This window comes from Homo sapiens, chromosome 1 (assembly GCF_000001405.40).
Source record: "Homo sapiens chromosome 1, GRCh38.p14 Primary Assembly".
In the NCBI taxonomy this organism is placed as follows: domain Eukaryota; kingdom Metazoa; phylum Chordata; class Mammalia; order Primates; family Hominidae; genus Homo; species Homo sapiens.
In genome coordinates this window covers 106790523-106862611 of record NC_000001.11, presented here as the reverse complement: position 1 = coordinate 106862611, position 72089 = coordinate 106790523, and the positions used below count along the sequence as shown (strand labels likewise).

Genomic DNA, 72089 nt, shown 5'->3' with positions numbered 1-72089 from the left:
GGTCAAAAGTTCAAGACCAGCCTGGCCAACATGGTGAAACCCTGTCTCTACTAAAAATACAAAAATTAGCCGGGCATGGTGGTGCATGCCTGTAATCCCAGCTACTCAGGAGACTGTGACAGCATAATCGCTTGAACCTGGGAGACGGAGGTTGCAGCGAGCTGAGATCGTGCCACTGCACTCCAGCCTGGGTGACAGAGCGAGAGCGAGACTCCATCTCAAAAAAAAAAAAAGTTACTGAGTTGTCACTGGATGAGTAATGGTTTTGAATAGGTGTCTCACACTGGGTTTTATGGAGTAGACAGAGTTAACTAAATGACTATTACTTCTAATTTAGTACAAAAATGGAGCTCTTTATTAAAACAGTAAAACGTTAACTGGGATTCCTAAGAGCCATCTTTAAAAGATTATACAAAGAAATGAAGACCTGGAAAAAAAATCCCAAACATCTAGGTGCAATTAGATACCATTTTCATTATCTGTAATTGTTACCTACTTATTCCGAACTCAATCTTATCAGACTCTGATGAGAATGCTCCTTTAAGACTCACCAATTTCTCTTAATGTAGAAGCAAAACAAGCCTTTCTAGATTGGAAATGTGCACAGAGATTAAAAGTAGCTTCCCTCAACTTGCTTGATTTTATTTTCCTGAGGTGATAATTGTATTTTATAACTTATTTTTTGGTTTTACAAAGGCTTCTGTTTGCCTCACCAATATAATGAATCAGTTGTTCAGCTAAGAATTTATTCAAAAGCTAAGAAAAAAAAATCATAGTCATTGCTGCATGAAGTTATTTGATTACCACCTTCCAATTTCTCTTAAATCTTATCTTTGCTATTTACTACTTCTTTCTCAATCCCAAATTGTTTACAAAAGTGTAACGCAAAAGTGCACAAGAAAAAAAAGTCACATTTGGATTTTTAAGAAAAATTGAGTATACTGTATCAGGTTTTGAAGTTTATCAGCAAATAATTTCTATAGAGTATAGAAAACATTATAAAGTGTATATTGAATACTAATTTTAATATCATTTATTCTCATCATTTTCGAGACAAGTCTATCATTGGACTATGACTCTGCCAATTGTCTAAATTTTTTAAGCCCCAAAATTTCATTGCTTCACAGTAAAAGCCAAGGAAATACATTGTAAAGAGAAGCTGTTATTAATATTCAAGCTCTCTTCCTAAGGATTAATGAAGAGCAAAAGAACAAACAATCTAATAAAAGTACCAATCTTTTTCCTTGGATGATTAGATAAGTTGAGATCTTAAATTCCTAATTATAGTTGATACAAAAGTAAACATGTTACAGACATATATAGAAATTTAGAGCTGTTTATGAAGCATTTCTCTCCCTCCCTCCCTCCCTCCCTCCCTCCCTCCCTCCCTCCCTCCTTCCTTCCTTCCTTCCTTCCTTCCTTCCTTCCTTCCTTCCTTCCTTCCTTCCTTCTTCTTTCTTTCTTTTTTTCTTTTACTTTAAGTTCTGGGATACATGTGCAGGACACGCAGGTTTGTTACATAGGTATACATGTGCCATATTGGTTTGCTGCACCTATCAACCCGTCGTCTAGGTTTTAAGCCTCACATACATTAGTTATTTGTCCTAATGCTCGCCCTCTCTTTCTTTCTTTCTTTCCTTCTTTCTTTCCTTCCTTCCTTCTTTCTTTCTTTTTCTTTCTTCCTTCCTTCCTTCCTTCCTTCCTTCCTTCCTTCCTTCCTTCCTTCCTTTCTTTCTTTCTTTCTTTCTTTCTTTCTTTCTTTCTTTCTTTTTCTTTCTTTCTTTTTCTTCCTTCCTGCCTCCCTCCCTCCCTCCGTCCCTCCTCTCCTCTCCTCTCCTTTCCTTCTTTCCTCTTTTCTCTTATTCTCTCTCATCTCTATTTCTTCCTATATGGAAATTTAAACAAATGGATATAGTAGACAGTGTAGATTGCTTTTCCAAAGGCCATTACTTCTTTCTCCCCATTCCTGGTTAACAGAGTCCTGATTTTGTTCTGCTGTCATCCAGAGGTCTCCTGATGTCAGGAGAGTCAGGCATAATGTAGGGGTGAAAATGAGATAAAGGAGAAAGCTGATGGGTGTCTCTGAGAAGGGAGAGGCAATGCCCTGTGTTTCCTACCTTTGAAAATAGTTATGTGGTCCAAGATTCTTGGTGCTACTGTAGTCTCCTTAAGGCCAAAATAGAAAATTGTAAAAATCCAACTCAGGACCTTGACTGGGCTGAACTTTGGAACCAAACTTGGAACTGACCCTCTCTCTAGAAATATTTTATTATGAGAAAAACTAGTCTGCTATTTACTAGTCCGTATTTAAAGTAACGCTATTCTTTCTCAAAAATAAATCAATGATTCATTCTTATTTTAACTAAAATAATGATATTATTGTTTTAATAAAGCTCATGTGATATGGTTTGGCTGTATACCCACCCAAATCTCATCTTGAATTCCTACATGTTTCTGGAGGGACCTGGTGGCAGGTAATTGAATCATGGGGCAGGTCTTTCCTCTGTTGTTCTTGTGATAGTGGATAAGTCTCATGAGATCTGATGGTTTTAAAAAGGGGAGTCCCCTGCACAAGCTCTCTTCCCTTGTCTGCTGTCATGTGAAATGTGCCTTTTACCTTCCGCCATGATTGTGAGGCCTCTCAAGCCATGTGGAACTGTAAGTCCAATAAATGTCTTTTTTTTTTTTTTTTTTTTTTGTAAATTGCCCAGTCTTGGGTATGTCTTTATCAGCAGCATGAAAACAGACTAATATATCATCTTGCTGTAACAAAATTACACATCATTAAAATGTGTAAAAAACTACTTAAATTATCCTACTACCCAGAGATATTTATTTAAAATAAATAAAAATCATTTACATACGTGTGAGTACATATATTAATATATACATTTTGATATTTCATAAAATTTTTTCAGTTGACTTTTTTCTGAAAAAATGAAATTAAACTGAAATAGAAGGAATTCAAAACTTTTTAATGTATGTTTTCACCTAAAGAGACATTGCTTTCTTCAGTACATTTTTGGGTAGTTAAAAATTTAAAAACAAAACAAAACCCTGATTTTAAAAACTGAGAGTGTGAAGTCTTCCTTTTTAAAAAATTGAATTGGCTGTCAAGAATGGTATACAGTATCCATTGGCAAGGACAGAGATTCTCTGAACAGGGTGTTCCTGGGCTTTCCCTTGGCTGTGTTTCCAGCTGTTTAGATTTCAACGATCCTTGCCCATTTTCTTTATTGTTACTATTATTTATTATACTTTAAGTTCTGGGATATATATACAGAACGTGCAGGTTTGTTACATAGTTACACATGTGCCATGCTGGTTTGCTGCACCCATCAACCGGTCATCTACATCAGGTATTTCTCCTAATGCTATCCCTCCCCTAGTTCCCTACCCCCCAACAGGCCCCGGTGTGTGATATTCCCCTCTCTGTGTCCATATGTTCTCACTGTTCAACTCCCACTTATAAGTGAGTACATGCAGTGTTTGGTTTACTGTTCCTGTGTTAGTTTGCTGAGAATGATGGTTTCTAGCTTCATCCATGTCCCTGCAAAGGACATGAACTCATCCTTTTTTATGGCTGCATAGTATTCCATAGTATATATGTGCCACATTTTCTTTATCCAGTCTATCACTGATGAGCATTTTGGTTGGTTCCAAGTCTTTGCTATTGTGAACAGTGCTGCAATAAACATACGTGTGCATGAGTCTTTATAGTAGAATGATTTACAACCCTTGAGTATATACCCAGTAATGGAATTGCTGGGTCAAATGGTATTTCTGGTTCTAGATCCTTGAGGAATCACCACACTGCCTTCCACAATGGTTGAACTAATTTACACTCCCACCAACAGTGTAAAGGTGTTCCTATTTCTCCACATCCTCTCCAGCATCTGTTTCCTGATGTTTTAATGATCGCCATTCTAACTGGCATGAGGTGGTATCTCTTTTTGGTTTTGATTTGCATTTCTCTAATGACCAGTGATGATGAGCTTTTTTTCATATGTTTATTGGCTGCATAAATGTCTCCTTTTGAGAAGTGTCTGTTCATGTCCTTTGCCCACTTTTTAATGGGGTTGTTTTTTTTTCTTGTAAATTTGTTTAAGTTTCTTGTAGATTCTGGATATTAGCCCTTTATCAGATGGATAGATTGCAAAAATGTTCTCCCATTCCATAGGTTGCCTGTTCACTCTGATGATAGTTTCTTTTTGCTCTGCAGAAGCTCTTTAGTTTAATTAGATTCCATTTGTCAATTTTGTTTTTTGTTGCCATTGCTTTTGGTGTCTTAGCCATGAATTCTTTGTCCATAATTACGTCCTGAATGGTATTGCCTAGGTTTTCTTCTAGGGTTTTTATGGTTTTAGATCTTATGTTTAAGTCTTTAATCCATCTCAAGTTAAGGTTTGTATAAGGTATAAGGAAGGGGTCTAGTTTCAGTTTTCTGCGTATGGCTAGCCAGTTTTCTCAACCCCATTTATTAAATAGGGAATACTTTCCCCATTGCTTGTTTTTGTCTGGTTTGTCAAAGATCAGATGGTTGTAGATGTGTGAGATTATTTCTGAGGCCTCTCTTCTTTCTCATTGGCCCACATATCTATTTTGGTACCAGTACCATGCTGTTTTTGTTACTGCAGCCTTGTAGTTTAGTTTGAAGTCAGGTAGCGTGACACCTCCAGCTTTGTTCTTTTTGCCCAGGATTGTCTTGGCTATACAGGCTCCTTTTTGGTTCCATATGAAATTTAAAGCAATTTTTTCTAATTCTGTGAAGAAAGTCAATGGTAGCTTGATGGGGATAGCACTGAATCTATAAATTACTTTGGACAGTATGGCAATTTTCATGATATTGATTCCTCCTATCCATGACCATGGAATATTTTTCCATTTATTTGTGTCTTCTTTTATTTTGTTGAGCAGTGGTTTGTAGCTCTCCCTGAAGAGGTCCTTTACATCCCTTGTAAGTTGTATTCCTAGGTATTTTATTCTCTTTGTAGCAATTGTGAATGGGAGTCCACTCATTATTTGGATCTCTGTCTATTATTGGTGTATAGGAATGCTTGTGATTTTCACACATTTGATTTTTGTATCCTGAGACTTTGCTGAAGTTGCTTATTAGCTTAAGGAGATTTGGGGTTGAGATGATGGGGTTTTCTAAATATGCAATCATGTCATCTGCAAACAGTGACAATTTGACTTCCTTTCTTCCTATTTGAATAACCTTTATTTCTTTCTCTTCCCTGATTGCCCTGGCCAGAACTTCCAATACTATGTTGAATAGGAGTGGTGAGACAGGGCATCCTTGTCTTGTGCTGGTTTTCAAAGGGAATGCTTCCAGCTTTTGCCCATTCAGTATGATATTGGCTGTGGGTTTGTCATAAATATCTCTTATTAATTTCGAGATACATTCCATCAATACCTAGTTTATTGAGAGTTTTTAGCATGAAGCAGTGTTGAATTTTATCAAAGTCCTTTTCTGCATCTATTGAGATAATCATGTGGTTTTTGTCACTGGTTCTGTTTATGTGATGGATTATGTTTACTGATTTGCATATGTTGAACCAGCCTTGCATCCTAGGGATGAAGCTGACTTGATTGTGGTGGATAAGCTTTTTGATGTGCTGCTGGATTCGGTTTGCCAGTATTTTATTAAGAATTTTCACATTGATGTTCATCAGGGATATTGGCCTGAAATTTCTTTTTTTGTTGTGTCTCTGCCAGGTTTTGGTATCAGGATGATGCTGGCCTTATAAAATCAGTTAGAGAGGAGTCCTTCTTTTTCTGTTGTTTGGAATAGTTTCAGAAGGAATGGTATCAGCTCCTCTTTGTACCTCTAGTAGAATTTGGGTGTGAATCAGTCTGGTCCTGGGCGTTTTTTTTGGTTGGTAGGCTGTTAATTACTGCCTCAATTTCAGAACTCATTATTGTTCTATTCCGGGATTCAACTTCTTCCTGGTTTAGTCTTGGGAAGGTATATGTGTCCAGGAATTTATCAATTTCTTCTAGATTTTCTAGTTTATTTGTGTAGAGGTGTTTATAGTATTCTCTGATGGTAGTTTGTATTTCTGTGGGATCAGTGGTGATATCCCCTTTATCGGTTTTTATTATTTCTATTTGATTCTTGTCTCTTTTCTTCTTTATTAGTCTCGCTCCCAGTCTATCTATTCTGTTAATCTTTCCAAAAAACCTGCTCCTGGATTCACTGATTTTTTGAAGGTTTTTTCATGTCTCTATCTCATTCACTTCTGCTCTGATCTTAGTTATTTCTTGTATTCTGCTAGCTTTTGAATTTGTTAGCTTTTGATTTTAATTATTTTAATTGTGATGTTAAGGTGTTGAGTTTAGATCTTTCCCACTTTCTCTTGTGGGCATTTAGTGCTACAAATTTCCCTGTAAACACACTGGTTTAGCCTTGTCTCAGAGATTCTGGTACATTGTATCTTTGTTCTCATTGGTTTCAAAGAACTTATTTATTTCTGCCTTAATTTCGTTATTTACCCAGTAGTCATTCAGGAGCAGGTTGTTTAGTTTATATGTAGTTGTGCAGTTTTGAGTGAGTTTCTTAATCCCGAGCTCTAATTTGATTGCACTGTGGCCTGAGAGACTGTTTGTTATGAATTCTGTTCTTTTGCATTTGCTGGGGAGTGTTTTACTTCCAATCGTGTGGTCAATTTTAGAATAAGTGTGATGTGGTGCTGAGAAGAATGTATATTCTGTTGATTTGGGGTGGAGAGTTCTGTAGTTGTCTATCAGGTCCACATGGTCCAGAGCTGTGTTCAAGTACTGAATAGCCTTGTTAGTTTTCTGTCTCATTAATCTAATATTGACAGTGGGGTGTTAAAGCCTCCCACTATTATTGTGTGGGAGTCTAAGTCTCTTTGTAGATCTCTAAGAGCTTGCTTTATGAATTTGGGTGCTCCTGCATTGGGTGCATATATATGTAGGTTAGTTAGCTCTTCTTGTTTCATTAATCCCTTTACCATTATGTAATGTTTTTCTTTGTCTTTTTTGATCTTTGTTGGTTTAAAGTCGGTTTTATCAGAGACTAGGATTGCAACTCCTGCTTTTTTTGCTTTCCCCTTGCTTGGTAAATATACCTCCATCCCTTCATTTTGAGCCTATGTGTGTCTTTGCACGTGAGATGTGTCTCCTGAATACAGCACACTGATGAATCTTGACTCTTTATCCAATTTGCCAGTCTGTATCTCTTAATTGGGGCATTTAACCCATTTACATTTAAGATTAGTATTGTTTTGTGTGAATTTGATCCTGTCATTATGATGTTAGCTGGTTATTTTGCCCGTTAGTTGATGCAGTTTCTTCATAGTGTCGATATCTTTACAATTTGGTATATTTTTGCAGTGGCTGGTACCAGTTTTTCCTTTCCATGCTTAGTGCTTCCTTCAGGAGCTCTTGTAAGGGAGGACTGGTGGTGACAAAATCTCTCAGTATTTGCTTGTATGTAAAGGATTTTATTTCTCCTTCACTTATGAACCTCAGTTTGGCTGGATATGAAATTCTGGGCCTATTGGCCCCCACTATCCTCTGGCTTGCAGGGTTTCTGCAGAGAGATCTGCAGAGAGACAGGCTTCCCTTTGTTGGTAACCGGACCTTCTCTCTGGCTGCCCTTAACATTTTTTCCTTCATTTCAACCTTGTTCAATCTGACGATTATGTGTCTTGGGGTTGCTCTTCTCAAGGAGTATCTTTGTGGTGTTCTCTGTATTTCCTGAATTTGAATATTGGCCTGTCTTGCTAGGTTGGGGAATTTCTCCTGGATAATATCCTGAAGAGTGTTTTCCAACTTGGTTCCATTTTCCCTGTTACTTTCAGATACACTAATCAAACGTAGGTTTGGTCTTTTCAAACAATCCCACATATCTTGGAAGTTTTTTTCATTCCTTTTCTTTTTTCTCTAATCTTGTCTTCCTGCTTTATTTCATTAAGTTGATCTTCAATCTCTGATATCCTTTTTTCTTCTTGATTGATTCAGCTATTGATACTTGTGTATGCTTCACTAAGTTCTCGTGCTGTGTTTTTCAGCTCCATCAGGTCATTTATGTTCTTCTCTAAACTGGTTATTCTAGTTAGCAATTCCTCTAACCTTTTTTCAAGGTTATTTGCTTCCTTGCATTGGGTTAGAGCATGCTTTTTTAGCTTGGAGGAGTTTGTTATTACACACCTTCTGAAGCCTACTTCTGTCAATTCGTCAAACTCATTCTCTGTCCAGTTTTGCTCCCTTGCTGATGAGGAGTTGTGATCCTTTGGAGGAGAAGAGCTGTACTGGTTTTTGGAATTTTCAGCCTTTTTGCACTGTTTTTTTCTCATCTTTGTGGATTTATCTACCTTTGGTCTTTGATGTTGGTGACCTTCAGATGAGATTTTTATATGGACATCCTTTTTGTTGATATTGATGCTATTCCTTTCTGTTTGTTAGTTTTCTTTCTAATAGTCAGGCCCCTCTGCTGCAGGTCTGCTGGAGTGTGTTGGAGTTCCACTCCAGACCCTGTTTGCCTGGGTATCACCAGCAGAGGCTGCAGAACAGCAAATATTGCTGCCTGTTCCTTACTAAGGAAGCTTCATCCCAGAGGGGAATCTGCCAGATGACAGCCAGAGCTCTCCTGTATGAGGTGTCTGTTGACCCCTGCTGGGAGGTGTCTCCCAGTCAGGAGGCACGGGGGTCAGGGACCCACTTGAGGAGGCAGTCTGTCCCTTAGCAGAGCTGGAGCACTGTGCTGGGAGATCTGCTGCTCTCTTCAGAGCTGGCAGGCAGCAATGTTTAGGTCTGCTGAAGCTGCACCCACAGCTGCCCCTTCTCCCAGGTTTCTGTACAGGGAAATGGGAGTTTTATTTATTATCACCTGACTGGGGCTGCTGCCTTTCTTCCAGAGATGTCCTTCTCAAAGAGGAGGAATCTAGAGAGGCAGTCTGGCTACAGGGGCTTTGAGGTGTTGTGGTGGGCTCTGCCCAGTCTGAACTTCCCAGTGGCTTTGTTTACACTGTGAGGGGAAAACTGCCTACTCAAGCCTCAATAATGGCAGACACCCCTCCCCCAACCTAGCTTGAGCATCCCAGATGGACTTCAGACTGCTGTGCTGGCAGTGAGAATTTCAAGCCAGTGGATCTTAGCTTGCTGGGCTCCATGGGGGTGGGATCTGCTAAGCTAGACTACTTGGCTCCCTGGCTTCAGTCCCCTTTCCAGGGGAGTGAATGATTCTGTCTCGCTGGCATTCCAGGTGCCACTGGGGTACGAAAAAAAACTCCTGCAGCTAGCTCAGTGTCTGCTCAAATGGCCGCCCAGTTTTGTGTTTGAAACCCAGGGCCCTAGTGGTGTAGGCACCGGAGGGAATCTTCTGGTCTGTGGGTTGCAAAGACTGTGGGAAAAATGTAGTATCTGGGCTGGAATACACCATTCCTTGGGGCACAGTCCCTCACAGCTTCCTTTGGTTAGGAGAGGGAGTTCCCCAACCCTTTGTGCTTCCTGGGTGAGGCGATGCCTTACCCTATTTCTGCTTGCCCTCCATGGGCTGCACCCACTGTCTAACCAGTCCCAATGAGATGAGCCAAGTACCTCAGTTGGAAATGCAGAAATCACCCGCCTTCTGCATTGATCTCCTTGGGAGCTGCAGAAAGGAGCTGGTCCTATTTGGCCATCTTGCCCAGGTCTCTTCCTTGCCCATTTTCATTGTTTCATTCTTTAGTCTTTTTGTAAATTCTGTAAATGATTGATATTCTGTCAATAAGTTGCTTTCCTATTTAAATTTCAGGACCCATTTCTCTTATTACAGCCCAGAATGCTGACTGATACAAAGGTTATTTGTATTTTTAATATATATTGACATTATTTACCACAGGGAAAAATTATTTTTCTTTTATTCTGTTCTGTGTCCATTCTCACCAGAAAGGTCTTTAGCTCTCCTTTGGTTTTAATTTTGCCAGTCTGGTAATTACCAGAAATGTCTTAATGATATTAGCTTATATTTCCTTGCCTACTGATGAGGTTATATGTCTACTGACTGTATATTAATTACATTTGGATTTGTTCTCCAGTTATTTATGTGTTCGTATTATTTGATTATTTCTCTATTAAGTGGTTTGACTTTTTCTTATGAATTTGGAAAAAGTTCTTTTTGTACTATGGTTAGCAATTTTTTTTTCTGTTAAATATGTTGAAAATATTTTTTAATCTATTTTTTACTGTTTTGTGGTATTATTTTCCATACAAAAAATGTTTAATTTCTACATAGTTAAATATAGCTATCTTATCTTTTAAAACTTCTGGATTTTTCATTTTGTTTAAGAAGTTTTCCCTATCCAAAGTTATATTTGCATATCTATCTTTCTTTATGTATTTCATTTTACATTTAGTTTCTTAACACATTTGGATTTATTTTTGTATCTCTTCATGTATGAGGTACCAGTTCAGCTTTATGTATTGCCAGATGGATGGCCAGTTGTTCCAACATTCTTTATTAAATAAATTATATATTTGCTGATTAATTAAAACCACCTTTGTCAAATAGTGGATCTCCACTTATGCTGTGTTATATTTCTAAACTACTAGTTTTGTTCCATTGATCTATTTTTTCTTCCTATGACAATACAATTGAATTGCAGAAAATATATAATAATTTTTAATATCAGGTGGAATGAATATTCTTCCATTACCTGTTTCTTTATGAGTTCCTATAATTCTGATATACTAACTTTAAGATACTTTATCCATATCCCTTTAAAAAATCTGTGGTGTTGGAACTAAAAAATATATATTAATTTTTGGGGAAACTTACATTTTAATGATACTAAGTTTTCCCATCTAAGAATATAGTATAGATCTTCATTTGCTTGTTTTGGTTTTGTGCCCCTTAATAATAAGATTTCATGTTGTTCTTCACTTAGATCTTGAATTTTCTTGTTAAATTAACACCTTAGTATCTGATAGTTTTTGTTGTTATTGTAAATGTATAATTTCATACCATTTCAATTTCAAGCCACATTGCTAGTATAAAAAAGCCATTGATTTCTGTATTATATCTTGCATTTGTCCTCCTTACCAATCTGCTTAATCTTACTGTTCTCTTACTGAAGAATTTTGTTTCTGCTTTTTGTTCCTTTTTGTTGTATGTTTGAGGGGCTTGAAATGGGCATTAGGATTGCTATAAAAGAAATTCCTAGAGAAATAAAAATTCAATATTATGTTATAGCAGGTTAAACAGTATTTTAAAAGTAAAAAGTTGGTTTGTTTTATTTTTCTATTTGTTTTTTAATCCTTTACCTCCTATTTGAAATATAAAGCACTGGGCTTTTGGATCACATCATAGAATTTATTCCATAATGAAAGGAAGCTACCTCAGGATGTAACATAGAAGCAGTAAAAGGGAACTTTACTCCTTTTTCATCCAGGGATAATTATGAGTAGAGACAACTGAAGATGAGAGCGAAGTTGGTGAGATATTGGATTGAAGATACAGATTCATGAGAAATTGATAGCTTGAAAATCGTAGATGGGGAGGACTCTAGCTGTAGTCCCCATTAGTGATCTGAAGAGGTCACCATACAGAACAAATCCATGCTAACATGGGAATCATGGTCAACCACAAAGAGGGTCTATTTTGTAATTTAGCGGGTCCCTTTGCTGGTGTGTGGCATGGACACAGATACGAGAACTGGTAAGAATCCTATGGAGCCATAGTGGAAGCCAGGTGTCATTATACAATAGTTCTTGGTCATGCAGGTATTTTTCAGAGGCAGAGATAAACCAGGTGCCAGATGAAGTGTTTCATAGAAACTCAAAATGTCTTCAGAACTACTGAGAGCCTAGCAAAGGCTTACCCAGCAGAGAGGGGCCACCGGGTCTGAATCAAGCTGAAAAATAATAGACCACAATTTTATCAGTCAAAGAGAGGTTCCTAACAATCAAAGATAGGATAAAGCCTGCAAAACACTGGTGGACTCAAGTTGGCACACATGCAGAGATTAGCACAAGGTCAAGTAAGGCTCTCCTACACACTCAGGCACCATTCTAAGGGAACATAGGAAGAAGGGAATAAACAAAAAGATTCACTAAAGAGAATATTTAAATTGTTACATTATAATTAGTGTAAAAGAATTTGACTAAAATTGGATTTTTTTCTTGCCACTGTTAAAGAAAAAAATTTTCGCCCTGGACACTTAGTAAAAATTGCAAGGAATATTTTTTTCAAGACTTGTAGTAAGGGTCAAAACTATTGTAATAAAGAGAGATTGAACTCAGCTCCTAATACAAAAGAACAAATAGGGATTTAACGCCAACTGCGATGAGGGAGTGGATGGAAAATTACTAAGAGGAACTTGGTTAGGTATCGATGATGGAGGAAGAGAAGTTTGATTGAATATCAAGGGCAGGGGATTCTTGCTAAGTTGGCTTAGCAGGATTCTTTGTTAAACTGACTTACAGGAAGCTGTCAGTAATGCTGAATTGACGATGTACAACCTCGCCTGCTGATCCATAGCAATTTTTTTCCTTTAATGTAAAATAAATTTCTCTCTTTTGTTGATATAATGCTTTTCCTGTAATTATCACAAAGCCCTCTTTTACTCATTCTCTGAATTTTTAATAAATGATGACATAACATCCTGTATACTTTTTTCTAACTTAACTTTAACTTTTAAGTTTTACATACATAGTTTAAAAAGTCAAATAGTTCTATAAGGTTAATAATGAAAATAATGATTCCTACCTCGTCGCAACACACCTTTGATCCATAGATTCTTTAACAAAGTAAAGTCCATATTGCCAATATTAATCGAATGATTTTTTGAATAATGATGCAGTTGAAATAATTTTTCTTCCAAAGCTTAGATTTATTTAGAATTCACAAATAAGAATTGTAGGAATTTCTTAGGGATGTTGTGTTCCTCATGATTATTTTGGTAAACATTCCAAATATTCCTTTTCTTTTTCTGGGTTGTTGTTGTTATTGTTTGTTTTTTGTTTTGTTTCTAAAAGAAACTGCTTTCTTGAACTTTACTGGCCTATTCTTTCTCTCCTTTCCTTTTCTGTTTCTTCTATTAACTCTTCTTGGTGCAATTCAAATAGCACCTCTTCCTGTAGCTAGTCACCTTCCCTTTTTTGGTCTCATTTGGCACTTACTTCATTATATTACAACTGTTAGTCTCCTCTTCTACCTTGTGAATTCATGAAGGACAGAAGCTGAATATGACTGACTTTTGTACATACAACACTAATACATGGCTGAGCACAGAAAAAGTCCTCAAAGACAATTTTGTATGTAAGTGCTGTAGAATAAGCAGAAAAAAAAAAACTTGTGATATTTATAAACTATATCAAGAAATGACACATGGAAGCCAGTTTACTTTTTTATCTTTGTCACAGAAATAGGATCTCCATATTATATTTTTTTTAAGCAATGACAAAACGTTGTCTACTTCTGTATGTTGTTATTTAGTTACATGGCTATTGGGAAAGAAAAAAAAAGACACTTAGAAAATATTTAAGGAGATGGAAAAGAGAGTGATTAGAATACTGAGAGTCAGGGGTGAGAAGAAGGACTAAGGATTGTGTTCACACTAGGAAGAATTTTAGTTTTATACTTTTTAATTTTTAATTTTTGTGGGTACATATTAGGTGAATATATATATATATATTATATATTGGGTAAATGAGATGGTTTGATACAGACATACAATGTGAGATAAACATATCATGGAGAATGGGGTATCCATCCCCACAAGCATTTATCCTTTGAGTTACAAACAACCCAATCACTCTGTTTAATTTATTTCAAAATATAAGATTACGTTATTGTGACTATAGTTGTGTGTTTTTCTGTAGTGTTGTTTAAACTCCTTATACATTCTATCCTTTGTCAGATGGGTAGGTTTTATTCATTCTTTCTAACTATATATTTGCCATTTGTATGTCTTCTTTTAAGAAATGTCTATTTGAATCTTTTGCCCATTTTTTCATCAGATTATTATAATTTTTTCTATAGAGTTGTTTGAACTCCTTATATATTCTATCCCTTGTCAGATGGGTAGGTCTTATTCATTCTTTCTAACTATATATAATTTTTGTACCCATTAACCATTCCCACCTCTCCCATACCCTTCTACTACCCTTTCCAGCCTCTGGTAACCATCCTTCTACTCTCTATGTCCATGAGTTCAATTGTTTTGATTTTTAGATCCCACAAATGAGTGAGAACGTGTGATGTTTGTCTTTTTGAGCCTGGCTTATTTTCATTAACATAATGATCTCCAATTCCATCCACGTTGTTGCAAATGACTGCATCTCATTCTTTTTCTCTCTCTCTCTCTTTTTTTTTTTTTTTTTTTGACATAGTCTCACTCTGTCAGTGAGGCTGGAGTGCAGTGGTGCAATCTCAGCTCACTGCAACCTCTGCCTCCCGGGTTCAACTGATTCTCATGCCTCAACCTCCTGAGTAGCTGGGATTACAGGTGCCTGCCACCACGCCCAGCTAATTTTTGTATTTTTAGTAGAGATGGGGTTTCGCCATGTTGGTCAGGCTGGTCTCGAACTCCTGACCTCATGATCCGCCCACCTTGGCCTCCCAAAGTGCTGAGATTACTGGCGTGAGCCACTGCACCCAGCCTCGTTCTTTCTTATGGCTGAATACTACTCCATTGTGTGTATGTACCACATTTTCATCATTAATTCATGTGTTGATGGACAGTTAGGTTGCTTACAAATTTTAGCTATTGTAAACAGAGCTGCAACAAATATAGGAAAGCAGACATCTCTTTAATATATTGATTTCCTTTCTTTTGGGTATATACCAAGAAGTGGGATTGCTGGATCATATGGTAGCTCAGTATTTATTCTTTTGAGGAACCTCCAAACTGTTCTCCATAGTGGTTGTACTAATTTACATGCCCACCAACAGTGTACAGTTGTTCCCTTTTCTCCACATCCTCACCAGCATTTGTTATTGCCTCTGTTTTGGATATAAGCCATTTTAACTGGGGTGAGATGCTATCTCATTGTAGTTTTGATTTGCATTTCTCTGATTTTCAGTGATGATGTTGAGTACATTTTCATATTCTTATTTGCCATTTGTGTGTCTTCTTTTAAGAAATGTATATTTGAATCTTTTGCCGGTTTTTTGATCAGTATATTAGACTTTTTTCTATAGAGTTGTTTGAACTCCTTATACATCCCTTGTCAGATGGGTAGTTTACAAATGTTTTCTCCTATTCTGTTGGTTGTTGCTTCACTTTTTTGATGGTATCTTTTGCGTCACAGAAGCTTTTTAACTTGATGTGCTCTCATTTGTCCATTTTTGCTTTGGTTTCTTGTGCTTGTGGGGTATTGCTCAAGAAATTTTTGCCCAAACCAATATCCTAGAGATTTTCCCCAATGTTTTCTTGTAGTGGTTTCATAGTTTGAGGTATTAGATTTAAGCCTTTAATCCATTTTGATTTGATTTTTGTATATGGCAAGAGATAGGGGTCTAATTTTATTCTTCTTCATATGGATATCAAGTCTTCCCAGTACCATTTATTGAAAAGACTGTCTTTTCCTTAATGTATGTTCTTAGCACCTGTGTCAAAAATGAGTTCACTGTAGGTGTGTGGGTTTGTTAGTTTTATACTTAATCCAACAATTATTTAATTATGTCAATACACAAGCCTACAGAACTCTAAGGGAGCAACATATTACTAGTAAATAAATAACTACATCTCAGTAGCAAAGGCTATTTATAAATGAGAGATCTCATGTCACTGGTAGCATTTAAACTGGAGCCGAATGACTATGAGTAATATTATGAAAGGCTTGGTCTAGGTCAATCATTTCCAGCCTCTGGTCCTTACTGGAGTTCCTCAGTAGTTCTCAGGTTTTGAGAGAAGGGGAGCTGATGAGGTGTTTATCATTCCCTTCAATTAGAACAGTTGTGCTTTTATTAGTTTTATATGTTGGGGTTTCAAGTAAAGAATTAAAGGAGTGTTCCACTGATTGAACAACTTTTGAAAACTGCTCGTCTATATTACATTGCTTCTCAAACTTGGCTGTGCATCAGAATCCCCTGGAGAGATTCATAAAAGCACTAGTTTCTGGGTACTTTTCCATACCTACTAAATCCAAATCTATGGAGTTGGATTGTGATGTCTGTATTTTTACCAAGCTCCCCAGGCAAGTTTTATTCAGCTGGCTTTGAAAGTAATGTCCTCTAAGGATCTTTCCAAATTTTGTTTCTGTAATTCTTTTTAAATTTAGTTAGAGTTATAACAAGAAAAAATATTCACAATCACAGATAGTATCTAATTCCATACTTGTGGATTATCAGGAAGACTAATAAAAGTATAAAAACAACTAAATAGATACCTAACATCGCAGTAGCCTAAACTAGATTTATGAAGTACACACAAAAAAAGGATTGCTGGAGTAAATATAGAAATGCCTAAGCAATACACAATCTTTATATATACACAATCTTTTTATATGCACAATCTATCTATCTATCTATCTATCTATCTATCTATCTATCTATCTATATGCGCTATATTTAGAATACTGAGAAGGAAAAATATAACCTAAGGGAGAAGGCTCCACATTTTTGTGATGATTTTAAAGGTGCCCAACACATTAGCATTTCAAAGTACAAACTCTCATTTAGGTTTTCCAACACCGATATAAGGTAAATGATATTATTCTCATTTTAGAGATGGGAAATCTGAGGTCTAGAAAGAGGAAGTAACTTGCCCAAAGACACAAAGCTGATGCATGTTGATGTCAATATTGGAATTCACATTTTCTATGTTCATATCAATGTTTATCATAATAAACTGCCCTGACCCCAGGTAACACATAAGGAGTTGGAGAAAGTTTTAGCTGATTACCTCCAGAAAATGTAGCAAATTTTGGAAACTGCCACAGAAACTACTTTTTCTCTCTCCCTCTCTGCTCTCTGTCTCCTTCTCTTACTCTGTGTGTGTGCGTCTTTCTGTCTCTCTGTATCTGTCTCTCCGTCGCTCTCTCTCACATACATGCACATGCTATGGCTCTTTCTCTCTCCCTCTTTATCTCTCAGATATACTTCTAGATACATAAAAGCCAGGAGAAAGAAAAACAAAGGCAAAAGGAGATTAGTGTACAACCAACATTTGTATTTCTTTTATTTCAGTACCACAGATACTGAGAAGCTAAGAATTTAGTTTGGAGGAAAGAGCAAGAGATTTAGAGATAGAAAATCTCAGTTCATGTCCTGTTTGTAACTTTCCTCATCTCCAGGATAAGTAATAACACCACTGCCACAGAATATCATGAAGACTAAATGAGGCTTTTTGCAGCAATAGAGCATCCTTTATATGGCAAGGGATTCCAGATAGTTGAGGATGGAATTGATGCATTGCATTATCTTCTATTGAGAGGAACTGTGTCTAATCAAGACAAATTTGAGAAGAATTCGATTATATATGTAGTGTGCATGCCAATGTCTATACAAGGGACGTATGAATGTCTTCCTTCCTTCCTTCTTTCATGCCACAGTATTTCCTGGGCACCTCCTTCGTGCATTGTCATATTATATTCTGGTCTGTGGGGATGATAGAGAAGGTCCTTGATCTTATAAAACTTAAAAACCATTCAAAAAGAGGTAAATAAAAGCAAGTAAAATTCAAAATAAGATAATTGAAGATGTGTTGTAGCTATGAAAAAAGGAACTGGCAATGATATAAAGCAAGTCTTCTGTACTGACAGTATAGTAACAGGGTTGTCGGAAAAGGTCTTTCTGAGGAAGTATTTGAACTGAGAACTGAAGAATAAAAAGGAGATTCATGCAATGGTGTAAGGAAGAACATTCCATGCAGAGGAACAGAAGTGCAAAAGCTCCTTATCCTTCCTGGCTTAGCTCCAGTATCGCCTCAGCTCTCCTGAAGTTCACAGTTCTGGTTACCGAGTCCTAGGTTCTTCCGGACTTGACCTCTTGCTCACTTATTGCATCTTTGGTACCAGAATATCACTGTCCACTTATATCAATGGGTATGACATTCTTATTTGGACTTTGTTCTTTTCCTAATCAAAACCAAATTCTTCTTGTTTGAACTATGTTCTCATTATTCTAGCCAGACAATACTTCTACAGATTCATAGGAATGTGTATCTTTTATTTCTATAAACAGTTTACCTAACAATGTACACAGTAAGTAATTTTCACAAGCAATTTTTACATCTAATTGTGGTGTCTTTTCAAGGCTGGAATATAGATATACAATGCTGGATAGAAAAGAGCCTTTAATTTTGGAGTAAATCATTTGCTTCTAAGGGTCCTGGGGATCATGTGATTTAATTAGAGTATGTGATAGTGACTTGCTAATTACAAAAGATACTAGTAGCTTCTGGTTCCTACTCTAACTCCTCAAAGCTGGAATTTCCTGGGTGAGGGGACATATATTCCGAATTTTGTTTCAATGGCAGACTTGTCAATGGTTAGCTGTTTATTGATGATATGTGGCAGGGGTGGTCCAAGAGCTAGTTTTCATTACTATTTGTCAATACCTTGAGTGAAGGAAAAGCAAATTAACTTCCTGTGTTAGCAGAAGATCCTAAATGTGATGTAGAAAATGTCTTCAGAGAACCAAATTGCACTTTAAATAACCATGATAGGTTTATTTGATAGTGAAAATGAATAATCCAAAGTTTATTCTTTTTTGTTCTTTATAGAATATCCTGTAGAAGTAACAGTGGACTAACAACAGTAATAAAAAGTCTGAAAGTTAGTTCAAAATGGAAAAAATCATAAAAGCAAAGACCATGACTCACTATTCATCTAACTGTTTCCAGCCTCCCTCCTGACCCAAAATGACAGATTATCCTCGTCCCCAGCAACCTGGCAGCACGTGAATGGAAACAGCACAGCAAGTCTCTCACTTTCGATAGATTGGATGTCAAGAATAAAGAGTAATATGATAATAGCAAGAAGGTAAGAGCAATACAACAGGGCTTAATGGGTGAGTGTTTTCAGGATATGGGAAAAATTGCCACCTTTTAAAGATGTAGCTATACAAATGACACCTTCAAAGGAGCAACTAAAGGTTTTAGCGTGTTGGGGGTTTATAGGCACATCTGTAATTTCAGGCATCTGCGGCTGCCATAAAACACAGAGGTAAAAGGGAAGCTCAATTTCACTGTGTATGAGCTGTCATTCTTATGTTTGTGTTTCATTTCTCTAAAAAAGGCTTTAACAGTTTCATTGCATACATTCTTTTTACTCCAAGTTCCTTACTCTCATATTGAAAGAAGGGACCATCAATAACTATGAAATAAGTATCTACATTATTAAGGAAAGACCACAGAGAAGTAAAAAGGCACAGGATAAATATGAAATTAATATTTATTCTAGGCTATCTAACAGTATATGCTATATATCTTTTAATTTGAAGTTGTTACTGAGGTAGCTCTGTGTCTTTATTCAGTCATCATTCATTCATCCATTAACAATTTTTAAACATACAATAGTGTCTTCTGGACACTCTGATAAATCCTGGAGATTTTGTGGTGAGCAAGATAAACACTTTCTTCTGAGATTATAACTCAGTGGGGAAAAAATTAAACAAGTTTTACAAATAAAATAATAAATGCTATCTTAGAGGAGTATGTTTTTCTCTTATCACAGACAGAGGTCAAGTCAAAAAAAGCTTGCATGTGAACAACATTTAAGTTGATCCATAAAGGAAGGGAAGAATGATCAGGAGGGAAGGGAGGGACAGATAGCATAGTCAAATCTTTAAAAATGTGAGAGCATGGAGTTATTGGTATAAGTGGAAAGTGGTGGTAGCGGCAGTGGGGGTTGTGTGTGTGTGCACTGCTACAACAATTTTTGGAATTTCAAAAACAACAATTGTTATGAATTTTAGATTCAGCAAGGACAACTCTGCTCAAAAAATAATGCATATGCTTTATCGTGTTGTTGTGATAATTGTTCTCTGGAATAGTAGCTTTTATTTAACTTTGACCTATACTAAGAAATTCATTTACTTCATTGGTAAGTGCACATATATATGAAATAAATGTTTCGTAAAATAATACCTACCTTACTCTAGTGTGAGGCACTCATATTTTTAACGTATTCTGATTTTTGTCCATTTTTTCTTCTTTTGTTAAAATAACATAAAATTGACCATTTTAACCATGTTTAAACACACAGTTCAGTAGCATTAAGCATATTCATATATTGAGCAGCTACCACCCCATCCATCTCTAGAATATTTTTAATTTTCCTAAATTGAAACTTTGTACCCATTCAACAATAATTCCCCATGACTCCATTCCCTGGCAACCACCATTTTACTTGCTGTCTCTGTGAACTTGACTGCTCTTGACCTCATATAAGTGGAATCATATAATATTTATTCTCTTGTGATTGGTTTATTTCACTTAATATAATGTCTTCTAGATTCATACATGTTGTAACATATGTCAGAATTTCATTCCTTTATAAGGTTTTCTTCATTTTGAAAATTTAGTGTTCTAATGATTTACATATACAAACTCATTTAAACCTAACAACAAGCTATACATATATATATATATTTTTTCTATTCCATTATAGAAACACATTTTAGATTCACTGAAATATCCTTGTCTCACCCACGAGTCAAAACTCATATTTTGAAATCTCTGATCAATGGCATGTCCTGAAGCTAAGTCTTAGTTAAATGCAAGGCATGGATTCAGGGACAACATAAGATGAAGAAAAATAAAGATATTAAAAAAGCAACCAATTGATATGAGTCTATATTGTGTGCATACTAAAAACGAAAAGCAATACAGTTTGCATTGGTTAGGATCCAAGATGATGGTAACACTATAAAGTCTGAGAACTGATGAAAGACTCTGAACCATGATGTATGAAAAAATGACAAAAAGAATGCCTAGTCCAGCAAATATGACATTTTAAGTATCAAGAACTATTTTAATTATAATTGCTGTAGTTACTATTAACACATGGCGTGGTAATAATAATAACCCACACTTAACAGTGTGTGTTAAAGTGTTAGGCACTCTTCTCAGTCCTTGTGGCAAAGACATATATATATTTCACTTAATATAACGTCTTTTACATTCATATATGTTGTAGCATGTGTCAGAATTTCCTTCCTTTATAAGGCTTTCTCCATTTTTAAAACATAAGATAAAGAACAATAAAGATATTGAAAAATGAACCAATTGATATGTATCTATGTTGTGTGCATACCAAAAACTAAAACAATACACTTTGCACTGGTTAGGATCCAAAATGTTGGTGACATTATCAAGTCTAAGAACTGATGAAAGACCCTCAACCATGATGTATGAGGAACCACCAAACCAAACCCACTTACTGTTCCTTATGCCTGCTATTTAGAACAGAGGTCTAATAGCAGCAATCGAGTCTCCACCTGTGACTGGCACCAAATCTACTTACTACTTTTCCTAGGCAAATCACTGGCCTTCATTTTCCAGGGCTTTTATGTGTGAACGTTGCACATGACTGATGACTGGTTGTGGACAGTAGGATGTGAGTTGAAGAGGTGTGGGACAGTTTTAGGCCATGGTGGCTAAGAGCCTGTGTCCTTCTTCACTCTTCTGTGTTGTGATTACCTGTATCGAAAACAGAGAATACAGTGGAAGATGCCAAGGTCCTGTGGGACAATGATGCTCCCAGGTAGAAGAAGACTGTATCCTTGAATTGTCCAGTTTTATAGTGACAACAGCAAGAAATAAGTCTTTTTTTGTCATAGGGCTCTAGGATTTGGGGCTTTTCCTTTGATACAGCAGTTAGCTTACCCTGACTGAAACTGGACCTAACATATTAACTTATGAATCTTCCAAACAACCCTCTGAGATAAGACATGTTACTTTCCTTATAGCTATTGTAAATATGATAAAAAGGAGACCAGAGTAAATATGATAAAAAGGAGACCAGAGAGCTTGAGTAGCTTTCCCAAGGTCACACAGCTAGTAAGTGTTAGGGGCCAAAGTTCAAACCAAGCAGCCTGGTTCCAGACTTCATGCTCTTTACCATTCAAGTCTACCCATTGGCACTAGGTAGCATTTAACTCTTTTAAGTATAGCAGCAATTCCATGAGGTGTTATCCTCATTGTACAGGTGAGGGAATTGAGTTTGAGAAATAAAAAATGTTTCTTACTTCCAGAATTAACATTTGAGCTCATGTTTGTAAGATTCCAGAACTCTTTTTAGGATGCCATGTTTTTTACAACATGGCATACAATGTAGATGAAGAATTGATGAAATTCTGTAGAGCAGAGGAAGCCACGGCAGCAGAAGGCCACAAAGAACTCGATTTTGGTTTAACCACAGAAGATTTTTCTAGCGATTTTACCTATCCTAAAAACAGAATGAGGTTGCCTCGTGAGGTGGTGACTCCCAATCACGGGATTGTAACACAGGCTGGATGAGATTTTGAGACAGATTTTTTTTTAAAGAGGATTAGTGCGTGGGCTGTGTGTTCCACTTGGAAATCGAAAATGCCTTTGATATGTGAAATTCTGTGATAAGGACCTGTTAGAAGGTTGGGTACTAAGGATTCCACAGTGCAAAGCCTTGACTGCACAGCCATATGGGAAGTGACAATCTGTGGAACTTGAATGTGGCAGGTTAGATAGAGTTAATAATTAATGACCCATAATTTCCATTATCTATTTGATAGTGTTAGAATTAGGTGCCAGTTGCAGGTGGAGACTTGATCGCTGCTGTTAGACCTCTCTTCTAATTAGCAGGCATAAGAATCTGGTTGTGAACCTGCGATGTTGCTGAAGGCAAGGGAAACAACCTCAAAGAGAAGTGACAGAAGAAGAACAGATGTAAATGTTTTATGCCCTGATAGGCCATTTCCTTGCCCCTGCCTCTGTCTGGAGACTCAATGTCCTGAGACACATCTACTCTCTTCAAGGAGGCTGCCTGACCCTGACCAGACGCTTCATCATTTAATGTATTCATTATGTCTGAGGTCGGCTTCAATTTTTCAGGTCCTCCTCTAGCTGCCTGGGGATAAGTGCATAAAAAGCCTATCATCAAAACTTCATGCCCTCAGCTCCACAAGTCTTCTGGTATCCTTTCTGAATTTCAGAAACATAGATAAAATGCAAGTCACATTTTACATCCAATGTGGGATAATTTTTTTCTTGGCTTTACAGTATGTGCCAAATTTGATTCCTGTGACAATTCATATTGTACAAAGTGAAAGGAAGCTTTTTAGCCTGCTCTTTTTTTCCTCCTTCCATATGGCTGATTGATTCATCTCATACTACAAACTTTTTCTCTCCCTAAAATGTGATCTCTGGTGCTTTAAATGAATATATCATTGCTTAAATGGTGCAGCGTGGCACAATGTTTCCATTTCAAAGCACAGGCTATGGAGTTGGAGGGAACTGGGATTAAAATACAGCTCTGACAACTTATTATCTATGAAACACTGAGCAAGTCACTTAACTTCTCTGGGTCTCCATTTCCTCAACTGAAAAATAGACATGAATCTGAAGCTGCAAATTGCTTCTCTCATCTAAGATTTTTCATATTCCTTAATTACATTGTTTACTATGTATTAATTTACAACAAATATTCATTTCACGATTTCTGTGTTTCAGTCAGTTTTAAGCACAGAGCAGATATCAGTGAATAGGGGCAGAGTGGTACCTGCTCTCATGGAGCTCAAAGTATGCTAGAAAATATAAATTAAACAACCAATTACCCAGTTTATAACTTAATTACAATGGTGAGTGGTGCCATGAAGGAGAAGAATGGGGACTTAAAGGTGATTAATAGGGGACATGACCTATTATAAGGGATTGGGGAAGGTTGATATGAGAAAATGATACTTATGTTAACTTCATTCAGTAATGTATTTATTATTTATTCAACAATAATTTATTAAATACTGATAATATCCCCAGCATTAGAATACGTTTTAGGGATATTGTGGAGAAAAAAGGTAGGCAAAGTTCTCTCGGAGAGCTTAAAATCGAAAATGATTTTTTTTCCTAACTTCATTTTCAGTACCAAAATAGACTATTGGAGATGAGGAGAATTTCTTAAAAGACAATAAAATGGAGAAGTCACTTCGAGGTGAAAGTACTGGCATTTACTTTATGGAAGAAAAGAAAAACAGGAAAGAAATTTAAAGTAAGTTGGAATAAAGCTTTGGCTGAGAGAAATATGGAGAAGAAAAAATTTATGTGTAAAACTTAGTAATTTGTCTGGGGAACTTAGTTTGATGCCAGAATGAGTTCTGATGAGAATATTACTGGAGCCATTACTCAGCTCTCTGATTTGGTTGGGTGCTTATTCCTTTTAGAATAAATGATCACATTGTTCACTAGCTTGCAGACTCAATGACAGTGCAAAGCAAGTTACATAATCTGTGAATTTTGTTGTCAAATTCACATAATACCCTGATACCTACCTATTTAGAAAATCAGAAGACTTCTTCCTCATTATGAACATTCCATCTCTTCTTAAGGTTGAGGGAAATTCATGCTGTAATTTATTGGTAGTAATTTGTTAGCGTGTAAATATGACTACAGCATCCATACACACACAGATGCAATAATCATCAGTGTGTCTACTAATCAAGTGAGGGTCACATATGAAATGTTCAATGCATCAACAAGATTTTTGACTTTGCTTCTAAATATCTCTTATGCACTTACTGTTCTCGTCATCACTACCTTTTCTAATTTACAATCACCTCTATCCTGCAATAACTTTTCTATTGGTCTAAATTCCATTTATTTTGGCACCCCCTCCACATTAATCTTCACATTGCAGACAGAATGACCTTTTCAAAAATGTAAACCTGATCAAGGTAGTTTCTATTTATTATCTTCTGATTTATGACAAAATTTCCCTATGACCTGGACTGATTTGACCCCTATCTACCTCTATAGCCTCATCATGGAAGAAGTCCCCAATAACATTTTTAGAAAATTTATTTGATATATTTTATTTTTTTAGAGTAGTTTTAGGTTCATAACAAAATTGAGACATTTCCCATATATCCTCTGTCCCTACACATACATAGCCTCCCCTGTTATCAACATTCCCAATCAGAGTGGTGCATTTCTTACAACTGATGACCAGCATTGACACATCATTATCACCCAGCACACATATTTTCCATTAGGATTCATTCTTGGTGTTGTATATCCTATGGGTCTACACAAATGTATCATACAGAGTAGTTTCACTGCCTGAAGTAACCTCCCTACATTCCCTAAAATCCTATCAACCACTGATCTTTTTGCTACCTTCATAGTTTTGCCTTTTTCAGCATGTTATATAATTGGAATCATACATATGTAGCCTTTCAGATTGGCTTCTTTCATGTGGTAATATATATTTAAAGTTTCCTTCTTGTCTTTCCAGAGCTAGACAGATCAATTTTTAGTCCTAACTTATATTTCACTGGTTGGATTAATGAAGGATATTTGGGGTTGCTTCTAAGTTTTGGCAATTATAAATAAACCTGCTATAAAGTGCAGGTTTTTGTGTGGAAATACTTTTTCAACTCCTTCAAGTACATATCAAGTAGTGTGATTGCTGGGTTATGTGGTAAGAATATGTTTAGTTTTATAAGAAACTGCCAACCTGCCTTCCCAAGTGGCTGTACCGTTTGCATTCTTACCAGCAATGAATGACAGTTCCTTATGCTTCTCATCCTCACTAGCATTTGGTGTTGTCAGTGTTTCTCGGTTTTGGTCATTCTAATAGATGTGTAGTGGTATCTTATTCTTGTTTCAATTTGCATTTTCCTGATGACAAATGATGTGGAACATCTTTTCATATGCTTATTTGCCATCTGCATAGCTGCTCTGGTGATGTCTGTTAAGGTGCATATATATATATATATACCCACCATATATAGGTTATATATATATTATATATATAATTTATATATATTTTATAAATATATAATTTTTATATAATTCTGCTTCTCACAGAGCAGAATTTTATACATATTATATTTATATAATTTTATATATATTATATATATAATTTATATATATATAATATATATATGACTTTTTTGAGACAGAATTTTGCTCTACTGCCCAGGCTGGAGTGCAGTGGTGTAATCACAGCTTACCACAGCCTTTACCTCCTGGTATCAAGCGATCTTCCTAGGCTCAAGTGATCCTCCCACCACAGCCTCCTCAGTAGCTGGGACTACAGGCGCATGCCACCATGCCTGGCTAATTTTTTTGATTTTTAGTAGAGACAAGGATGCACTATTTTGCCCAGGTGGGTCTCAAACTTCTGAGCTCAAGAGATTTTGCTTCCTTGGCCTCTCAAAGTCCTGGGATTACAAACATGAGCTACTGAACCCAGACTGTTAAGTCTTTTTTTTAAAATCAGGGTTTTTTTTTTCTCCTTCTTGTTGAGTTTTAAGAGCTCTTTGAATATTTTTGACAAGTCCTTTGTCCAATAGATGTGTCTTCTGCAATATTTTCTCCTAGTCTGTAGCTCATTTTTTTGAATTTTTTATTATCTTGACTGCCTCTCACAGAGCAGAAAATTTTAATTTTAATGAAGTCCAGTTTACCATTCTTCCATAGATTGTGCCTTTGGCATTGTATCTACAAAGTCATCATCAAAATCAGTGACATCAACATTTTCTCCTATGTTATCTTCTTGGAGTTTATAGTTCTGCATATTATATTAAGATCTGCAATCCATTTTGAGTTTTTGAGAAGGTCATAAGATTTGTGTCTAAATTCTCTCTCTCTTTTTTTTTTTTTGCATGTGGATGCTTAATTGTTCCATTTCCATTTGTTGAAAATACTTTTTTTCTCCATTGTATTGCCTTTAACTCTTTGTCAAAGATTAGCTGATTATATTTATTTGAGTCCATTTCTGGGCTTTCTTTTTTTATTCCATAGATCAATTAATCAATTCTCCAATATCACACTGCCTTGATTACTGTAGCTCTATAGGAAGTCTTGAAATCTGGTTGTATTAGTCCTACAAATTTGTTCTCCTTCAATATTTTGTTATCTATGGAGGGTCTTTTGCCTCTTCATATAAACTTAAGAGGCATTTGTCAATATCCACAAAATAACTTTCTGTGAATTTTGATTGGGATTCATTTAATCTAGAAATAAGCTGGGAAGAACTGACATGTTGATAATATTGCCTTCTATCTATAAATATGAGCTCTCTCTCCATTTATTTAGTTTTTTAATTAAGAGATTTAGAGTTTTTTCATGTGCTTCTTATATGTTATTTTTTAGATACTATTAATATAAATAGCATTGTTTCCTAATTTCAAATTCTACTTTTTTATTGCTGGTATACAGGGAAGTGGTTGACTTTTGCATACTGACCTTACATCCTGCAACCTTTTTGTAATCATTTATTGATTCTAGGTTTATTTACTATTTTTGTAAATTCCTTCAGATTTTCTACATGGATAACCATGTCATCTGTGAACAATTTTATTTCTTGTTTCACTTTTCTTTTCTTGTTGACTCTGAATTATCTAGAACTTCCAATAGCATATTGAAGAATCAGAGTGAAATGGGACATCCTTTCCTTGTTCCTGATTTTAGTGGGAAAGCTTTGCGTTTGCTACCATTAAGTGTGATGTTAGCTGTAGGTTTTTTTTTTACAGATGTTCTCAATCAATTTGAAGGTGTTTTCCTCTCTTCCTAATTTACTGATAATTTTTACTGTGAATGGATGTTGGATTTTGTCACCTGATTCTTTTTCTGTATCTATCGATATGATCCTGTGTTTTACTTCTTCAGCCTATTGAAGTGATAAAATTACATTAACTAATTTTTGAATGTTGAACCAGGTTTGCATACCTGGGATCAGTTCCACTTCATTATGATATATAATTCTGTTTACATATTATTGAATTTGATTTGCTAATAATTTGTGAAGATTTTTGGATCTATCTATGTGTCTATCATGAGAGATACTGGTATCTAGTTTTATTTCTTGCATTGTCTTAGTCTGGTTTTGATATTATGGAAATACTAGTCTCAAAGAATTCATTAGAAAGTATTTCCTCTGCTTCTATCTTCTGAAAGAAATGGCAGAGAATTGATATAATCTTTTTATTAAATGATTTCCCTGACTCTTCAAAACCCCTGGCTTTATCTTCCCATACATCACTCTCATATTTCCTTAAAGAACTTATAAATGTTAATGTTTTACATTCATTTATGCCATTATTATTAATATCCTGTTCCCCCATTCCCCTTTCACATAAAAAAGGCTTATAAGGTTAGAGGTTATGTCTACTTTCGCTCATCATTCTAACATATCATTAGGTTTGAAGTAACTACTCAAGAAGTCAATGAATACCTACTGAATTGGATTGATGGATGAATGAATACATTTGATGGCAATCCCAAAACCTGAAATGTCACTGTGGAACCTCCTACAATTAATTTCTCCTACTGATATATTTTAGAAATCTGTATTCCTTTACCTCTACCCCATAGTCAAAACTATGCCACAGCCTACTCTCATTAGCAGACTTGGAATCTGAGAAGACATGCTCTAATAACAGCATTTCATATTATGGCAGCTGATTCAATAGGTTTTTTTGCAACTTCTTCACTTTCAGCATATTCTCTCATTATTTCTTTTATTTCAAGTTACCAGTGTGAAGTTCTTTTACCTTCTCTATCAATTTCCTGCTTCAATGGGATCTTCATACATTGAATTCCCAGACTTCCATCACTTCCTCCTGCCTATGATTTGTCCAAAGATAACCTTTCTACCTGCTTTACATCATTCTCCTTCCATCTCCTCAGGGACATTACTTTATCTGTTAGTATATTTTGTTAATTAAATGGTAAACACATTTCTAATTTATCATCTTCTCTAATCCTTCTGCAGCATTCAACCCTTTTCATTTCTTCCTCCTTCTTAAAACCATTTCTCTTCCTATTTTTTCTTATACGAACTCTCCTGGTTCCTCTCTTATCTGTCACATGCATTTTGTGTCTTCTTGTATTTTTCAATCCCCTGAATATATATAATCCCCACAAACAAAGATATTGGACCACTTTACTTTCTTCTATGCAGTTTCTCTCTTAAAAGTATCATCAACTTAACTATTTAAAATTGTCTTTTTTCCCTGTGCTTAAAAACAAAACACCTGCTGTTATCTTAAAGGAAGCTCCCAGAACCACAAGCTTGAGAGGGGACTGGACTCTACAATGGGTATGTAGCTTCTGATGCACAGCAGGAGATAATGACAAGATTCAGTCTGCTATCCCTTTCAACCAGACACATCGACATGCTAGAATTTGACAGTGATTTTCTATGCTTTAATATTTAAATGCAAGAACTCTGATGCATATCACTTTGTGTGTGGTGCCATTTTCCATGCGTTCCTTGGCATCTTGCATGACAATAATTGTGAGCCTGGGAAATATGAGAGTATACCAAAAGCTGAATATAACTTACCATCAAACTTCTCGCCATTTATAATGACTTTAGTTGTTTTCATTTTCTTCTCTCTTACCTTATTCTCTTCTTACTAATTCACTGACTAACTCATTCATTCAACACATATTTATGAATTACCACTAAGATACAGTGGTGAGTAAGAACAGACAATAATCAAATAGCTTCCTGCTTAATGGTGGGACAAATAATAGTAACTTGAATTTTCTTAGGCATTTTCACCGTACAGATATAGATTGGATCACTTTAATATTTACAGTATATTAATAATTTTTTTGTTATTTCCTGCAATCTGCAAAGGACACCTAGGAACTTTCAGAATCTCCCTCAAGTAATTGAGAGTTTTCAGGGGCTGTTTCACATGTGTTCAGGAATCATCCTCTCAGCACTGGCTTTATCTCATACCTGGGCTACTTTTCATTGATATTCTTAGTTAGATAAGCTATTTAAAAGAGATTCATCTTACTAAAAGAATGTGAAAGTCCACACCAAAATTTATGTCCCAATGTTCTCAAGGCCTCCAAATGCTTAAGGTGCCAAAGTGATTTTATATTCACTTCAGCCTCCTCATGTCAGTTTTATACTTTATGAAAATATGTCTTAAATTTCTTATGTAGATAACTCTACTTTCTTCTATAGCAACTCCTCTCCTTAGGTAATTGGTTGGATGGACAGACAATTCAGTGTATGGTGCTCAGCTGCTGTTCAAGCAGCAGTCCAGAAGTTACTGTCAATGTATTTGAATGTATTTTTTAGATTTAAATCAGTAGACTGAATAAACCACATTACTCTCCATAATGTGGGTTGGCCTCATCCAATCAGATGAAGACCTTAAGATAAAAGACTGAGGACTGAGGTCCTCAGAAGAGGAAAGCATTCTGCCTCCCAACTGCCTTCTACTTAAGCCTGCAGCATTGACTCCTGCTGGAATTCCCAGCCTGCCAGGCTGCTCTGCATATTTTGAACTTGCCAGCCTCTAAAATTATGTGCACTAATCTTTTAAAATAAATATTTTTCTCTTGCTCACTTTCTTCTCCCATATTCTTCTGTCTCCATCCTATTGTTTCTGTTTCTGTGGAGAACCTGACAAATACAGTCTTCTCTGTTAGCTCACTCCCATGGCCAATTCATACAATTTCTCCCTTCCTGCTTAATTTAAAATCCAAAATCTTCACATAAATAGATTCTTGTGTGATTTTTACACAGATTGCCAAATGTAATAGGCTGAAAAATTGTTCCTCAAAGATGTCCAAGCCCTGACTGTCAGGTGAATATGTTATTTTACATGGCAAAAGGACTTTGCATGTGCAATTAGGTTCTTGAGATGGGTAAATTATCCTGCATTATCTAGGTGGTTCCAGTGTAAACACAGTGTCCTTATAAAAGGGAGGTAGGAGTTTGAAAGTATGAAGAATGTGATGTCACAACAGAAGCAGAGATTGGAGTGACATGGCTGTGAGCCAAGGAATGTGGGCAGCCTTGAGAAGCTGGGAGAGACAAGGAAAGGATTCTGTCTAGAGCCTCCAGAAGGAACTGTGCTGCCAACACTTTGATTTTAGCCCTGCAAGACTCATTTCAGACTTCTGACTTCCAGAATTCTAAGAGAATAAATTTGTGTTGTTTAGAGTTACTAAATTTGTGTTAATTTGTTACAGTACAACAAGAAAAACTAATACATCAAACATGCCTGAAGTTCAGCCCTGAATGTAGCCTGTGCTCAAACTGCGATTCCTACTACACAAAAATGAGCAATTAAAATACAGTGTGATAGACTCCCACTTCTAGCCAACTGGTACCAGACTTGCCTTCCTGCCATAAATAACTGGAAAAATGGACCAGATATATTAAACAGCTCTTTTCAGGCATTGGACAGCTGGCATCTGAGCAATGTGATCCTTTGGAGAAGGGAAACAAATGAGGTGAGTCCTATGTTTGTCCCAGCTTTCTTTTTGTAGGCATTTTCTGTGCTGTGGCAGAGAAAGGGAAATCTAAGCAAAGTATAGTAGACTCTCTGACTTGAAGAGACAGAGATTAGAGTTTGAGGAATCTGAGGTGGTCGAAATCTGGAAACTACATAGAAAAATAGTCATAGAAATATGTGCATAGACCTTTGAGTTTTTAGCTGACTACTAACCTGCATATGCATAGAGTAAAACTCAATGATGTAGAACAAAGAAAAACTTGGAGTTGTAAGCTGAGCAATTTGCAGAGCTTATGTATTTCTGTGAGACATTTGAGTCCCAATCATGCAAAGTGGAGGGTGAACCACAGAGCACTTAGTAGATACCCCAGAATGGCAGTAGGGCTAAAGCAGGCTTAGAGGAAAATCTAGTCTAGTCCCACCTTTAAAAAGCTTATGAAGGGGTCTGTAAATAATTAAGCCAACCTGCAAGTTATGTAAGTGTCTGTTAGAACAAAGCCCAACATTATTTAAAAGAAATTAATGAACACCTTCATTGTCACTCATTCTGTGTCTTATATCTTCAGAATGTATTTATCTTACAATATATTAACACTTTGACCAATATCTCCCCATTTCTCCCAACTCCCCCACCAACCCCACCAGCCTTTGGCAATCACCATTCTACTCTCTGCTTCTATGATTCTGAGTTTGTTTAATTCCACATATAAGTGAGACTGTGCAGTATTTCTCTTTCTGTGTCTGGCTTATTTCATTTAGCATAATATCCTCCAGGTCACAAATGTCAGGATTTCCTTCTTTTTTATGGCTGGATGATATTCCATTGTTTGTATATGTGTGTATTTATTTATTTATACATACATAAATACATACTGTATTTTCTTTATCTATTCACCCATTAATGGAAACTTAGATTGTTTCAATATCTTGGCTATTGTGAATAATACTACAATAAATTTGAATGTGCATTTATCTTTTCAAGTTACTGATTTCATTTCCTTTGGATATATACCTAGAAGTAGAATTGCTAGATCATACAGTAGTTTTAAAGTTTTGCAGAAACTTCATACTGTCTTCTATAATTCTTCTACTAGTTTACATTTCCACCAACAGTGTACAAGATTTACCTTTACTCTACATTTTCATTAACACTTGTTATCTCTTATGTTTTTGATAATAACTTTCCTAACAGATGCGAGGTGATATCTCGTTGGGGTTTTGATTTGCATTTTCCTGATGGTCAGTTGATACTGAGCACCTTTTCATGTACATGCTCAACATTTTTATGTCTTCTTTGAAAAAAAAGTTTGTTCAGGTTCTTTGCCTATTTTTAAGAATAGGTTTTTTGTTTGTTTGTTTGTTTGTTTTTGGCAATTGTGTCAATTCCTCATTTAACCCTTATCAAATATACAATTTTGAAATATTTTAGTTCATTTCATAGGTTGTCTTTTCATTTTTTTGAATTTTATTCTTTGCTATACAGGCGCATTTTAGTTTGATATATTTCCATTTGTTTATTTTTGCTTTTGTTGTCATATATAAAAAAATCAATGCATTAAAAATTCAAGGAGTTTTCTATTTCTGTTTTCTTCAAGAAGTTTTATATTTTGAATCTTACATTTAAGTCTTTAATCCATTTGGAGCTAATTTTTGTATATGGTGTAAGACAAGGCTCCAATTTCATTCTTTTTCATGTTAATACCCAGTTTTCCCAACAACATTTATTAAAGAGACTATCTTCCCATAGTAATCTTGGCACTCATGTCAAAGATTAGTTGAACATGTATGTATGGGTATATGTCTGGATTCTTTGCTCTACTCCATTGGTCTATGTATCTGTTTTTATGTCAGTACCATGTTGTTTTGATTACTACAGCTTTGTAATATAGTTGAAATCAGGGAGTGTGATGCCTTCAGCTTTGTTCTTGCTCATGTTTGCTTTGGCTATTCAGGGTCTTTCGTGGTTCCATATAAATTTTAATTTTTTTTCTATTTCTATGAAAAATGTCATTGGAATTTTTATAGAGATTGCATTGAATCTGTAGATCACTTTGGGTAATATATACATTTTTACAAAATTATTCTTCCAATCCATGAAAAGAAGATATATTTTCATTTATTTGTGTCTTTAATTTCTTTCCTCAATGTCTTTTCAGTGTACAGATCTTTCACCTCTTCGTTTAAATTTATTTCTAAGTATTTTTTTTGATGTTACTGTAAATTGAATTGTTTTCTTAATTTCTTTTTTGAATACATATTTTTTCATGTATAGAAACCCAGGTAATTTTTGTGTGTTGATTTTGTATCCTAAAAATTTACCAAACTACTTTATTTGTTCTAAAATTTTTTTGGTGAAGTCTTTAGGGTTTTCTATATATAAGATTATGTCATCTGTACAGACAATTTTACTTGTTCCCTTCCAATTTGAATACCTTTTATTTATTTTTATTGTCTAATTGCTCTGGCCAAGACTTCTAGTACTACTTTAAATACAAGCGGCAAAAGTGAGAATCCTTTTCTACGTTCTGATGTTATAAGTAAAAGTTTTTAACTTTTCAACATTGAGTATAAGTTCGCTATAGGTTTGTTAAATATGGCCTTTACTGTGTTGAGGTATATTTCTTCTATATTTAATTTGTTGTGAGGTTTTATTATGAAAAGATGTTGAATTTTGTCAAATGCTTTTTCTGCATCTATTAACATAATAAGTTTTATTATTCATTTTGTTAATGTGGTGTATCACATTTATTAATTTGCACATACTGAATTATTCTTTCTTTTCTTGGTGTCCTTATCTGGATTCGGTATGAGGGTAATTCTGGACTCCTAAAATTAGTTTGGCAGTGTTCTGTTCTCTTCAACTTTTTGGAAAGGTTTGAAGGATTGGCACTAATTCTTCTTTAAATGCTTAGTAGAATTCACCAATGAAGTCATCTAGTCCTGAGCTTTGTTGTTGTTGTTGGGAGGCTTTTGATTACTGATTCAATAACTCTATTTGTTATTGGTCTGTTCAGATTTTTATTTTCTTTATGATTCAATCTTGGTAGACTGTGTATCTCCAGGAATTTATTATTTTTCTCTAGGTTATCCAATTTGTTGGTGTATAATTATTATAATTGTCCATAATAATCTCTTTTGATCCTTTGCATTTCTGTGATATTAATTGTAATGGTTTACCTTTCATTTATAATTTTATTGGAGTTCCCTCTTTTTTTTTTGGCTAGCATAACTGAATGTTTGCCAATTGTATTTATATTTTCAACCAAATTTTTAGGTTCATTGACCTTTTCTGTTGTTTTTCTAGTCTATTATTTTATCTATGTTTACTCTTATTTTTATTATTTCCTCTTTTCTTCTGCCCTTGGAATATTTACTTTTCTTTTTCTAGTTCCTTGAAGTGTGAAGTTGAGTTATTTGAAGTATTTTTTTCTTAATATAGGCTTTTATTGCTAGAAACTTCCATGTTAGTACTCCTTTAGTTGCATTCCCTAAGTTTCGGTATGTTGTAATTTCCACTTTTGTTTTTCTCAAGATACTTCTTTTTAACTTCTTTTTAGATTTTTTTTTTTTTTTTGGCTGGGAGCGGTGGCTCACGCCTGTAATTGCAGCACTTCAGGAGGCCGAGATGGGTGGATCTCGAGGTCAAGAGTTTGAGACCAGCCTGACCAACATGCTGAAATCCCGTCTCTACTAAAAATACAAAAAAATAAATTAGCTGGGCGAGGTGGCGCACGCCCAGGAGGCTGAGAGAGCAGAATTGCTTGAACCCAGGAGGTGGAAGTTGCAGTGAGCAGAGATAGAGCCACTGCACTCCAGCCTGGGCGACAGAGGGACACTCTGTCTCAACAACAACAACAGCAACAACAACAACAACAACAACAACAACAACAACAACAACATTTTTTTCTTTGATGCAATGGTTGTTCAGAAGTGTGTTGTTTTTAATTTTCACATATTAGTCTATTTTCCAAAATTTCTCCTGTTACTGATTTCTAGATTTTACCAATATGATTAGTAAAGATATTTGAGATGACTGTTACATTGGTGAAGACTTGTTTTGTGGCCTAACATATGATCTATCCTGAAGAATGTTTTTTGTATGCTTTAAAAGAATGCGTATTTCACTGTTATTGGATGGGATGTTCTATATATATATGTGTGTGTGTGTGTGTGTGTGTGTATGTATATATGTGTATACATATTTATGTATATATGTGTGTGTATATATATATATGTATGTGCATATATATATCAGTGAGATCTATTTGGCCTATACTGTTATTCAAGTCCACTATTGATTTTCTATTAATGATATCTCTGGTGTTGAAATTGGAGTATTAAAGTCATTTACTGTTATTGTATTACTGTCTAGTTCTCCTGTTAATTCTTTTAATATTTGCTTTACATGTTTAGGTGATATGATGTTCATTTAAAGAACATAATAATTATAAATATAAATGCACCCAACATTGGAAGTCCAACATTCTTTATATTTTAAAAAAATTTCAACAATTTAAAAACACAAAATTTACATTATCCAGAATTTGATTTAAAAACAAGAGAAAAAGCAGAAAAATGTGTCCCATTACAAGGAGAAAAATCTGTCAATGGAAACAGATCCAAAAATGGCAAATGATAGAATTATCAGACAATGACTTTAAGATAGTGATTAAAAATGTATGTAAAGATTTAAAGGAAAACATAAACATAATTAAGCTATAAACTGAAACTCTGAAGCATAATGAAATGATTAAGAGTTGTAAATGCAATAAAAGAAGTGGAAATTTTAATGGTTGGTTAATAGTAGATTAGAAACTGTGGAGGAAATAATTAATAATCTTGATATGGTTTGGATTTGTGTCTCCACCCAAATCTCATGTCAAATTGTAATCCTCAGTGTTGGAGGATGGACCTGATGGGAGGTGATTGCATCATGGGCGGGGGTGAATTTCCCCCTTGCTTTTCTCATTATAGTGAGTGAGTTCTTACAAGATCTGGTTGTTTAAGAGTGTATAGCACCTCCCCTTCTCCCCTTCTCTCTCTTTTCTCCTGCTTTGCCCATGTAAGACAGGCCTGATTTCCCTTCTGTTATGATTGACAGTTTCCTGAGGCCTTCCCAGCCATGCTTCCTGTATAGCTGGCAGAACTGTGAGCAAATTAAAAACCTTTTTTTAAAATAAATTAGTTAGTTTCAGGTATTTCTTTGTAGCAGAGTGAGAACAGACTAACACAAATCTTAAAGATATATTAATAGAAATTACTTGAATTGAAACACATAGAAAAAGAAACCAAAGTGTCATAAAGGGTCTCATTGATATGTGGGACAAATATCAAGTAGTCTAATATACATGAGAGTAAAACTAGCGAAACTGAAAGAGATATAGACAAATTTACAATTATAGTTATAAATTTCTAGAATCTTCTCTCAGTAACTGGTAGAAGAAAAACACATATCAACAAACATCAACCAACTAGACTAGATAGGTCAAAGTGCCCACAGGTCAAGTAGAAATTACATGAAGATTTAGAAAATGTTTCTAATTGAGTGACAATGAAAAACATAACATATCAAAATTTAGGTGTACATGAAGAGAAATTTATTCTCTTACATGCATATTTTAGAAAAAAAGTGTCTAAAATTAAGTCTAAGCTTCTTTCTTAAATGCTACCAAAAAATTATACTCAAGGAAAGTAGAAAGTAATAATAAAAACAATAAAGATAAATAAGTACAATAAAATAATTAGATGGTAGTAAGTACAAGGTATTAATAAGGCAGAAAGCAATAAAAAGAGAGATCGAAATGTAGTAGAAAAACTTAAATAAATTTTTTTTCCTTCAAATTATCAAAAAATGGCAATCAAGCTACATTGAACAGAAAAAAAAAAGACACAAGTTACCAATTTCAAAAATGACAGAAGTATTGCTGCAGACTCTACAGGCATTAAAAGGGGGAATGTTATAATATGATATCGATAAATGCCAAGAAATTGATTACTTTAGATAGCATAGATACATTTCTTAAATGGTACAAATTACAAAAATTGAATTAATAAGAAGGAAAATTTTTATAGCCATATATATATGAAAGAAATTAAATATACAATTAAAAACTTTCCCATGAAGAAAAATACAATCCAGAATAGCTTTGCTTGTGAACTCTAGACAATCATTTAAGAAAAGAAATACTAGCTATTGTTTGAAAATTCACAAATACTGAAAGGAGAAATAATTCCAAACTGATTTATGGTACTGGCATTACAGAATGCATGTAAAATTACACATGAATATACTTTATGAATACAAATGCAAAATCCTTAACAAAATATTATCATAATTAAATCCAGCAATAAACACAAAATATAACACACCATGAGTAAATAAAATTTATCTCTGGAATGCAAAGTTGGTTTATAACTTGAGTATCAATCAATGTATTTTGTCACATTAATACAACAAAGGAGTTAAACTATATAATAATTTCAATATGTGAAGAAAACTAATTTAACAAAACTCAATATTAAATAATTTAAAAAGCTATTAAGAGAACGGGAATAAATAAAAACTTACGCAAACTGAAAAAGAGTATATCCAAAACCTTCATCTGACATCGTATTTAATAGCTCTAAGGTTGGGAAAAAAGATTACAATTTCTCTCATGTTCCTCTTCCACATTTTAGTGGAAGTTCAAGCCAGTGTAATAAGAAAAGTAAGAGAAATAAAAGACATATGCTTTGGAAATAAATAGGTAAATGTGTCTTTGTTTGTCAATGACATGATTATGCATATAGAAGATCCTAAGAATCTATAAAAAAGCAAGTAGGACTAAAAAGTGAATTTAACAAGATCACAAGATACTAAATCAATATAGAAAAAGCTATTATATTTCTCTATATTAGCAATAAATAATTTAAAAAATAAAATTGCCATCTACAAAGCTAGCATAACCCTGATACCAAAGCCAGACAAGGACACAATTTAAAAAAAGAAACTACAGGCTAATATCAGTGATGAATATAAACACAAAAATTCTCAACAAAATACTAGCAAACTGAATCCAACAACACATCAAAAAATAATACACTATGATCAATTGGGATGTATATAGATCAATTAGACCCATAGATCCATTAACATCATACATTACATCAATAGAATGAGGGACAAAAATCATATAATTTTCTCAATATGTGAAGAAAAAGCTTTTGATAAAATTCAACATCTCTTCATGATAAAAATTCTAAATGAATTAGGCATAGAAGGAAAATAACTTAACATAATAAAGACCATATATGACACATTCTGTTCAGCTAACATCCTACTGAATGGAAAGTTTTCAGGTTTTCCTCCAACTGGAAGAAAAAATAAAACAAGGATCCCCACTCTCACCAATCCTTTTCAACATAGTATTGGAAGTCCTAGCTAGAGAAATTAGGCAAGAGAAAAAATAAAACACATCCAAATTGGAAAGGAGGAAATTATATTTTCCCTGAAGACAACATGATAGTATGTATAGAAAAACCTGAAGACCCTACCAAAAAACTGTTAGAACTGATACATGAATTCAGTAAAGTTGCAGTACATGAAATTAATATACAAAATCAGTAGTGTTTTTAATACAGTAACAACAAACTAGCTGAAAAAGAATCAAGAAGGCAATCACAGTCATAGCAGCTATAAAAGTATAGTACCTAGGAATAAATTTAATCGAGGAGGTGAAAGACCTTTACAAGGAAAACTACAGAACACTGATGAAAGAAACTGAAGAGGCTGGGAGCAGTGGCTCACACCTGTAATCCCAGCACTTTGGGAGGCTGAGGCAGGTGGATCACTTGAGGTCAGCAGTTCACCAGCCTGGCCAACCTGGTAAAACCCTGTCTCTACTAAAATTACAAAAAAAAAAAAAAATTATATATATATATATATATATATATATATATATATATATATATATATATATGTATTAGCCAGGCGTGATGGTGGTAATTCCAGCTACTGTAATTCCAGCTACTCGGGAGGCTAAGGCAGGAGAATCATTTCAACTTGGGAGGCGGAGATTGCAGTTTGCTGAGATCACGCCACTGCACTCCAGCCTGGGTGACAGAGGGAGACTCTGTCTCAAAAAAAAAAAAAAAAAAAAAGAGAGAGAGAGAGACATTGAAGAGGGAACTAACAAATGGAAAGATATCCCATGCTCATGAATTGAAAGAATTAATATTGTTAAAATAACAATACTACCTGAAACAATCTACAGATTCAATGCAATCCTTATCAAAATACCAATAACATTCTTTATAGAAACAGAAAATAATCCCCAAATTTATATTGAACAACAAAATACCCCAAATAACCAAAACAATCCTGAGCAGAAAGAACAGAGCTGCAGGTATCATACTACCTGACCTCAAAATATACTACAAAGCTATAATAACCAAACAGCATGGTACTGGCATAACAACAGATACATAGACCAGTGGAACAAAATAGAGAACCCAGAAATGAATCCACATATTTACAGTCAACTGATTTTTTTTATGAAAGTTATAAGAACTTTCACTGGGGAAGAACAATCTCTTCAATAAATGGTGCTGGGAAAACTGGATATCCATATGCAGGAAAATGAAACTAGACCCCCATCTCTCACCCTATACAGAAATCAACTCAAAATGCATCAAAGACCTAAATGTAATACTTGAAACAGTAGAAATACTAAAATAAAAAAGGGAAATAGTTCAGAACATTGGTCTGGGAAAAGATTTTATAAATAAGACCTCAAAAGCTCAGGCAACAAAAGCCAAAATAAAGAAAAATGGTTATGTCTAACTGAAATGGTCTATGCAGCAAAGAAAACAATAAACATTTCCAGACAACCTGCAGAATGGGATAAAATATTTACAAACTACTCATCCAACAAGGGACTAATATCCAGAATATACAAGGAACTGACACATCTCAATAGCAAAAAGTAAACAAATTAATTTAAAAATGGCCAAATAATCTGAACAGACATTTCTCAAAAGAAGACATACAAATGAACAATAAATACAAGAAAAAATTTTTAGCATTACTAATCATCAGCAAAATGCAAATCAAAACTATAATGAGCTATTGTCTTACCCCAGTTAGGATGGCTACTATCAAGATACAAAAATAAAAAATACTGAGGAGGATGTGGAGAAAAGGGAACTCTTACACACTGTTGGTGGGAATGTAAACCAGTATTGCCACTACAAAGAACAGCATGGAAGTTCCTCAAAAAAACTGCAAATGTAACTTACCGTGTGATCTAGAAATCCTACCATTGGAAATTTATCCAAAGGAAAGGAAATCATTACATGGAAGAGACATCTGTACCCCCATGTTTATTACAGCACTTTTCACTATAGCCAAGATATGGAATTAACCTGGGTGTCCAAAAACAGATGAATGGGTAAAGGAAATTTTGTATATGTACACATGGAATACTATCCAGCCATAAAAAAAGAATAAAATCTTTTCATTTATGGCAGTGTGGATGAAACTGGAGGACATATGTTAAGTAAAAGAATCCAGCAACATAAAGTTAAACACTGCATGTTCTCACTCATACGTGGAAGCTAAAAAAGGTTGATCTCATAGAAGTAAAAAGTAGAACAGAAGATACCAGAGGCTTGGAAGGGTGGGGGAAGAGAGGGATAAAAAGAGATTTGTTGAAAGATACAAAATTACAGCTAGGTAGGAGGAATAAATTCTGATGTTCTATACCACTGTAGGATGTCTATAGTTAACAATAACATATACTTTCTAAATAGCTAGGAGGATAGTGAACATTCCCAACACAAAGAAATGATAAATATTTGAGATGATGAATATGGTAATTATTTTGATCTAATCACTACACATTATATGTATTGAAATATCACTATATACTCCATGAATATGTACAATTATTTCTTGTCAATTAAAAAAGGATAAATAAGCATATAAGAAAAAGCAAAATATTAAATTAAATTAAAAAGTACTATGTGAATGTGTTGTAAAATTGACATAAAATGTGTAACATCTAGTAATAAATTTAATTAAATATATATAAGAACTATATATTGGAAATGACATAAAATGGCTGAAAGAAATTAAATATCTAAATTAATGAAGAGATAAACTATGCTTAAAATGCATGGCTCATATTTTAATGTAAGTTATGATTCAGTAAATTTGCTTTAATATATATATATATATATATATATACACACACACACACATATAGTGTGATAAATGTTATACTGAGGGTAAGGATTCCTAATTCAATTTTGTGTGTAGGCAGTGTGTTCCAGAAATTCTTCCCAAATTTGCCAGCTGTAGGAAGAGTAGGATTTAGATAAAGGGAGGAGGGTGTTTCTGATAGTCATTTAGGAACCACCAAGCTGTTAAGTAAACTTGGGGTATAGTATGTGAGGCCTGGATTCTAAGAGATGAGACTGGGAAGGATCAGAACATGAAAAGCCTCATAGTATGAACTTGAGAATAAGTACCTTTTAAAATTTTGTACCATAGGTGCCTCTCTGGCTTCATCCTTGTTGTCACGCTGCTTGTAAGCAACGCTATGGGATTTGAGACTTCCCTTGTGAATCCTGCGTTGTGTAGAGACAGATTAAAATGTTGATGCGATGAGGGGAAGAGACAGATCTGAATGGTTTCCCACTTGAATCTTCCAAGATACTCCTAGATTGGGTAGTAGTGTCCCTCCTAGCAGGAATAGAGAAATTAGAAATCTAGGAGGTCTGGGAGGAAAATGACTTCTGGAAGCCTTTCTGAAGGTAGTAGAGACTGGCTAAATTTGTGGTTCAGATTCTTCTGTTCGAAGTGTGCCTTTGACTGAAGTGCTAAGAGGAACCAGGGTGGGGATGTTGGTTACCAGCACTTTAGTACTTATTTGCATTTGCAGAGATATGTTTATCTGTGAGTTTTCCTCTATATTAATCACTTAGCTCCCAGTTTAGGAAGAATGACAGAAACCATCTCATAGAAATCTTTTCCAGGATTTGGTTTTAGTAGATGAGGTGCAGCAGCCCTGGGGAAAAAAGGGGGATTTTGAAGATCATCTCATTAAGCATAATCTCTCTTTCTTCTTTTTCTACATAACGTTCTCAGCATCTTTAATCATTGCTCATTATGTTGATCATCATTCAATTACCCTAGTTTGCCAATGCTCTTTAGAAATTTTCTGTGCCTTTGTTTGTTAGTTAAGTAAATAGTACCTGGTTCTCAGGGGAACACCATTATCACTGATTAGAGTGTCCTGTGCAAGGCAGAGTAGGACTAGTTCCACTGTTGAAATGAATCTACTGTAGCCCCTAAGTTTCCAATAATTTTTGTTTTTCCCCTCTACCTTTCAAAACAAACTTCATTCCACATACCAATTCCATGGTATAAAACAGATTTGAGAGAATAGAAATATGGACTGTTACCATTTATAATGGAAATGTAGAAGATTCAATTAAATGATCAAATGTTAAAATATTTTTAGCAGTACATACACTTATATAAACTATGTTACTAAAAATTAAAATTAAAAAGTTTTAATGATGGATTTGGTTTTTCATATTTACTTAGTTCAATAAAAACAAGCAGAAGCCAAAATAGTTTTCACCACCATGTGAGACAATAAAGAAGTATCAGCATATATGGCAGGATTAAACACCATCATGAGGTTATCACTCAGCTGGAAACAAATTGAACATTACTTTCTTTCGCTTCTTTTATTGTTGTAAAAAAATAAAAGCCTATCTTTTTTATGCAGATTAAGAAAACATTTAGTTTAGGAAGCCTGGCACTTATTTCTTCTACTGAATTTCAGTAGTATAAAAAGTTGTATTCTTGACTCAAAGATACATTTGCTTTTTTCCTAGAAAATAATAACAAAAAGAAAATTATTAAGCAGAGAATAGTGTTCCTGAAATTAGTGTGTTCTTTAACAAATGTGAGACATCAGATCATAATAATCAGTGATGAGTAAACCACTGTAGATTATTTGATATCCTGTGTTATTTTACTTCTTTGATAAGTAAGCTTCTAGCAACAATTTTCATATGTGAATTTCCTTTGAAGGATGCCTCTATTAATTCAATAAGGTTTTGAATAAAGCCCCATTATCAGGGGCTATGTTACCGAGGCCAGTCTGCCCTGATGGAAGACCCTCTTAGAACCAAAAAATGAGGTCAATCTCACACTGGAGAGTCAGACAGTCTAATGGTCAGAAAACACCTGAAGAATAAAAATTACTAAACTGACACTGGTCAAGATGAAATTTACCTTCAACCTCAGAAGTTGGAGACAAGCAGATCTCCAAAAGCCCAGTAAGAGGCAAATTAATCAGTCTTTAGCTAGGCATCGTGGTAGAAGGTATTATTTTGGGAAAAAAATCTGGTAAATTGCCACTCGAATTCTAGAAATAGTTTAAAATGTCAATCCTTAATGTGCCATAAAGCATTGGAGGTTTTTGTTCTGGTAGACATGAATGGCAGTCTGCAAATCCAGTTGATTAAGTTTTAAGTCATATAAAGGACATGCATAAACCTTTATATGACCCATCAAAGGCTTTCTGATTTTATTAAAACAACATCTTGACTACACTCTGCAGTGATGGTAAGAAAAGTTTTGAAGGTAGCACCCCAAATTTCAAGCATTTTCCAACCTTTTGTGGCTCAGTCACATGGGTACTACCCGGCTATTGGTTACTGCTATCTCTCGTCCCTGCTCCCCCTCCATAACGTCAGAACACTTGCTCAGTTTGGAGACTAATCAGTCAGACATGAGAGTCTAAGAGGATGCCCTATTGACCACAGTAAGTTCGTTCCAAGATTGAGTGAAGTTATTGCAGTCACAGGCATTGAAGATAGGGGTTGAGTGACTCACTAGATCACATCAGATTTCCACTGTATATTTAGATCAGAGCAAGATCCTCCCTGGTGAACTCCATCGAGCCATTGCTTTGGGTTTAGATGGCTTTGTCCAATTGCTTAGCTTCCACTGAGCTGAGCTTAGGGGTTCTGGAATTCTCTTGCAGTTACTGTTCTGTGGATTTCTACCACACACATGCACAAACACACACACACACACACACACACACACACAAATCATTAGCTTAATCTTCCATCTTCTGAACAGATTTCAGGAGATTTTCTTTCATGGCAAGTTTTTTTTTTTTTTCCTCTTCCAAGAAGGTGGTTCTTTTATTGGTTTAATTCAGATACAGTTCAGACTCTTGCAGAGACATAACAGAGGCTCATTCTGCTTGTTCCATGGAATCACTTGTTTGCCCAGCTCTCTGATATATTTTTGTAATTCATCTGCAATTCTTTTAGTTTTTACTAGGCCATTCTGTACTGCAGAAATCTCCTGGACGATTCCAGAATGTTGCTTTTTGGAAAGATTCTAACTCCATCAGGAGGTGGTTATTTTCTGACCAGAGAATCCCTGTTCCTATTTTTAATGTGTTGCAGCTGTGCCTCCCTGTCATTTTTTTGCTTCCCTCTGGGGCTTTTTTGCAATTTCTCTGCATATTCTTTGACCTTTGCTTCTTTGACATAGCTAGATCTTTTCAACAGCAAGCTTCTTCCTCCTGTAGAACTAAAAATATTATCTTCCTTTTAAAGTGGAGGAACAGCTTCACACTTCTTGTGTCCTGGTATATGAGTTCTGATGGTGATGGTGGGCTGGTTCCTGGGGTTACAAGGCCCCCCGGGTCTTTAGGCCACAGTCACAAACCTGCATTAGTTTCCAAAGAGGCTGTTTCACACTGGTTCATTTTGATGTTGTGAACTATAATTCCTGAGAGTATTTTTTATGAATTGCAGTTTTGTCAATTTCCTTTCAGATCTGTATTTGGATATTTTATTAAAAAGTCTGAATAAAGGATTTGAAAATGCCACTTATTAGATTTTAGCTTGATTTTAGAGATAACTTGGATTATTGATTTTGTACTCATCCAATGTATGAGCTGCCCATCTCCCTAGCTTTATGTCATTCACAGATTTTATGAGCTTAATTTTGTATATTCTCTTAAAAGTATTTATTGTGGGCCATGCATGAACTAAATATTTTGTCAAGCACAGTACAAAGGCTCGTAAAATAAAATTCTTCTCTTTGAGTTGATAACAGGCTGGTGGAAATCAGGTTAAGTAACCAAATAATTGTAATGCTGTGTGATATAAACCATAATAATGATGCAAGTTTTCATTGTTTTAGAACTGCTGAAATTAGAGATGACTCCCTTCTTTGGACAAAACCTCATTCTTGGCCGGGTGCCGTGGCTCACACCTGTAATCCCAGCACTTTGGGAGGCCAAGAAGGCAGATCACAAGGTCAGGAGATCAAGACCAACTTGGCTAACCCGGTGAAACCCCGTCTCTAGTAAAAAAAAAAAAAAAAAAATTAGCCAGGCGTGGTGGCGGGTGCCTGTAGTCCCAGCTACTCCGGAGGCTGGGGCAAGAGAATGTCGTGAACCCGGGAGGCAGAACTTGCAGTGAGCCGAGATCGCGCCACTGCACTCCAGCCTGGGCGACAGAGCAAGACTCCGTCTCAAAAAAAAAAAACCAAAAAAAACAAAAAACAAAAAAACAAACAAAAAAAAACCATCATTCTTATTCTTTGTTGAAAGAAAAACTTGACGTTTTAGGCTACTAAGAGAAAGAAGCCAGTTAAAAAAGTTAGTGTATTGTATGCTCATTCTCTATCTATAAGATGATGTTAACAACTTTAGATATCAGCCATTGATTTTCAGCCCTATGCCAGAGTTATATATCCGAGCAATTCCAGATTCCTTGCTGGCAGAGTTTACTTGAAGGTAGAGGAGTGATACAGAGGTATTTTATCACAACCACAGCCAAGCTCTGTGCATGACTGGATGACTTCTGGATAGGTAGAAATATGCCCTGATTTTATCACTTCTGAGACAGAGATAGTGCACCATAATGCAAGCTCATCACATCTTCATAACAGCTACTGAGTGAGCTTTACCCAGGAGTTCCTTCACTGTTTAATAAAAGGGAATTCTTAGAATTGTTCAAATGTTATCTGCAATATGTATAATCTGTTTTGCAGACGTACACAGTAACTCTCTTAATAATAGTATGTAATAATCACACTTCCTTCATTTCATTTTTTTCTTGAAAGAGAAAAAAATTATTAATTGCATAGTGAGTGATAAGGTGCTCTCATATCCTTCAAAAGGTATTTTACCAAAGTTCTCCCAGATCAGTGTTTAAAATTCTACAGAAGTGCAGAGGAGGTAGTGACATGATTCCTAATTTTTTATCAATGTTGTGAGAAAAAGAATGCATTGATCAGACCTACAAAGAGAAAAAAAAATATGACATGACATCAGAAAATGCCTTTTGCTTTGACAAAATTTATCAACCATGTAGAGAATACTTATGAAATTATAGATTTTTGATTTAAATTAATTTTCCAGGTTGGATACTTACAAAAAAGTAGTGATCATTCAATGTCTTTGGCCTAAGTGAGTATTTTCTGTTTTTCCTTGTTTATTTTATTTTATTTTATTTTTCTTTTTTTATTTTATTATTATTATACTTTAAGTTTTAGGGTACATGTGCACAATGTGCAGGTTTGTTACATATGTATACATGTGCCATGCTGGTGTGCTGCATCCATTAACTCGTCATTTAGCATTAGGTATATCTCCTAATGCTATCCCTCCCCCTCCCCCCACCCCACAACAGTCCCCAGAATGTGATGTTCCCCTTCCTGTGTCCATGTGTTCTCATTGTTCATAAGGTATAGTAATGATGGTTTGGATGATTCAAGGGTGAGAAGGATATTGATAGGATCATTTTCAATCTATTTGAAAATTAATATCTTTTAAGGATCACATTTTGAAAATAATCAAAGTTTTTGAAGATGCGAAAGTGAATCTTCAATATAGTATTCCTTTACCGTCAACCTTCTTTATTTTTCTCCTAGTTCCTCTTAGTCAAGCGCAAGCTAAATTTTATACTTCCGTTGTCACCTTATCTATGTAATATTATTTTCTTTATACAAACTCATGAATTCATTTTATTTTAATACCATTTATATATATGGTATTATATAATGTGTATTGTATAATAAAGTACATTTACATGGCATTTGATTTTGCTTTTTTGGTTTGTTTTGCTTACACTTTCTTTTGTGTTTGGTTACTCTGTTACTTGCTTAATGAAGTAGTAGTTTAAAAATAAATATAAGTTAAATGATTCCTTAGAAAATGATACCTAAAGAGGAGAAGAAATATAATGATGAAGAAGGATGGGAAGCAGAGTTAGGGGTTAGAGGTTTTAGATAGAGTGACCGAAAAGGACTTCATTAAGAAAATGATGGTTGAGTAAAGAAATGATGGAAAAGAGGGGAGAGCCATGTGGATATCTGCAGGAAGGGCATTCTAAGTTAACTAAAGCAGTATGTGCAAAGGACTTAAGTTTAGAGTGCTCTTCGTGTGTTTAAGAAGCAAAGGGTTGTCAATGTGTCTGGAAGTAATTGAGCTAGAGAAATAATGGGGTACCTGATTCTGCAGAGATTTATAGGTTCTCAAAGAGTTTGGCTTTTACTCTAACAGATCTGGAAATACACGGGGGCTTTATGATTGACATGATTGAACTTGCATTTTAATAGGATTACTGTGACTGCTCTGTTGAGAATGGAATGTATGGGGCATGAGTAGAAGCAGGGAAACAACTCAGAAAACTACTCTAATTATCCAAGTAGTTAAAGAGGAAAGAAGTAGTCTGAGCCTAGAAGGTAAAACTGTATATTAATTCATTAGTACTTTCTTTGTCTGAGCCCTGGGATCAATGATCAGATCCTAGAACCAGGATCCCTGGCTTCTGTTAATGGAGAAGGGTATGTAGAAATCAAGATCTGGACACTAGGCATACTTACTGCTACTGAGCTATTTCAATGAACAAGAAACAGATTATTATTACCTTTTTAAAAATGTCATGAGTACCTACTGAAACTTTTTTTAAAAATTCCAACCACAGAGGTTTTTTTTGCCTTTTCACATTCTTAGTTTGTGTTTCCTTCTCCCATAGTGAGAAGTAAGGGCCCCCAAAAAGATCAACATATTTACTCATTGGCTCAAAATTAAATACACACAAAATAGTTTTAGAACTGATACATCTATACCACTATCAAGATAAAAGTTGAAGATTTTTTTTGCAATTCTCATTGTCTTTAGACTAAAGGTATATAATCAAAGTAATGTTTACAAAATATTATTTGGATTATATTTTTTCTGATGTTATATAATCCATTTGATACACAGTATAACTTATTTTTGTTTATTTGTATTTAAATTTAGTTTGTGTCAGTTAATTTTGATTTGTTTTTTGAATATATAAAATGATAATGTGATATTTAAAGTCAAAAGTACACAAAGGACCATTCTAAGAGAAGTGCTGCTTCCTACCATCCAATTCCCATTTACTCCCTAGAGGTAGCCAATTAAATTAATGTTGAGTGTATTATCCCGTATTTCTTTTTGCAAAAATAAGCTAATACATGTATATGCCTCCTCCTACTTTTTCTTATCCAAGACACAGTAAATTATACACACACCATTGTACATTGCTTTATAACTTAATAATACACACTGAATATCATTCTATATCCCTTTATAGAGCTTCTCTCCACTCTTCTGTAGAGATTCAGGTACTCCATTGGGTGCATGACTCATAGCTTACTCAATTAATTTTTATGTTTAGTTTTTTTGTTCTTAATATTTTGTAGTAACAAAAAAATGCAACAATGAAAAACCTTCTGCATATATATTTCTCATATTAGAGCTATGTCTTCAGAAAAATTCCTAGTAGTAAGATTTCTTGGTCAAATTATAAATTAAAGTATAGGTTTTTAATTTTTATTTAATTGACAAATAAAAACTAAACATTTATTGTGTACATTTGATGTTTTCAAATATGTATATATTGTGGAATGGCTCTATCAAGCTAATTAATGTATGCATTATCTCACATCTTTTATTTGCAGTGAGAACAGTCAAAATCTATTATCTTAGTGATTTTCAAAATGCAATACACTATTATTAACTACTGCCACCATGTTGTACAATAGATCTCTTGAACTTACTCCTCAGAATAAGTTCTAACTGAAATTTTGTATCCCTTGACTTTATCTCTCCAAACCCCAAATCTTCCCAGCCTCTGGTAACCAACATTCTACTCTCTACTTCTATGAGTTCATCTATTTTTAGATTATACATATAAGTGAGATGATACAGTATTGTTTTTCTGTCCCTGGTTTATTTCACTTAACACAATGTTCTCAAGTTTCATTCATGTCATTGCAAATGACAAAATTTCTTTCTTAAGACTGAATAGCATTCCACTGTGTATATACAACAAATTGTCTTTATTCATTCACTTATTGATGAAGATCAACATATTTACTCATTGGCTCAAAATTAAATACACACAAAATAGTTTTAGAATTGATACATCTATACCACTATCAAGATAAAAGTTGAAGTTTTTTTTTGCAATTCTCAATGTCAAAATAATGCATAGAGTTAGAAAAGGGAAGACACACAAAGACTTAGCCCATTGTCTCTAACATTGAGAGGTTTAGGAAACAAAGGAGAACCAGGTAAGGAGACTAAGACCTGTTCAGAGAGGTAGGGGGAAAATGTAAAGTTGATATCCTGGAAGTCACACAAAGAACGCATTTTAAGGTGGAGAGACAGATGTTGCGAATAGGTCAAATTATTTGAGAACTGATCATGGGATTTAAGAACATAGATGTCTTTAGTGACCGTGATAAGAGCAGTTTTTGTGGTTGTTGGAGTAAAAGCCTAGTTGAATTGGGTTCGAGAAAGAATAGGCAGAAGAAAATAAACTGAACCGGAGACTGTTGTTATAGACTACTCTTCAATTTTTTTCCATAGACTGAAGTAGAGAAATGGGCAGCAATTTAAGTCTCTCAAGAACAGACACCATATGTTTATTTTTTTTGTATGTTCACAGCACTTATTCATGTAAATATATTCATAAAAAACATACATTCCTAGTTAAAAATATTCTCCAGTGTATGAATCTCCTTTATACCTTCAGAGAGAAACTAAAATGTTTTTTTCAGAAGGAAGTCCAGTATTCTCAAGATTGAGAAAGATACAAATGCAAGTAATTCCAATCTAAGACAAGCTTGAATATGTTGCCTACTCACAAGGTTGACATGATTGCTTATTTTTGGATTGATCTTCCGAACCATCATGTCATTTTTAGTCAATTGTAGTCTCAATCAGAATATATATATTTTTCTAACTTATTCATGGGAATAATGTATAACTTATTGAGAAGCCATACATCATTAAGTAAGAAAAACTGAACATAAGGTGTGGGACATTCAGTTTCTCTGAATAAAATATAGACAGAACTATAGTTGTCATGCTTGCTCAAACAAATTACTGTTCTTTTTCCTTTTTTGATTCATTAACACATTTCCATAGTCAGGCTTATTGGATTGTTGAGGTAGAATGCCTCCCAAATAGAGATGCCTTCTATTTTTTCATTCAGTTTCTTTTTTTGAATGGAGCAATTACCATAAATTACTGTATCATCCCCACCCCAAAATTATCATCCAAGTGAATGGTTGTCTTTTTGGAGATCTTGCCAAAGACACATTGGACGATGGGAAGGATCAGGTACCTCATGTTTACAAGGTCAATGAACCCTACTTATTACTAACAAATGCCTTTCAACTGAGAGGGGGTCAATGTACCTTACCGAGTTTCATTATTCTTATTTGGTAGATGGAAACAGAAAAGTAATGTAAATTTTAGTAGTGTCATATTTCAAACAACTAAGCAAAAAAAAATGCTTAAAAGTGGGAAATTTTTCAATTAAATAGAATTGCTTTATGTTCATGTAATTATTTCATAAAGGTGAGAAATTGTATTTATTGTTTATTTTTATATTTCTCCTTTGAAAATAAATATTTATTCCATGTACTTTATTTTTAATTGGAACAATTAATTAATTAGAGATGAACTCCTTGACATATTTGGCTATATTGTGCCTGTTTAGTGAAGGCAGATGATATGGTTTCGTTCTGTGTTCCCACCCAAATCTCACCTTGAATTGTAGTAATCCCCACATGTCAACAGCGGGACCAAGTGGAGATAATTGAATCATGGGGGTGGTTTCCACCATGCTGTTCTCATGATAGCAAGTGAGTTCTCATGAGATCTGATGGTTTTATAAGGGGCTCTTCCCCCTTCACTTAACACTTATTCTCTCTCCTGCCACCCTATGAAGAGGTGCCGTCTGCCATGATTGTAAGTTTCCCGAGGCCTCCAAAACCATGTGGAACTGTTAGTCAGTTAAACCTCTTTCCTTTATAAATTACCCAGTCTTGGGCATTTTTTCATATGAGCATGAGAATGAAATAATACTGTAAATTGGTACCAAAGGAATAGGGTGCTGCTATAAGGAAGGATATATGAAAATGTGAAAGCAACTTTGGAACTGGGTAAAAGGTAGAGATTGGAACAGTTTGGAGGGTCCAGGAGAAAACAGGAGGATGTGCAAAAGTTTGAAACTTCCTAGTGACTTAAAAAGCTCAGAAGACAGGAGGATGTGGGAAAGTTGGAACTTCCTAGAGACTTGTTGAATGACTTTGACCAAAATGCTGATAGTGACATGGAAGATGAAGTCCAGGCTGAGGTGGTTTCAGATGGAGATAAGGAACTTGTTGGAAACTGGAGAAAAGATGACTCTTGTTATGCTTTAGCAAAGAGACTGGCAGCATATTGCCCCTGCTCTAGAGATCTGTGGAATTTTAAAACTTGAGAGAGATAATTTAGTGTATCTGGTGGGAGACATTTATAAGTGGCAAAGCATTTAATAGGAAGTAGAGCATAAAAGTTTAGAAAATTTGCAGCTTGACAATTTGTTAGAAAAGAAAAATCCATTTTCTGAGGAGAAATTCAAGCCTGATGCAGAAATTTGCATAAATAACGAGGAGCTGTATTAGTCTGTTTACATGCTGCTGATAAAGACATACTTGGGACTAGGCAATTTACACAAAAAAAAAGAGGTTTAATTGGAGTTACAGTTCCACATGGCTGGGAGGCCTCACAATCATGGTGGAAGGCAAGGAAGAGCAAGTCACATGTGGATGGCAGCAGGCAAAAAGAGAGTTTGTGCAGAGAAACTCCCATTTTTAAAACCATCAGATATCATGAGACCCATTTACTATCATGAGGACAGCATGGGAAAGACCACCCTGATGATTCAATCATTTTCCACCTGGTTCCTCCCACAACACATGGGAATTAGGGGAACTACAAGATGAGATTTTGGTGGGGACACAGAGCCAAACCATATCAGGATCCAAATGTCAATTGCCAAGACAATGGGGAAAATGTCTCCAGGGCATATCAGAGATCTTCATGGCAGCCCCTCCCATCACAGGCATGGAGGACTAGGAGGGAAAAATGATTCCATGGGCTGGGCCCAGGGCCTTACTGCTTTGTGCATTCTCAGGACTTGGTCCCCTGTGTCCCAGCCATGGCTAAAAGGGGCCAAGGTACAGCTGGGGCCATGGCTTCTGAGGGTGCAAACCCCAAGCCTTGGCAGCTTCCATGTAGTGTTGAGCCTACAGGTACACAGAAGTCAAGAATTGAGGTTTGAGAACTTCTGCCTAGATTTCAGAGGATGTATGGAAATGCCTGGATGTCCAGGCAGAAGTTTGCTGCAGGGACAAGCCCTCTTGGAGAACTGCTGCTAGGGCAGTGCAGAAGGAAAATGTGGGGTTGGAACCCCCAGACAGAGTCCCCACTGGGACATTGCCTAGCGGAGTTGTGAGAAGAGGGCCACTATCCTCCAGACCCCAGAATAGTAGATCTACTGACAGTTTGCACCATGCCCCTGGGGAAGCCACAGACACTCAACATCAGCCCATGAAGGAAGCTTGGAGGGGGGCTGTACCCTGCAAAGCCACAGAGATGGAGCTCCCCAAGGCTATGGGAGTCTACCTCTTGCATCAGTGTGACCTGGTTGTGAGACATGGAGTCAAAGGAGATCATTTTGGAACTTTAATGTTTAATGATTGCCCTACTGGATTTGGGACTTTCATGGGGCCTGTATCCCCTTTATTTTGGCCAGTTTCTCACATTTGGAATGGTTGTATTTACCCAATGTCTGTACCTCCAATTTATGTAAGAAGTAACTAATTTGCTTTTGATTTTATGGTTTCATAGGCAAAAGAGACTTGCCTTGTCTTGATGAGACTTCGAACTTGTACTTCTGGGTTAATGCTGGAATGAGTTAAGTCTTGGGGATGTCGGAAGGGCATGATTGTGTTTTGAAATGTGAGGACATAAGATTTGAGAGGGGCTGATCTGGAATAAGATTGAGAGGGGCTGATTTGGAATGATATGGTTTAGCTCTGTGTCCCTGCCCAAATCTCACCTTGAATTGTAATAATTCCTACATATCAAGGGTGAGATGAGGTGGAGATAATTGAATCATGGGGGCAGTTACCCCCATGCTGCTGCCCTCATGATAGTGAATGAATTCTCACATGATCTGATGGTCTTATAAGGGGCTTTCTCCTGTGCTTGGCCTTCATTCTCTCTCTTGCCACCCTGTGAAGAGGTGTCTTCTGCCATGATTGTAAGTTTTCTGAGGCCTCCACATCCATTCAGAAATGTGAGTCAGTTAAACCTCTTTCCTTTATAAATTACACAGTATTGGGTATTTCTTCATAGCAGTGGGAGAATGGACTAATATAGCAGAAATTTCTGATTTTCTGTCTATAGTTTAAATATTCAGGATAGAAGCAATAATATAGTTAAAATATCACCTAGCTGTTTTGGTAACTATTAATTTTTTCACTTATTAATTCAACATGCTATTTGCAAGCTTCCTATATGAAAAACACTAACAATGTAAAGCAAGCCAGTAATTATTAGAGGCTTACTCTGTGTGAGGTACTTTGCTAAGTGTTTTCTTTCTCACAATCCCATGAGGTAGGTACTGGTATTATTTCTTTTGTAATGATTTGAAAGCTGAGCTTCCTGAAGGTTATGAAACTTACTCAAGATCAACCAGTCACTGTACAACAGAGCTGAAACTTATACTAAGCTCTCTGACTCTATAGCTCATGATCTTAGCCATAGATTCTGGAGAAAAAGGTAATAAATTGTTGCTTTTGAGACAATTGTGGTTTGGAGATGAATGTCATGGTGGCAGCCTGACATACTTGTGTACAGTAAGGAATTATCTGTTGGTGGAGGTCAGAAGATGACGGAACAGTTTTTGCATGTTAAATACTGCTTTTATGGAATTATGACTGTGTGACTGGCACCTGATGAGCGCTAGAGAAATGGTGGTAAATAATCTGCTTGTAAGGTGCTTAAGTCAAGTGCTCCATAGTATCTTTGAGCATTTGGACATTGTTAAACTTCAATTTCAGGTCTTATTTTCCTCGGAGGATACTGTTTGGCCTCCTCTAAACCAAAATGTTTGGTTTACAAAGACACAATCATCAAGATGGCCTTAACATTTTCCTCAGCTTAACCAAATTTTCAACAGGTTTCTTTAGGACTATAGTATCCTGACCTTATCTTTCTTAAAGCACTTGCTTTAGAAAACTTGCAATTGTAATTCTTTCTCTACCTATTTGAGATGTGAATCTTCTGTAACTCAGGAATGTCTTTCTTAAGGACCTGGAGCCATCTCTTTGAAATACAATCATCAAGAAAGATAGGGTCCCTATCTTTCAGTCTCTGTGGAACGGCAAAATCCTAACTTTGATAAGTTACAATTAGCAAATGCAGATGGCCTAATCACTTTGACCAACTTCTTCCTAACATCCTCTACTGCTTTTCCATTAATCCCAGTAATTAAAAATCCTTCTGTTTTTGTTTTAGCAGAGTGAGGTTAATCTCTCTCATCTATTGCAATAGCCTTAAGTAAAATATTCTTCAATGTTTAACCTATCTGGTGCAATTTTACTTTGGCCCATATGCCACAGGTATGGTGGAATCAGAAAAACCAGGACATGACAACTGTAATGAAGACACTCAGGAAGAAATGGTTCACAGCATGTGCATGACTTAAGTTGGAAGCCAGAAAATCCTGTTTATACCCCTTCTAGTAAAATACATTTCTATTCTTAAAATAATTTTATTTGTAACTAGACAATGTTAGATTTGAGATGGATACTTGATATCAGTAACTTCAATCCCTATGGGTTACCAGTGAGAAAAGAGGTCATTTGCCCAAAGTCACCCATATGGTCAGCATTGGTATTATAAGGCCTATCTTCCAAGAGACATCTCAGCCAGTTTTGGGCAGTCTTGTGTTTTACATCTGCTTCAGATGCAGTCAAGAATCTTCAGGCTACCAGTAAAAAAAAATGCATCTCATCTATGTAAGATATTATCACTTCTCTGGCAAAGAGTTTGATAACCATTGAGGGAGGACTACATAAGTTGTCATAATCCACTTTTTATTCCACAAAATATCTGGGCTCATGAATTGGATTTAATATGAAATACTATATCACATAAAGCCTCATTATTTGAATTAAGACCTACCAGTCAATGCCCTATATGTTTTTAATTTTAAAACATCCAATTTTGCTTCAAGCTGTTAGGAAAATTAAAATGCATTATTTTTAGATTTTGCAGCATTTTCAAGTAGTCTGTTGTCATGAGATGAATATTACAGTCTATCAGGTTTTTAAATTCATGATGCTATTTAAACAATACCAGGTTTTTGTATGTGCTATTCAATTTCTCATTATCACGCAACAAAACTTTTTCCAAATTGCCTGAGGTTAGTGCCTTTGCTAGAACCCAGGAGATTGGAAAACATAGCTTACATCATGAGGACGTTAACTGGCATATATTTGAAAAGATATATATAATTTAAAAATATTAACATCAAGGTCATATCACCAGATTTAGCCATTATCAGACTTCAGTCACTAAAGATTAAAATTCATAATTTTGACACAATATAATGTATCTGTGTGGTCATCTGCATTTAGCACCAGGCTCAAAAAATTCGGCTTTGGAAATGTCCTGGGTCACAGAGAGTGTTTGGGATTGCTTAGCTTTAAAGGCAGTTTAAAAAAAGAATAAATGAAGCACATAAATACACAGATTTACAGTCTAATGCTTACTCAGCCATTTAACCTTTTTCCCCACTTAGGTTCATCAATCATTGATTGTTTTCAAATAACCACAAAGATATCGGAACACTATACCTGCTATTTGGCTCATGAGCGGGGATAGTAGGCCATCACCTTAAGCCTTCTAATTCGAGCAGAATTGGGCCAACCAGGGACTCTGCTAGAAGATGATCAGATCTACAACGTTATTGTTGCTGCCCACACATTCGTTATAATCTTCTTTATAGTAATACCAATCACGATTGGGGTTTTGGCAACTGCCTAGTCCCTCTGATAACTGGTGCACCCGATATGGCATTCCCTGGATAAATAATATGAGCTTCTGACTTCTCCCCGCCATCTTTTCTACTCCTACTTGCGTCCTCAATAGTAGAAGCTGGCGCTTGAATCAGCTAAACAGTTTATCCCCCTTTAGCAGGAAACCTAGCACATGCAGGAGCCTCTGGATCTGATCATCTTCTCGCTCCACTTAGCAGGTGTTTCTTCTATTTTGGGGGCCATTAACTTTATTGCCACAATTATTAACATAAAACCCCCAACCATATCCCAGTATCAAGCATCCCTTTTTGTCTGATCAATCCTCATTACCGCAGTCCTTCTACTCCTTTTCCCCCAAGTCCTAGCTACTGTCATTACTATACTATTAACTGACTGTAACCTCAACACTACTTTTTTTGACCCTGCTGGTGGGGGTGACTTTGTCTGGTACCAATCTTGTACCAACATTTATTCTGATTGTTTGGTCACACTGAAGTCTATATCCTTATCCTACCAGGCTTCAGGATAATCTTCCACATCATAACATATTATTCTGGAAACAAAAGTAACCATTTGGTTACATGGGTATAGTAGTAGTCATAATATCAATTGGCTTCTTGGGATTTATAATATGAGCCCACCATATATTTACAGTAGGAATAGGTGTAGACACACGAGCATACTTCACCTCCGCTACTATAATTATAGCTATCCCTACTGGCATCAAGGTCTACAGCTAATTAGCTACACTGCATGGTGGTAATATCAAATGACCTCCTGCAATATTCTGAGCCCTAGGATTCATTTTTCTTTTCAAAGTAGGAAGTTTAAACGGCATCGTACTAGCTAACTCATCACTAGACATTGTCTTACATGACACATATTATGTTGTAGCCCATTTCCGCTACGTCCTATCAATAGGAGCAGTATTCACCATTATAGGAGGCTTTGTCCACTGATTCCCCCTATTTTCAGGTTATACACTTAATCAGACCTACGCTGATCAAATCCACTTAATCAAATCCACTTCACCATTATATTCGTAGGTGTTAATTTAACCTTTTTTTCCACAGCACTTCCTTGGCCTATCCAGTATGCCTCGATGTTACTCTGATTATCCTGATGTGTATGCCGGATGAAATGTTATTTCATCTGTAGGCTCATTTATCTCACCAACAGCAGTTATACTAACAATCTTTATAACCTGAGAAGCTTTTGCTTCAAAACGAAAAGTACTAACAATCGAACAATCATCTACTAATTTAGAGTGGCTTTATGGCTGTCCACCACCTTACCACACATTCCAAGAGCCAACCTACGTGAAAACCTAAATGACAAAGGAAGGAATTGAACCTCCAGAAACTGGTTTCAAGCCAATCCCATAACCTGTATGAGTCTCTCTTGATAAGATGTTAGTGAAATTATTACATAACTTTGTCAAAATTAATTTATAGGTTAAACTCTATATGTCTTAATGGCTGATCTAGTTCATTTAGGCCTTCAAGATGCTACATCCCTATTATAGAAAACTACTCACTTTCCACGACCATGCTCTTATAATTATTTTCCTAATTAGTTCCCTGGTCCTATACATTATTTCCTTAATACTCACAACAAAATTAACTCATACTAGCACCAAACATGCTCAAGAAATCGAGACTGTCTGAACTGTCTTACCTTCCATTATCTTAATTGCCACCCCCACCCCTACGTATTCTGTACATAACATATGAGCTTAACAACCCTTCTCTTACCATCAAAACAATTGGCCACCAATGATATTGAAGCTACGAATATACAGACTATGAAGAATTAGACTTCGATTCCTTTTTAGTCCCAACAGCAAACTTAAAGGTAGGAGAACTTTGACTCCTCGAAGTTGATAACCGAACAATTCTCCCAATAGAGATCCCCATCTGTATATTAATCTCATCCGAAGATGTCCTGAACTCATGAACTATCCCCTCACTGGGCCTCAAAACAGATGCAATCCCCGGACTCTTAAACTACCTTAACCGCTACACAAGCAGGCCTTTATTATGGATGGTGCTCAGAAATTTGTGGGTCTAACCACAGTTTTATACCTATTGTCCTAGAATTAATCCTTTTAAAATGCTTCAAAACTTGATCCATGTCTGATCTATAATATCACTGCAAAGCCATCCAGCATTAACCTTTTAAGTTAAAGACTGAGGGGATCTGCACTTCTCCACAATGAATGCCTCAACTAGATATCCACATGATCCATTGTCATTCTGTCAATAATCATAACTTTATTCTCCATCATCCAGTTAAAATTATCAAATTTCATTTATTATACCCCCTACACCAAAAATAATCAAAACACAAAACCATAAAACCCCCTGAGAATTAAAATGAACGAAAATCTATTCACTTTCTTAATACCCCAACAATTCTAGTTCTACCTGCAGTAGTATTAGTCATTTTATTTCCCCACGATACTATTTCCAACCTCCAGTCATCTAATTAGTAACCGATTGATTTCCATTCAACAATGACTAATTCAACTTGTAGTAAAACAATAGTTATCTATAACTTTAAAGGATGAACTTGATCCCTTATACTGATCTCCCTAATTCTCTTCATTGCCTCAACCAGTCTCCTCGGACTTCTACCCCATTCATTTACACCAACTACCCAATTGTCAATAAACCTAGGTATAGCAATCCCCCTATGAGCAGGAGCAGTAATTATAGGCTTCCACTTTGAGACAAAAACCTCCTTAGCTCATTTTTTACCACAAGACACACCTATACCACTTATCCCTATACCAGTGATCATTGAAACTATTAGCCTATTCATTCAACCAATGGCATTAGCTGTATGATTAACAGCCACCATTACAGCCAGACACCTACTAATGCATTTAATTGGAGGAGCTACATGAGTACTATCAACTATCAGTCTTCTCACAGATTCAATTGCTCTCATTATTCTAACCATACTGACCATCCTCAAATTCACCATAGCCCTTATTCAGGCCTCTGTCTTTACACTACTAGTAAGCCTTTACCTATATGACAACACATAATGATCCACCAAACACATGTCTACCATGTCGTTAAACCCAGCCCCAGACCACTGACAGGAGCTCTCTCAGCTCTCCTAATAACATCTGGCCCGGCCATGTGATTTCACTTTAACTCTATCACCTTTAACTCTATCTCATTTTGAATGTGAAAAAGAGACAAAAATGGAATGGCTATACCCCAAAGCTAGGCTAAGCTGCTCTGCTTCCGGGCTAAAAGGTTTATGGCTCATTTAAAAGTGCCTGTTGGCAATGTCTAGAGCTTAGTGGGAAGGACATTTTGATTATCATTTTCAAAGTGTCAGTTCATCTATTTAGTTTTGTAAATGGAGAGAAAATGCTATGAAACAGCTGTTCTTATGTGAGTAACAAATGATTTAGTACTTATTCTATCACTTGGCCTAATAAACCTTTGCATTTAGAAATACAAAAAGATCAAAACATTTAAGTTGTTAAGGAGTTAAAGCACATAGTTACTGACCAGGCACATTTGACCTCCTTTCACTTGAATGAGAGCTCTTCTACATGCTGCTAGCAGCATCCAAGTCCTTCTCTTATGATTTTGTTGAATGATGTTTGTGTCTTGATGTAGGTTCACAATTTCTTATTAGCAGTTCGAACCTAAAAGTTTGTTCATCACTATATGTTTTTGGAAAGCCCCTTTTGTAGCTTCAATTGATGTGACATTACTTATATTTTCATTTATTATATATATTAATTATTTCTGTATCACATTATTGTGAAAATTAATTTGTTTCACTGCAGAAATATTGCTATGTTTGAATATAGGGATCTTTTCTAGACTCTAATGTGGGTGTTATATATAACATGGTGCAGGGACTGTATTATCTTCCTACAATCTAAATTGTTTTTAATCTTCTATCTAAAAAATTTTTTTTATTATCTTCCTATAATCTAAAACCCAGCTGGCTCCAAAGGTTTTTTTTTAGGGAATTACAAATCCCTATCACTTATGATATGTAGCATACTCTGGTAACTAAGGCTAATATTTGCTTCCCCGCTTACTATAGTGGGGAAATGTGTTCCTGAGATTGAGTGATCATCTAGCCATTACGCTTTCTAGCTCATCTTGCCGCAGTTGTGATCCTATGACTAAATATAACCAATAGAATATAAAAATGGTATATTCATAATTTTATCTCATTTATTGTCATAATAACTTCGGGAAGTCACTATGGTTAGCAGTATTATTTTTGAAATCAGAAATATAGAGGCTTAGAAGTTCTTGAAGCTCATAAATGAGAACCTTAGAGGTGGAAAATAATTCTTCTGATGTCAAATCCCATGCTCCTCCTACCACAATAAAATCTTAAAATATATAGTTTCTCTTTTTTCTCTTCTATTCTTGGGCAGGTATTTGCAAATATGCTTCTATGTTTTCTTTTTTTTTTCCTAGATAAGACCAGACATACTGCATAGAGTGGGTACAAATCTTAAGCACATATTTTTTTTATGGCTCTAGGCATAAGTTTGCTGGGTCGGCCTAAACAAATCTATCAGTCATTTTTTGGGAGTTTATTAGAGCAGTTCTATTGACATTGTGAAGATATATAGTAATAATTATTACATCTTTGAGTGTTTAACCATATACCAACTATTCTCTAAATGTTTTTCATACATTAATATATTTTCTACTCACCACAATCCTATTAATTAGTTGACCTAATTATTCCCATTTTACAGATAAGAAAACTGAGACACAACACAATGCAACAGTTTTCTCAAGTTCACATGGCTACAAGTGGCAGAGACAGCCATTGGATCCTGTCTGCCTCCAGAGCCTACATTCTTAAACATCGTGATATCGTGTCTCTCAACATGTGTTAATATTTACCTAATTGATAATTATTTATTCAACTGAATAAATGATATTTAATTTAAAACTTACTATCATAATTAAGTACCTAGGGTGGAATTTTTAAAATATTGAATGTTGACTTTTGATCCAGAAAATTACATTTAATTTTGTTTTTAATACATCTTTCATAACACAGATTCTTGTTTCAATGAAGTTTGGAGACTCACATTTAATAACAAGTTCTAACAGAAGGAGAGGTATTTAAATGGGGTCTAGAGGAGGAATATGAGGGGAAGGGCTTACGTTCAGAAGAAAAGAGATACTGAGTTAAGAGATACTAAGGAAAAGAGATACAGTATAGAGAATTCCTGAGAGACCCCAGATGCCAGAAGAGTCAGCAGAAGGAGTGGATGACATATGGTGCTAACAAGACTGGAGGGAGAGGGATCCTGTATGCCCAGATCTTATTAAGGACTGGGTAGATGGGAACAGAGAAGCCAAGCAAATATAGACAGGGACAAATATTGAGTGCATTAACTATCCTGTAGGAGAGTGCCCCTTCAAAACCAACTTGAATGTTAGTTACTTCAACTGACTTTTATCGGCTTTGGCTATTATCCCATTCCATATTCCCATGAAGATGTCCGCACAGTGCGATCCTTAAGAAAAACTCACAAAATCAAGATCACTATTATAGTAATACATTTCTCCTCTGGAGATTTCAGAGTCCTTTTAAATATTCAATCATCATGCAATTTTGAAGGTACCTTGTTCATCTTTTAAAAATTGACTGTCATTTATTTAGTGCTTTGTCTCTTTTAATGCACTAATATGTGAGGCATTGTAATATATTAATTAAAGGACAAGCTCTGGGAGCTAGACAGATATGGAATATAATCTTTGCTCATCCACTTCCTAGCTTTGTGACCTTGAACAAGTTACATAACCTCTCTAAATCTTAATTACATCATTTGTAACCTGGGGAATAATAAAAATACCTACTTCATAAAACTGTAGTGATAGTTTAATGAAATAGTTTGTAAATCACTCAATGCAGTGCCTGGCCCATAATTAGTGTTCAATAAATATAGACTGTTATTAAACTGATGGTACATTTTGTGAAGTTGATTTACCTTTCCAAAGTGAGCAATGTCACTCTCTCTTCTTCCTAGCAGGAATAAACTTAACAATATTTCTAACAGTGCCGCTGTTGCTTTGGCCTAAGTGTGGAACAGCCTTTGAAAGATTACAACAGCAAAATAAGTCTAACATGGCTGACTGTATCTTGCCTTTAGCCTCACAGGCTGGCTGTCCTTGCTCATTCCTAGGCATAGGCCAAGCTATCCATGGGAGAAATTTAGTGTATAGTTTAACTTTGAAGCAACAATTATAGTAGTTCCTCCCTAAAACGAAGCCCCTCTTTGCTCAGAGACCAAAACTGCCTTTGTAAGACTAATGGAAGGCCACAAGCTTAGGATTATGGGATAAGTCTGAATTCTGCTAAAATGTAGGAGTAAACAAACCCAACCATTGTCCCTGGCTTGCCTTTCTATAATCCCTTGCTGTTTGGGAGTCACGTGGCCAGAGGTTACAAGATTTGTGACTTCCCTAATTGGACCTATAGGTAACATCATTATTGTAGAAACTAAGATTGGTCTTTTGAGATGTTTTTCAGACTTTGGCAGTCTGGCAATCAACTGACTCCTTCCAGACCCGGGACTTATGACTCACTCAGCCAGTACTGGAGTCTCCATCTAGAGGTAAACTCAGTGCACGAGGATCATTTTCCACATCCCTATGATTTCCTCCCCCAACCAATCGACAGCACCATTCCCTGGCCCCCTGCCCACCAAATTATCCATAAAACCCTAGCCTCTGAGTTCTTAGGGTGGCTGATTTGAGTAATAACTGCAGTCCAACTGCTTGGGTAGTTCTGTGTTAATTAAACTCTTTCTTTACTGCAATACCATGATCTCAGTGAATTGGTTTTGTCTGTGGAACGGACAGAAAGAAATTGTCAGGTGATTACAAGTGGAGCGACTAGAATGAGGATGAAGGAAAGTTGACCAAATTGGCTGAGAGCACAGTATTGACAATGGATAGGTGAGATCTGTGAAGATTACCCAGGTTGACACTGAGGAAATGCCCTCCTTGCTGAAACTTGTCCCAAAAAAGGAAGAAAAACCAAATAGGTTTGACAATAGCAATTAAATCCAATGAGAGATGTGAGCCTGAGGTTGCAAGCCAATTTACCAAAAAGTCTCAGTCAAGGGAGGGAAGATCGTATAGAGTCTAATTTAAACAGGAGGAACTAGTTACCAGAAATATCCTAAAGCCTATGGCATACAGAAAAGCAAAGTGATGAGAATCTTTATTTCCCAAGCCTTGAATGGACTGAGTATAGTTTTGGAGAGAAATAAGGTAAAGGGAAAATCTTTTTGGCTTTGTTTCCCCCTTCCTCTAATTGTTAAATAACTGAGTCCTCAAAGAGAAAATAATCTCTACTTTTACTTTCTGGCCCCGTGGTGGATATGAGACCAAGAAGTAATTATTTGTTAAATATTTACGTCCTTGGGCTTCATGTGAGCTACTACAATCACTTCAAGCCCACAGGCCTCCATCAATTTTATGAATGTCATTAATCTAGTCACTTAACCATCTTGGCCTTTGCTTTTTGCTCTCCTCCACCTTGTTTGTCCTTGATGTTAAAGAGCTAGGTGTGTTTGTCCTCAGAAGGGGAGATGTGTCTCTTTCCTCCTCTTGATCAACACAACTCAGCTGGGTATATCATTTGTGGGTCAGTTTTCCTGTGAATTCTCATCACCTCTGTTACTAAAGTGCTTGGAGCTAAAGCACTTTTATTTCCTTTTGTGCAAGTATTCTATTTTTAAAAAATTTCAAAGTGATATCTCAGGGTTTTCTTGAGCATCAAGGGATCACAGAGCTCAAAGAAAAGGTTTAGGTGTGGATTAGAATAAAGTGGTTTGAAGAGTGAAGGTTAGAAACAGGATCTGCAAGGGGATATTAAATAATTGTTGCTAAGTTTATAGCCCTGAAACCTAAATGGTGAAAACCAAAAATTCAGAGAGTCACAATTGCTGGTTAATCTAGAAGCTGTGCTTTAATCGTTCTTTCATTTATTATTCATCTGTTCATTCAATAAACATTTGGTGAGCTCCTACTATGTGCAGAGTTCTAAGGAGGAAACAGTGATGAATAAGATAGAAACTCTACCTTACAGCAGTTTTCAGTCTCACTGGAAAGGAAGATATGCAAATTACTGCTATAAAACAGGGAGATATACATATATATATATATTTGTGTGTGTATATATAGATATATACTTACATACATAAAATACGTATAAACAAAGATCTGAGGAAATCTCGAAAAAGAAGCAATGAATTCTCACTAGAAACACTGATAGCTTTATATCAGGAGAAAGAAAGAAGCAGCTGGGGGCCTGGTGGCTCATGCCTGTAATCCCAGCACTTCGGGAGGCCAAGGCAGGCGGATCACCTGACGTCAGGAGTTTGAGACCAGCCTGGCCAACATAGTGAAACCCCATCTCTACCAAAAATAAATAAATTAAAATAATAGCTGAGTGTGGTGGAGCACACTTGTAGTCCCAGCTACTCGGGGAGGCTGAGGCATGAGAATGAGGCACAAAAACTGCTTGAACCCAGGAGGCAGAGGTTGCAGTGAGCTGAGATCACACCACTGCACTCCAACCTGGGTGACAGAGTGAGACTCTTTCTCAAAAAAAAAAAAAAAAAGGTGAAGCCTATTGAAGTAATGAGATAATTGGTGTTCAAAGTGCCCTGTGGTGACTGGTGGGATTGTGGCAGTCTCAAAGTCACCACTGGAGCAACAAGAAACTCTCCCTCATAATTTGATCACACGTACTGTCTCGCCTGAGGATGCTTCTGGTTTATAACTTTTGTACTGGTGTAATTGTTAATCCAGCCCCCTTTCATTGTGCAGACTGGACAACTGGTTACCTAGAGCTCCTTTGCCCCTTGGGACCAAGAGTTCTCCCATCTATTTCTGTCTGGCTCTAAGTTTTACCCTAACTCACAAAGAGGAAAGGAGTTCAGGACACAGCCCTCAACCCTGAAACCCTAAGGCAAGAACTGACAGAGACCTGAAGAAGAATGGTTGTGAAGTATAGGTCTAGGGATAAGGAGATGCCTTGAACTGAGCAAAGGGCTGAGGTTATGGGCAATGTTGGATCTTCTGTGGTTTGGCTTTGGGCCAGGGTTTCCCAATATATGTTATAAGGAACCATTCTACAACATATTAATAGTTCATGAATTAAAAGAATTTTGGGTTTATTTCTGCTCAATAAATGCTGTATTAAGCATGGATAAACAGACTTCTTTACTCTGGATTTCTTATGGCCTTTAAAGTATTCAGCTATCATGCAACCTCTGTAAAGTGCTATATATATTATGCTGTGTGTCCAGCCTTAGATATTTAATTATGGAGCCCTCTTTTTTACAGAACATTTCATAAGACAAGCACTAATTTTAGAAAACCCGGCTTTAGGTCCTGAACTCCATATGTTGCTTCCTTTAGAGAAGATGAACTTTTCTTTCATAATTTGCCGGGTGTCCTTAGTAAAATTATTGGACTTTCCAACTGGGCTTCCCACTCGGCTGTCACATATATTTTGTTGCTGTTGCATTGCTGGTTTTTCTGAATGGTCACTGGATTTGAAAAATATTTGTATGAAGAATTCATAGCATAATTGTCTCTTTCTACTAAAGAGGTAATACAGTAGGGTGGTGAAGAACACTGACTCTGTAGCCAGACTGCCTGGATTCAAACTCCACCACCCCCTAGCTATGCGACATTGGACAAGTTATAAAACCTCTTTGTGCCTCAGTTTTTGTTTTTTAATCTACAAATTAAGCATAGTAGAATGGACTCCCCCTCATAGGGTGACAGAGAAGGTTAAGTATATGTGGACAGTGCTGCGAGCAATTTCTGCCACATAATAGGTGCCATGTATGTTTTCTTTCTGTAGAATGTGGATGACAAAGTACTTATCTTGCCGAGTCATTGTCAATTTTAATGAGCTCATCCATAGGAAGCAGAATTGCCTGGGCTTCACCAATGAGGGTGCTCATGGAGCTTGGGAATTGAGAAAGGCCAATGAAGATTATCCAACATTTCTATGCTTCAGTTCTTCATCTATCCAATGAGAGCAATGAGTGTCCCTGTCACTGGATTTCTCATAATAATAATGTATGATAATATATGTAAAAGACAAAAACAATGGGCTTAATATACAGTCAGAGCTGGATAGATGTTAGTTTTTATATCATTACTGCTAATCTAGCCTCCTGATTTTCTAGTTAGGGAAATAGAAGCTCTGAAATATGAAGAAAAGAGCCCCCAATTTTTCATAAAAAAGCTACATTTATTTATTTTTATTTTTATTTATTTATTTTTGAGACGGACTCTCACTCTGTCTCCAGGCTGGAGTTCAGTGGCGTGACCTTGGCTCACTGCAACCTCTGACTCCTGGATTCAAGCGATTCTCTTGCATCAGCCTCCCGAGTAGCTGGGACTACATGTGCGTGCCACCATGCCCAGATAATTTTTTGTATTTTTAGTAGAGACAGGGCTTCACTATGTTGGCCAGGATGATCTCGATCTCTTGACCTCATGATCCACCCACCTTGGCCTCCCAAAGTGCTGGGATTATAGGCATGAGCCACCACACCCGGCCTACATTTATTTTTTGTCATCATAAATTCCTCATGGGCTGTTTGGGCTGATGGCCAATACAGGGTAACAGAAAAGCACCTCACGTAGGAATGCCAGATACCTGGACTTTTGCACTCCATCATTCAAAAGTTAGTCATATGACTTTACAAAAGCCCAGGGTGTCTAGTGTTTCTTTCATAAAATGATGACCTTGTAGGGTTAACTGCATCCTTTGTTTTAGTTCCAAAATTCCGTGTTTCAATAATGTAAGTTTAACTTTGTTTTCAGTATATAGAAAAAATTTCTGGAACAATAAGGATTAAACAATTTGACTTGGAGTAAATTGGATGTCAGGGTCAGAGATGGAAACCTGGAGGTTGTATTTCCAGTCAGTTCCTTAGCCCTCTAGCCTCTTCTGATAGTTTCTCTGCCTTCATTTTTATGTTCTTTGAAGTTTTTCAAGATACAAAATAACTTATGAAAAATTAAGTCTAATACTCTGTATAAGCATTTCTCTCATATGTAGTTCTCAAATTTTACTGAGGATTGGAGATTAAATTTCATAACATCTCAGTGACCCACCTCCCCCCACTGCCCCAGATCTGAGAAATTCGGATCAGAATATAATGAAGCTTTTGGGAGGGTGGAGAGGAAATACTGAATACATTAATGAGCAGTCCTCTGTATTCCAAAGCCCTCTCCCACTAAAGATCAAGTAATTAATGAACTACTTTCAAAATTTACACAGATAAATAAATCACTCAGAGAATATGAAACACTGAAAAAAAAAAGTGGCAGCATGACAAACCCAAGCCTTGCAACTGCTTTGATTCATTTTGTCTCTGTGCCCGAGGGACAAAATAGGTAATTTTCCTGTGTGAGGGTAATTATCCTAGGCTGGCCAACCTGGGAAAGAACCCCTGGAGCTGCTGGCTAACCTTGGCACTTTTATCTTTTAGTTCATTCTAACATCCCACAAAAAGGAGATAAATCTTATATTCCAAAGGGTTGGTCTCTTATTTCTCCTACACTTGCTTGTGGTCACTTGATTTGTTTCATTCTCCATAGTTTTCTCCTTACATAATTAAAAGCCACTAGTAAAAAGCAAAGAATCTGAAACAATAGTGCACTCTGTTAAGTTAAACTTCAAATTCTAATGATGTATTTCGGTCATAGCTAAGATCTAAGTTCTGTTTAGATCTAACTGAGGGCAGCTTTTAAACCTTAAAATTGTCATGTGTCTGGTGCTTGAGGTCTAAGTGGCTAATAAAAAGTCAGCTTGGATTAGTGAGAAGCAACTGCCTAATAGAGCTGACATGCAATCAAGCGGATCAGTAGAGGGGATATGAAATGATCTTCTCTTACCAGCTGAAGGGGCATTTCAGAGAGAGCCAAGTGCTTTAGTGAACTTTCAGAATGTTGCATCTTCCAAACACAATTTAATGTTTTCTGTAATTAGTTGGGGATGTGCCAGAGAGTTTTAGATTGCCTCATTTCCTTTCTTCACTCTTGATTTTGTTCTACTCACTCTTTCATTGTCGCTTTACATTTGTAAAAATAAGACAATTAGCATAAATATTGTTCAATGACCTGTCAATTTCACATAATGGTGAGTTCTGGCCATCTCACTCTTATTATAGCTCAGTGCATAAGTATACAACTGCCTGAGTTTGAATCCCAGTTTTTCCACTTATGAGCTATGTAATGTAACCTTGAACAAGTTATTGCACATTTCTGTGGATTTGTTGAATCACCTATAAAATAGGGATGATGTTAGTAAATTACCCATAAGATGGTTATGAGAATTAAAATCATGCGAAGTCTGACACGAGGTACATGAATGTGTGTGTGTGTGTGTGTATGTATTTGTATGTATATATTTTTATATTTATATATATGTGTATATATATACACATACATACATATTTCTAGTAACTGAGTGGTCTTACATTTTATGGATACACCATAATTTATTTAATTATTCTGGAACTGGTGACCGTTTGAGTTGTTTCATAATATTGTTTTCTTTACAGGGAATATCTTTCTATACACAATTCTGTGCACACTGGGGATTCTAACCATGAGGATCTTTCTCTCTCATTGCATTTTCTCATCCTCTTTTCTTATAATTATTAACTATATTTCTTCCCTTTTCATCTTTCCTACCTCATAATACTTTCTATCTCTAATTAAAATAGCAAGTTACTTTCCAATGATAGAGACAGAGATCAGTTTACATATTTGCCCTTTTGAAAGATCAGTGTCTAGAGGCTTTCTTTTTTGGTATTGCCATAGATGTATTTAATGATTCCCTAGTGAATACACTACATTCTTTTATTCTGGGTTTGATTGCACAGGTCATAAAGACAGAGCAGCAATGGGCATCCTTTTAGCAGTTTGTTTTTATCATCAGATAATATCATCATCTATCCCATTTCCAGTTGACTTTTTACATTCAGCTGACTCCGACTTCTACAGCTTTACTTGCCGAACTCTTTCTTGACCAACCTCCCCTCCTCTATATGTGCTGGGAACAGGGTTACAGGAGATAAATGAGAAACAGTCCTTGACCTCAATGAGCTCATGTAGAGGAAAGACAACAAATATGGCCTAGCATGTCACAAGCCTGGCACAATTACTGTTTGAAAATGAACAAAAGAAGAAAGTGTGTGATTCCAACATAGTATGTGAATCCCTGTGACAAAGAAGATGTAGAAAAGGAAGTGGAAAAATGGAGTGATTACATAATTGCTCATGGACTCTGGGCATATGAGGTAAAGGACCTCAGGATGCAGGTATATGTTGAAAATGTCACCTTCTATGGAATAGGAAATTTGGGCTTGATTTTTTTAAGAAGAAATAAATAGGAAAAAATAAGGGTAGTATAAAATCAATACAATGAACACCTTTTAAAATGTGAACATACACTGACTACCCACTGTTTACAAAAAAGGAAATGTTTACCGAAATATCCATCCGCTTAAAGCAGGTCATTGCCATGTTTAAAACGAAAAGTAAAAGTGTATTTAAGCATCAGTATCTCCAATTAGTTTTCCAATAAAAACAACATTAATGATATGGTCACTAATAATTGCCTTTCAAGTGTTTTTTCCCCAAGAGATATAAAAATGTTGCCTCCAGGAAAAATTCTTTAATTAAATTATATAACAGAAAAGTAGAAAAAAAGAGAAAGTCTAGATGGTCAGGCAACCATGGGTTTGAATTTCTGACTCTATATACGTGTTCAGGCAAGTTATTTGACGTGTCTGAACCTCTGTTTTTTTTTTTTTCCCAAAAGAAAAAGGAGATTGTGAGAATTAGACATAAAACAAACAAACAAAAACTCTGTATTACCTGGCACTTGAAAATATTGATTTTTCACTTCAAAATAATTCTTTGAAATGGCCAAATTTTCCACAATCATATGCATCAAGTGAATAGTAAATTCACTTGATTTTTAATTTTTCCACAATAAAAATTATGATTTGTTATCAATAAATGCTTAATTTCCATCCTGTCTGTAAGGAACCAAAGAAAATTCCATTTCCCATATAAAAAAAAAATCACCAATCTAGAATAAAGCCTTAACAAACATTTCCATGGCTTTTCTTTTTTTTTTTCTTCCGGAGTCTTGCTCTGCCATCAGGCTAGAATGCAGTGTCGCAATCTCGGCTCACTGCAACCTCCGCCTCCCGGGTTCAAGCGATTCTCCTGCCTCAGCCTCCCGAGTAGCTGGGACTACAGGGGCGCGTCATGGCCCCCAGGTAATTTTTGTATTTTTAGTGGAGACAGCGTTTCACCACGTTGGCCAGGATGGTCTCCATCTCTTGACCTCGTGATCTACCCGCCTTGGCCTCCCATGGTGCTGTGATAACAGGCGTGAGCCACCGTGCCCTGCCCTCTGTGGGTTTTGAGAATTCCACCGACCTAGGATAAAAGACTACCGGAGGCGTATATCAACTTTTATCGTCCTCTTCACCAAACTTCATGATTTGCAATCCAGTAAGTATAAATGCACCTGTGAACCAAAACTATGTATGTTATTGTGGCATGAACTGTCAATTGCCTACTCAATATCCGTGCTCCTTCCTTCTAGCTAAAAAGATCCTGACTTTGTACCCAGACTCTTCTTTGGGAAGGGGGTCATGATTAGCCTAAGGAAATCATTACAGTTGCATTTCCAACTTACATAGACTACTTTGCCCCTTGGGTTATCTGGTGAGTTAATTATGGCCTATGATACCTAAAGAGAAATCTGTTTTGGGAACAGTTAGGGGACTATCAGGAAAGCAAGTGAAAAATGCATTAAATGCATTCCTCTCCTTCCTTGCATATAGCAGCCATCTTATGACCATGAGATGGTAATCAGGATGGGAAGAGCAGAGAATTACAGAGCCACAGGTCTCCAGGTGATGAGCCACTGAACCGATAGCCCCAGAGGCCACCCATTTCCAGATTTCTTCTGTGTGAGGAAAATTAATTCCTATTTATTTAAAAATTTGAATTTTCTATAACTTGCCATGAAAGCATTCTTTTTAGATGTAGTTATTTATAGTAATCATATCTGAATTTGAATTATTTTTATATTGCTTATAATTGCTAATTAGTAATGCATTCACTCAGTGGGCATTGAGGGATTACCATTTATCTATCTATCTGTCTACCTCAGGAACTAAGAAATTTTTATTTATTTAAC

General features: G+C 35.9%; 2 long non-coding RNA genes and 5 pseudogenes across 2 annotated transcripts; 3 read left to right on the top strand and 4 right to left on the bottom strand.

Annotated features, from left to right (window-relative positions):
• Nucleotides 1-18794: 18794 nt before the first annotated feature.
• On the top strand, nucleotides 18795-31349 carry LOC105378888 (uncharacterized). The gene is made up of 3 exons (XR_947675.3): nucleotides 18795-18936; nucleotides 24013-24138; nucleotides 31095-31349. It is a non-coding gene; the product is annotated as an uncharacterized LOC105378888 (long non-coding RNA).
• Nucleotides 24419-44373, bottom strand: LINC01661 (long intergenic non-protein coding RNA 1661). Its single transcript, NR_147165.1, has 3 exons — nucleotides 44253-44373; nucleotides 41870-42408; nucleotides 24419-24492 (listed from the first exon to the last, which is right to left on the bottom strand). It is a non-coding gene; the product is annotated as a long intergenic non-protein coding RNA 1661 (long non-coding RNA).
• On the bottom strand, nucleotides 44273-44961 carry NDE1P1 (nudE neurodevelopment protein 1 pseudogene 1; annotated as a pseudogene).
• On the top strand, nucleotides 56580-58138 carry MTCO1P14 (MT-CO1 pseudogene 14; annotated as a pseudogene).
• On the bottom strand, nucleotides 58285-58931 carry MTCO2P14 (MT-CO2 pseudogene 14; annotated as a pseudogene).
• Nucleotides 59185-59857, top strand: MTATP6P14 (MT-ATP6 pseudogene 14; annotated as a pseudogene).
• On the bottom strand, nucleotides 59862-59986 carry MTCO3P14 (MT-CO3 pseudogene 14; annotated as a pseudogene).